We start from the raw sequence: 70,499 nt of genomic DNA on the forward strand, positions 1-70,499 counted from the left end.
TAGTTGCTGGAGTCAAAGAGTGGGGAAGTGGGAAATCGTGTCAAAACTAGTTGCTCATCGTGCAGAGACTTGGTTAATTTTCCACCCACTACTTTGCTAACTCCTCTAACTGATTGCACGACTTTCTCACATTCTCATCGTGTGTATGAGACCGCCAGACCAAAATCCTAGTTAATATCCCCCATATGACATGATTGATATCTCGTGATTGTGGAGTCAGTTGCTGACTTTATGGGACGATGAGTCCTTGTATTGTTGAGTCATGATTTGAAAATGTTTTGAGACTCACGAATTGAACATGTCTGCTGAGAGAAAGGTATAATTATGTTGATTGTTAAGGTGAGTAAATTTGCTCGTTGGATAAACTGTTGAATATTGATAGTCAATATTCATGGACTGAGCAAGTATTGCTCATCTGAGCAAATATTGAATATTGATAGTCGAACCAATATTCATGGACTAAGCAAATGTTGCTCATTGATGAATTATTGAATATTGATAGTTGAACCAATATTCATGGACTGAGCAAATGTTGCTCATTTGATGAATTATTGAATATTGATAGTTGAACCAATATTCGTGGTCTGAGCAAATGTTGCTCATTTGATGAATTATTGAATATTGATAGTTGAACCAATATTCGTGGTCTGAGAAAATATTGCTCATTTGATGAATTATTGAATATTGATAGTTGAACCAATATTCATGGTCTGAGAAAATATTGCTCATCTGAGCAAATGTTGCTCATTTGATGAATTATTGAATATTGATAGTTGAACCAATATTCGTGGTCTGAGCAAATATTGCTCATATGAGAAAATGTTGCTCATTTGATGAATTATTGGTAGCAGGACCAAATAAAATATTAATTTAAGATACTGACAACTAGGCCGAGCATAATGATAAAAGTGTTGATCACGGGATCAACATAAAATTATTGGTGTTTGAATCTGTTTAGGATTATGTTTCTGCAGAGCTCTGGATTCGAAACCCTAATTTTTGATTTATTGATGATTTATTGAAAATCAACCACAAAGTGAAGGAGGAACCGGCTACATGGGATGATGAGTCGACCATGTAACGCCCAGATGCTCAAATAAGAAAAATACCAAAGTCTCCTGAAGACCAGTTGGTGAAAAGATGATTAAATGCTGGTTTAATCATTTATTAAAATAATGCTCGTGTTAGCGTTAGGTAGTAAAACCTGATTATGGAGAGATGAGGGACCGACCAAGGGGTCATGGGACCGACTCTTGGTGGTCGTGGGTCCAACTGATGGTCGTTTGAGCAAACTCCCAGTTGTTTGAGAATAGTTTGGACCCAATATAAGCAATTAAGCAAATTAGGTCAAAATTATTAAAATACATGGGACCGGATATTTGCAAGCCCTAGGGCCGGCCTTGGTCGGTCAAGGAGACTTTCCCGCGTCACCGTAATGTCCGTGTCTCAGTCCTGAGAGTTTTGATATTTTCTGGTGTGTCTTTGAGCAACATTTTGAGAAAATATGAAGAAATCAGGGATTTTTGCTGAAATCGGGAAAACTTCATGAGATGAAGGAATAAATAATAAAATAATAAAGGGATCATGAAGTGTGGGACCGGCTATGTCCAAGGCATGGTCGGGCGGCCAAAGAGCCCGATCCCAAGGCACTTTTCCTAATTTATAATATTTTTCATGATTTTAGGGAAATATCATAAAATCAAGGAGTTTGTTGAAACCAAGGAATTTGTTGAAATCAAAGAGTTTCCATGAGATGGGGGAAACATAAAAAATAAATAAAATAAAACAAGGGGCATGTGGGACCGGCTAGGGCATGACCGGACGTCTAGGGCCCGGTCCCACGAGTGTCCCTAATTTTATATTATTTTTCATGACTTGAGGGAAATTTCATGAATTCAAGGAGTTTGTTGAAACCAAGGAATTTGTTGAAATCAAGGAGTTTCCATGAGATGAGGGAAACATAAAAAATAATAATAATAAAATAAGGGGCGTGTGGGACCGGCCGGCTAGGGCGCGGTCCCACGAGTTTCCCTAATTTTATATTATTTTTCATGACTTGAGGGAAATTTCATGAATTCAAGGAGTTTTTTCATGAAACGAAGGATATTCGCTCAAATGAAGAGATTTTCATGAGATCAAGGAAAATAATAAAATATGTTAAAATATAAAATTGGGTGTGGGACTGGCCACGGCGCGACCGGCCGGCCGGTGGGCCCAGTCCCCTAGCGCCTTGATTAATATTTTATTATTTATTATTTTCTTCCTATTTTGCATAGGTTCATCGTTCCTTCGTATTTTAGAACCCTCGTTCGTGCATTCAGGTGCTCGCTTGTGCATTATTGCTGAGTACACTTCCACCATTTTGGTCAGGGCTTACTCGTTAGCGGCTCAGACGCCCGTTCATTGAATATTTATTACTAACCCATGGAATTCTGCTGGGAAAACCATGAATTGAATTAATGAAATATTATGAAAAACATAGAATGTTTCCAAATATTCGGTTAATGAATTTAAGGATTATAGATAATTAATTGATGGCTCTATACTAGCAAGCATGCTGTCTAGGAGCATTAATTATCTGGGAGTTGAGCGATATGAGCTTGTTGAAGCGTCATATTTATTACATATAGTCAGGGAAAACGTTGTTGCATCCTGAAGACGTTGTCGCTCTATACTAGCAGGCAAGCTGTCTAGGAGCCGTCCAATCATTAAGATTCTATACACATGTCTTTTATATAGTCAGGGAAAACATTGTTACATCCTGAAGACGTTATCGCTCTATACTAGCAGGCAAGCTGTCTAGGAGCCGTCCAATCGTTTGATTCTATATAAAAGTGATTACTGAAATTTCTCAGTATTCATGAAATATGCCGTTGCCTCAGTTGAGAGACTGCATATTCATGTATGCTCTGAGAGAAGTATACTCAGTCAGGGACTCTTATGGCATGAGCTTTCATGCTTCGATAAGAGACATGAGCCTCAATAGTCATCTGATTGCTGGATCAGTAATATATAAGATTATGGTTTTACGATTTTAGCCTTTGTCGAAAATACACCATCTATAATGGGCTAGGGCGAGCCTATTCCCTCTTCTTTTTTTTATAGAGGATGGGATAGGGCGAGCCTATTACCTCCTTTTTGTAGAGGATGGTCTACGGCGTGCCTACTCTCTCCTTTTTGTAGAGGATGGGCTAGGGCGAGCCTGTTCCCTCCTCTCTTTTTTTTAGGGGATGAGCTAGGGCGAGCTTATTCCCTCCCTTTTGTTTTGTAGAGGATGGGCTAGGGTGTGCCTATTCCCTCCCCTTTTTTTTGTGGAGGATGGTCTAGGGAGAGCCTATTCCATCCTCTTTGTAGCTTTGCTAGCCGATCGGGCGACTTTGGCATTCCTGAGGCCTTTTGTAGATTTGTCAGTCAATCAGGCGACCTTGGCTGACCTGAGACCCTTTGTAGATTTGTCAGTCAATCAGGTGCCCTTGGCTGACCTGAGACCTTTTATAGATTTGTCAGTCAATCAGGCCCCCTTGACTGCCCTGAGACCTTTTGTAGATTTGTCAGTCAATCAGGTGCTCTTGGCTGACCTGAGACCTTTTATGAATTTGTCAGTCAATCAGGCGCCTTTGGCTTTCCTGAGACCTTTTGTGAATTTGTCAGTCAATCAGGCGCCCTTGGCTGACCTGAGACCTTTTTTAGATTTGTCATTCAATCAGGCTCCCTTGGCTGACCTGAGAGCTTTTGTAGATTTGTCAGTCAACCAGACGCCCTTGGATGACCTGAGACCTTTTGTAGATTTGTCAGTCAATCAGGCGCCCTTGGCTGTCCTGAGACCTTTTGTAGATTTGTCAGTCAATCAGGCGCCCCTGGCTGACCTGAGACCTTTTGTGAATTTGTCAGTCAATCAGGCGCCTTTGGCTTTTCTGAGACCTTTTGTGAATTTGTCAGTCGATCAGACACCTTTGGCTTTTCTGAGACCTTTTGTAGATTTGTCAGTTAATCAGGCGCCATTGACTGACTTGAGACCTTTTGTGAATTTGTTAGTCGATAAGGCGCCATTGGCATTCCCGAGTCCTTTTGTGATTTGTCAGTCAACCAGGAGACCTTGGCATTCCCGGGACCTTTTGTGAATTTTTCAGTCAATCAGGCACCTTTGGCTGTCCTGAGACCTTTGGTAGATTCGTATTTGTTCAAGCGGCCTCTATGGACCCTTGCTAGCATGGTGCCCGGAACACGTTACTAGATTTTTTGTTGCACATCCGATCATAAATTTCAAGACAAAGTAATATTGGTGCTGGAATGAAAACCTACACATGCGACTAGGTGACATGCATATTTTATGAAGTGCTAATATTCATACACGTGAAACAAACCATTTGTGAAGGAATCGTCCAATAAAATCTCAAAAGGCGCGTGTTATCATTTTCAAATAATGTATCATGCTTGTCAAATAAATCATGGTAATCCCACAGAAGGAAATCAGGCCGAGCCTTTCATTTACTTGACTAGTGTGTACAAATGCCAATTTAGAAAAAAAAAAAAAAGGAAATCGTGACAGGTCTTGTCGAGGGAAGCGCCTAACTTAAATAACAGTTGGTCAAAGATTCAACAATAGTAACATGAACTAAGTGCGTTAACAAATTGACACCGTATATACGTGACTAGGCGGCTAGTACCTCCCCTATTTACACTTCATGCTTCGTTTACGTTTCATGTTTTACAGATATGAGATGTATTTCGACTAAGGTGTTGTATTCTTGACCTAAATGAGTGTGCATAATAATTTAGCTAATGATAATGGAACATATGCCATTGAATGGAGTTTGTTCTATCTGTTTTCAGCCAAATATCAAAAATTAAAATATGTCAAGTTAGGAGTACCAAACGAGATATTTGTTTGGAGCGGGAGCAGTCGTGTCGCCCCTTTTGGTCTAGCACGCGGCGCCTTCTAACCTTTTCAATACCATTTGTACGTCTCTGAAATTCATCTCGACTTGTTTTTGAAATTTGCTCCATAAATCATTAAGACTGACCTGTTTCATGGCGTTCAACATTAAGCGAATATGATGCGCCTGTCCAACTGTTTCTTCTTAGCAGCTGTGTGTTCAGTTCCTCTTTATTCATTTCACGGTTAGAAAACTCGCCAAAAATCTTCTTAGCACCCCTGTACACTTCAAGCTCGTCCATCCGTCTAGTGGCATCTACTCCATTTCTTCCCTAACTCGGTATGTTGTAGAAGCTTGATGACTTGGCCCTTCTAATGAATTGGCGCTCTCCTTTGTTACTCCTGTCGTTTCTCCAATCCTTAAGGAATTAAGATTGTGTAGATGTAGTTGATGTCGCCGGAGAGGGGGAAGGAAGCGCTGGTTTTGTTAATGGAGGTAGTGACCACGGACGCAGAGGGAGCCGCGTAGAGATGAGTTGGAAAAAGTTTTCAGGCGTGATAGGATCGACTATCATAACATATGGGCGAGCGGCTGTGAGGGACGCGGGGTTAGGGCGAGGCGCTTGCCAGAGATCCTAGGAAGACGCCTGTTCCTCTAGATAGGAGTAAAGAACTGCCAGCAGCTCGTCTGTGATCTTTCATCGAACACTCAACCAGCGCTAGTGTAGTTGAGATGAGCTGAGACGGTCAAGTGGTGTTGATAAAAATGCCTGGTGCACGAGCAGAGATCAATCGGGCGTGCAAAGGGTGTTAATACGAGCCCATTTGGATTGATAACAAGAGATTGGTGAGGAATGACGCTTGAGGTAATAGTCATAATTACGACCGACTATACCAGCAACATTATCTTCTCTTAGTCTTCGTTCGCTGGTAGTGTTGTCACGAGCCGATGACGGTGCTGTCAAGTGGTATTGTTACAATATAGAACTTAGGAATTGCTTTTGTTAAGTGTATTTGCATTATGATGCTCTTTGCTTCCCCTGGAAGCCTTAGCGAAGTTGCAACGGCCAACCCATGCATACTCAGAAAGCAGAAGCGAGACCAGTAAATTGCGTCAGTCGCACCTCTTAACTATCGCATTTTAACCGTCACTCGATTTCATCTAGTATGATGAATGAGAATCTGAAGTGGCATAGAGCAATTTGCCCTTGATGGGTTTACTGATGTTGGAAGTTGACTGGTAAACTCCATGTGATAACTTTTAATTTTGCTTGTCCTGCAGTTCATTGTATTCTGAAACAACTAGTTCTTAAGCCAGACACGCGACATCACCACCTTTAGTTCAAATCCATACGGCTGTAGACTTGAATCACTTCCTCCTTTAACAGGTACTCTATTTAAGGTCTCTGGAGGGCTAAATATGAAATCAATAGATAAATTTCCAATTAGATATCATACTTCAGGAATTAACCTATTAGGAAATAAAGAAACCCCAAATTGATTTTCCCTGAATCTGAATCCAAACTCGGTTAATTAGCGAGTATAATCAAATTACGAGGTAGAGAAGAGAACATGTGTATACATATATCTCACCATCAGACACGTGTATATAGAAAGATACGTGGAAAGCATGCAGGCCAAGACATCAAAATACGATGCACTACGGAACACCTAATAAACCCCAAGGAGTTACTTTATCTCATCCCCAAAAGAAGCTAAGATCAACGGTGGAGAGAAAGTTAGCTGACACGGAGGTGACAGGGGCAGAACACACTTGTCTGACACGAGCAGGCATCTCAACTACCCTCATTAAACACTCTGAGCAGTATACGTGTCGATCAACCCGTGGGACGAGCGAAGATGTCTCTGCGTGATCAAGTGGCAAACGCAGACCTCTGCGTGATGGACACAAGACACTAGAAGATAAGGTTCCAACGGCCTTCAGAGAGGGGTCCCACACTCTAACCCTATAAATACCCCCTCCCCACCAAGAGGAGGGGGGATCGGAAAAATCAGGAAGGGAAGGAGAGAGAGATTTCGAGTGTAAGTTAATCCTTTAGAAGAGAAAATACACGTAATCCCAAAAGTCATTCGACTACTCTTGTAACCGTGAAGAACATAGTGAAACAACAAACCCCGTGGACGTAGGCCTTAGTGCTGAACCACGTAAACCTCGGTCTTGTTTATATTTCAGCACTTTATATTTGCCTAACCCCATGGATCTTTACTTGTATGTATTGTTTTTACCTATATCCCGTGCGCAAACGCCCCGCATGGAGTTGTTAGATGAGGCTGTGATAAACCCGAAGGTTTTGAGCCGAGGAATCAACACTAAGATATCATCATCACAAAAATCACTCTAGATTACGATGATTGGTTGTGAGCATTCTGATGCCTTCGTGATTTGAGTGTTCACAATTTGGCGCTAGAAACAGGGACTTCGTCCCGGTAAAAGATTTATCTTGTCCTGTGATTTCATCTTAAACTGGCATATGATTTCTCTGATTTATTAGCTCGGACCGTATAGATCATTTGTTAACTTCATTATATTCCAAAAACGCACCCATTATCTTCGAATAAGATTCATTGTTTTGATCCATGGATTTACGTTTTTCTTTAGATCTCGTGTGAACCTGTCTCTCAGGGGGGTTTTCGTAGTTTTTTAAAGGATCTACTTGCATTTTTAAAAGGATCTCTTTTAATAAAACTTTAACCCTTGTATTGTAACCCGTATGTATTAATCCTCTCCTGGAAGAAGATATTTCTCAAACTAACCCGATTCACGCGGATATTCCCGTTTTTCGCTGTTTGAAATTCCCTTGTGCAGAAAGAACGGATTGTGAGCAAGGAAGGCGAGTTTCTGCGATATCTCATTGTCGACAAAAGGACCCGTGATGGAAAAGACGCAGGAAGCAGGAAAATCCAAAGCTTTGTCAAAGGAAACACCTAGGACAACCCCGGTCATCACCCGAAGCAAGCAGAAAGGAGACAAAGCTAAAATGACCAGTCAAAGGCAAGATACTGCGGAAATCACTTCACCTATGAACGCTAATTCAGTTGCAGCCGCGGCTCTCAGAGCAGCGGCGACAAAGTACGGTGCGGCTGCGGTAGTCCCGAAGGCTGCAGAGGCCAGCAAAACTTGTGCTATGAATCAATTTCATCAACCAAGAGAAAGGGTGGATGAATCCAGAACATACCAACCCGTGCACCTTCCAACTTTCGGAATGCCATCAACAAATGATCAAAATCAAACCATACCGGCGGCTCTAGCACCGCAGAGGGGCACTCACCCCGATTTGGAAATGCCAGCAACCGAAGCTGAACCTCTGCCACCTTTAGTGCAGACCGTAGAGGAAGGCGGCACCATGGCCGTAGTGGCACGAGCTGGGACTCCCAATCAGGGGTCCAACCAATCACATCGACTGATGGATGAGCTTGAAGGATTGAAGAAGAGTCAGCAGGTTTACGCAGATGTTGTAGCTCTGCTGGCCAGAGAAAATCAAGATTTAAAGGATCGGATTGCTCTAAGCACGAAGACCAGCCAACAACTTGATGAAGCAAATTCCAAAGCACCAGAGCCAAACCGAGACCGAAGAGTCGTCATAGCGGCTAATGGCGACGCGACTAGGGGAAGTAGCGTATCCGACCCGGATTATGACGACGGAGAATCAGACTATAACGAGCAGAAGAACTTAGGGCACCACCGCGCGATGGAAGAGCTACGAGATGAGATGATGGCCGAGATCAGGCAATTAAAAAGTAGACAAGGCGGGGGGAGGTTAGAAGAGGTCATGAGAGAAGCTAACTCTACGCCCTTAACTCATCGCTTGGCCAACACCCCTATTCCGCTGAAATGCCCTGTCCCAACATTCGAATGCTATGATGGATCCAGTGACCCTGCTGCACATATTCGGTATTACAACCGTGTCTTAGCTAGATGGGGTCAGAACGACGCCGTACTCTGCAGATACTTCCCGTCAAGCCTGAAGGGATTGGCATTATCATGGTTTGATAATCTGCCACCAGACTCCATCCACTCATACGACCAACTCGCAGAGAAATTCTTAAGAACATACATGTACAACAAGACTGTAAACACCGAAATGGATAAGCTCTTTTCACTAGCGATTGGCTACAAGGAAACCACGCGGGAATACACTAACAGATGGCACAAGATCTGCCAAGCCATAGGGAGCGTGGACCCAGTGGTAAGCATCAATTGCTACAAATGGGGATTAGACCGAATGAATCCCCTATTTGTTGAGATTCATGGAAGCGTGCCTAAGACAGAGGGAGATCTTCAAATAATTATTGAAAAGCACGCTCGACTTGAAGAAATTCAACGGGAAAACTTGAGGGCATATCCGCAGAGATCTCACCGCACCAATTCAGCAGAACAAACCAATGGGGCCAAAAGGAGTTGCTCAGTGGAGAGACCTCACGAAGATAGGAAGGAACGAAGGGATGAACGAAGAACAGGTGACCGAAAATTCGAAGATCAAGTTTACACGAAACTCAACTCTAGCTATGCCCGTATCCTACGAGAGATCAAAGGGAGGGAAAACCTGGAGTGGCCATGGTCTAAGGGAAAGCAGCCCCCGAGATCCGAGAAGTCTAAAGATTACTGTGAATATCATTGTTTCAACGGACACCAGACCGAAAAATGCAAGAACCTTAAAATAATGATCCAAAAATTAATTGATGCGGGAGAGCTCAAACATTACGTACGAAAGGATATTACCGAGGATTGATCCAAACGAACCAAACCAGTCCAACTTCCGGAAGGAAACCGCACAATCAACACCATCTCGTGTTCCGAAGCCACAGGGCCCTCACTTACAGCGCAGATAGGAAAGAGGTTACGGAAGCAATTCGAAGACCGCTGCGAATTGTATAAGGTCGATGGGATAGAGGTGGACGAGCACGAAGAGTGGATGAAATCTCCTATCATCTTCGGTGCCGAAGATATCGAAGAAGATATGGAAGACCATAACGATCCCTTGGTCCTAACACTACCAGTAGCTGGATGTAACCTCAAAAAGATCCTCATAGACGGGGGAAGCTCCGTAAACGTCCTATTTTACGATGCATTCAAACGGATGAAGCTCCATGATGAAAAATTAATGACCTCTTATTACACCATCTACGGATTCAATGGAGCACCCACGAAGCCCTTGGGAGACATCGTGTTGCAGGTTAACGCAGGGCCCATGAAATTAGAAACCCGATTCAGTGTGGTGGACACCCCATCCCCCTACAACGCCATTATTGGAAGAAAATGGATACATAAACTCAAAGGAGTTGCGGCAACGTACCACCAATATCTCAGATTCCCAACACCTGAGGGAGTAATGGAAATCAAGGGAGATCGGGTCACTACGAGAGAGTGCCAGGCCACTCAGGATCATATCAACAACGAGCAAGAAGAGCAACGAAAAATCCAAAGAGTAAAAAATAAAGAAACCGCGAAAGAGAAGGCCATAGACCTGTTCCTCAAGGAAACTACAGGGAAGGGCTTGACGAAAGATGATAATGTCCTAAGCACAGAGACAAGTACTTCAACAACCAGCGAAGGACAGAAACACGCTAAATAGAAATTAAAGAACGTCCCAGTCCTCGGAAATCCGAAGCCTGTGTTCACACCAGTGGAGCCCGTAAAATAAATCAACATAGGAACGGAAGAAAGCCCGAAGATGATCAAAATAGGGACCATAATGGACGAAGGAAGAGAAGATTCTTTAACCAAATTACTTAAGGAATACGCGGATGTGTTCGCCTGGAAGCTAGGAGATATGCCGGGGATTGACCCGAAAGTAATCCAACACGAGCTACGCATCAAACCGGGCACGCCCCCGTTCAGACAGAAAATACGAAAAGTAGCTCCAGAGTATCACGAGGCAGTAGAAACAGAACTTCGGAAACTACTAGACGCAGGATTTATCAAGGAAGTCAAGTACCCTACCTGGATCTCCAACATGGTCATTGTTCCTAAGAAAAATGGAGGGGTTAGAATATGCATCGACTTTACTAATCTCAACAAGGCATGTCCAAAATACAACTATCCCCTGCCAAGCATAGATCAGCTGGTAGAAGCAGTATAAGGATATGAAGAACTGTCATTCATGGATGGACATTCTGGATACAACCAAGTATCCCTGACAGAAGAAGATCAGCCACACACAGCGTTCTACACCCCACATGGCCTTTATTGCTACACTAGAATGCCCTTCGGACTTCGAAACGCAGGGGCAACATACCAAAGAATGGTCGATGCTATCTTCAAGCCATGGATTAATCTTCACTGATATTAAGGAAGATTAATGCTACCCCCATCTCTGATACACACTTCAAGATTTCTCTCACAACCAAATTACATCGGTTACCCCCATTTCAAGTTTTTGCCCTGGAAGAGGAATTACAAAAGGCTCGATCCCTCCCTTTTCCAGGAGTTGAGGATAGTGTGCGGTGTATTATCAGAGAAAGGGACAATGCCCGTGCCGAAGTCGATGCTCTAAGCAAGGCCCTTGCCACGTCCCGCGTTGAAGTAGCTCGTCAGGCTGAGTCTGAGAGAAATCTTGAAGTGTGTATGTACAGATTGAGCAAGGGGGTATCAGAGATAAACAAAGAAGTCGACCACCTTCGTCACATGGATTCGATGAAGCAGGTAGAATTAGATGCCAGTCAATTTACTCTCACCAACCTTCAACTAAATTATAAGAAATTATCCGCGGAATATGACCATCTTGATGAAGCGCGAGATGCGGTTGTTAATGAGTATGAAGAAGCTTCGGCTTGTGTCGAAGGTATAACCCTATTCCATCGAGTGTGATTGTGTCTTTTTTGTGCTAACTCCCTGGTGTTGTCTTTTTCAGAACTCGAGGGACAACTTCGCGTTACAAATGAAAAACTTGAAAAGGCTCAATCTTCCTTAGCGCAGCAGGAAGAACAGACTAAGCATTTTAAGAGTTTGGCGGCATCCCGCGAAGAGGCCGTCGGTGCTGCTTCTAAAGAAGTGAATCGTCTGTCTTCATTGTTATCCCAAGCCCAACAGCGGACGACAGTTATTAAGCACAAGGCTCGGTGTCAATTGGCTGAGGAGACGAACAAGATGCTAGAGAATATAGAACTTGTCCTAAAGAACGAGCATGGTCTTGTGAAGAACTATCCGCGTCGTCCAGTTCCTGCTGCCTTGCCTGTCTCCTCGGGACCCTCATCTGGTGGGAGCGTCCCTTCAAGTCTTCGGAACAATCCTGCTGATGGGGCGGCATCATCTAGGTAGAGACCGCAGCATTTTGTAGAGACCGCGGCGTCATTATTCTTCCACTTTTTGTAATCATGTAAAAAGAATATTTTTTGCTAGTATCATGTAAAAGGAATATTTTTTGATGTGTACTCTTCCTTGAATTGGCCTTCCACTTTTTGTAATCGTCCTTTATGAAATGGATCCTTTTCTTGATATACCTGCAATGTTGGTTTGTTTTTATTTTAAGCATTGTGATGAAAGACTCTAAAAATAAAAAAGGATTTTAAGTGTTTGGGTGCGATCCCGAAGGGAGGTACCTTCGTGATCGGCTTGAGACATGTCACCCCTCTGGCGAACCCTTGGCCAGAGGATTCCCAGACGGTGGGGGCCGAGGCAACGTTCTAGGATATGGGGTTAAAAAATTTACATACACCCATTCCGTCGACCCGTTGCCTTAAGATTGGTTGGGTATCTCTTTCTGCTGGGTGCCTTCCCCCTGGTCTTACACTTAGGACACTGACGGGGGATCCCTGAGAGATTGTAGATTAACTACTTTCCCCAATATTGTCGATAGGTTTAGTAGATACATAGAAAGCTTGTTTGATTGATAGGTTGAGGCCTGCAATTCCTCGTCCAGAGATAGAAACATGTAGAGTGGTCACGCTCCCTTCTTCTTCTGGTACCCTTCACGCAGTTGCAAGGCTGCGTTGCCCCTATGGGAAGTATGGTTTGAGCCACTTAGCATTCCAAGGATGTCGGAGGACTTCGCCTTTCAGATTACGAAGGTAGTAGGAACCGCTTCCCGCAATATCATGTATTATAAAAGGTCCTCCCCACGTAGGTGCTAACTTTCCCCATCTCTTCTCTCGTTGATACTGTGGGATTGTTCTCAACACATACTGCCCCTCTACAAAATTCCGGAGCTTTACCTTTTTGTTTTACTCCCTTGCAAGTCTTCGTTGGTAATTTTCCATCTTCTGCAATGCTGCTTCCCTTCTTTCTTCTAGGTCGTCCAATCTCTCTAACATCATGTCTGTTGTGAGATTTTTCTCCCACGATTCGGTCTTTGTGGTTGGCATGAGTATCTCTGTAGGGATGACTGGTTCAGCTCCATAAGTGAGAAGAAACGGGGATTCCCCAGTGGCGGATCTTCGCGTTGTCCTGTATGCCCATAACACATTGTGCAGCTGTTCACACCATCTCCCTTTATGCTCGTCTAATTGTTTTTTGAGTATAAGGGCGAGGGTCTTGTTGGTAGCTTCCGCTTGCCCGTTTCTTTGAGGGTATATGGGGGTGGACTTGTTCTTTCTTATCTTGAAAGTATCGAAGAGCATGTCTATATTTTTCCCCAGTAATTGTTTACCATTATCAGACACAATTTCAGCGGGTATACCGAATATGCAAATGATGTTCTGGAATATGAAAGTAAACACATCCACGTCTCTGATCCTGGCCAAGGCCTTAGCCTCCACCCATTTACTGAAGTAGTCCGTGGCTACTATCAAAAATCGTCTTTTCCCTGATCCTTCGATGAAAGGCCCGAAGATGTCTACGCCCCATTTTGCAAATGGCCACGGGCTATCGACGGAGTTTAACATTGTTGCCGGTGCGTGGATCTTTTTGGCGAAGCGCTGAAATTCTTCACACCGTCGGGACATCCTCGCGGCATCCTGTATCATTGTCGGCCATTAATATCCTTGTGTTTTTGCTTTGTCGGCTAGTGATCTCATGCCACTATGATTCCCCGCGTCACCATAATGGATATCGTTTAAAATTCGATGACCCTCTTTCCGGGACAAGCAACGTAGTAATGGTCCGAAGAAGGATTTCTTGTACAGGACCCTATCCCGAAGATCATACCTTCCTACTTTGGAGAGTATCTTCCTAGCTTGTTTCTGATCCGCAGGTAAGCTTCCCTTTTCGAGAAAGGCATGGATCATCACTCTTCAGTCATCTTCGTTGCTGAATTCTTCATCTTGATTTGCTCTTGACAGGATATCTTCTTCGTCAAAGTCGTTATGGATGTCTTCTCCTACCTGGTCTTCGATATTTTCTTCCACTGTATCTTGATTGGTAGCGAAGGATAATTGAGATGCAATCGAAGGCTCGTATACCCTTGCTATTTTAATAGCTTCGACGTTTTTATCCCTCAGCATGGATGATATATATGCTAGGGCATCCGCGTGCCTGAGGTCCCTTCTGCATAAGTGCCGGAACTTGATGCTCATGCTTTTCCTTGAAAATTTCGAGTTCAATATGCTTGAATGTTACTTTTTTCTTGCTGACCGAAACGCTGCGTATCAATGGGGAAGCCTCATCCTCCTCGGCGGGACCGGATGAACCAATGAACGCCTCGGAAGCCTTTCTCTTCAAAGAAGGATTTTTTGAAGATTCAACCGTCGGAACACCAACTTTCGTATTCTTCCCTTTAAAAGAAGTTGTAGGAGGGGGCGGCAGATGATGCTCGGGAACTATAGAACGTAGAGGAGGAACATCAAAAGCGACAACACGAGTCGGTGCCTGCGCACTCCTAACATCATCACGCGGACGAGACACCGCGCGATCGAAGACTTTTCGAGCCCCAGAAGGATTTGTCGAAGGAATCTCTTCCCTAGAAGATGAGGCCTTCGCCCCAGAAGAAACTCGACTTCTACGAACATCATCTTGAGACTCTCTACGCGGAGGAGATCTCGATAGACCAGAACCAGGAGTCTGATAAGGAAGCCGCGGACGGTCAGACATGGCTGCGAAAAGATTAATCATAAACAAGTCAAAAACAAACTCAAGGACATTACCAACAATCAAAAAACCACATAAATAGCAATCCACACACGATAACGCAGAAACCCTAAAATTAGCATACATGCTCGAAATTCCATAAAATCCCTACCCTGAAAAGCTCAATCAATACAAGAAAACAATGGCCTCCTTGATTTAAGACGAAGAATAGGGGCAAACTAGCATGCAAGCATTAAAAGAAGTTCTTCATCACAAACAAGGAACAACAGTAGCAGAAAATTTACAAATCAACATAGCGCAAAACCATGGAAACAAAGAAAAGAAAAACTTACCAGCAAAAACAGCAGCAGAAAGAACAAATCATAAATAAAGAGGAAGCAAGCGTGATTAATGCTAAGGTGGAGAGAATTTAAGGGCTGAAGAATGAAGACTGACAGAGAATTTAAGGGCTGAAGAATGAAGACTGACAGAGAATTTAAGGGTTGAAGAACGAAGAATGAAAACCGAGAGAATGTTTAGGAAGAATGAAATTAATTTTCTTTCTCTCCTTAATATACCCGAAAGAAAGAAAAGGAAATTAATGGAGGAATGGGAAACGTGCCCGTTACATGAGCAGTTAATGCACAAATAAAAGACGTACCCAAGTATCTAGGAAAAGTTATTAGGAGAGATAGAAGAATAAGCAACGACTGTTTTCTTCAATGCACCCATTAAACATTCAAGCCCGAAGAAAAGGGGCAAATTGTGTATACATATATCTCACCATCAGACACGTGTATATAGAAAGATACGTGGAAAGCATGCAGGCCAAGACATCAAAATACGATGCACTACGGAACACCTAATAAACCCCAAGGAGTTACTTTATCTCATCCCCAAAAGAAGCTAAGATCAACGGTGGAGAGAAAGTTAGCTGACACGGACGTGACAGGGGCAGAAGACACTTGTCTGACACGAGCAGGCATCTCAACTACCCTCATTAAACACTCTGAGCAGTATACGTGTCGATCAACCCGTGGGACGAGCGAAGATGTCTCTGCGTGATCAAGTGGCAAACGCAGACCTCTGCGTGATGGACACAAGACACTAGAAGATAAGGTTCCAACGGCCTTCATAGAGGGGTCCCACACTCTAACCCTATAAATACCCCCTCCCCACCAAGAGGAGGGGGGATCGGAAAAATCAAGAAGGGAAGGAGAGAGAGATTTCGAGTGTAAGTTAATCCTTTAGAAGAGAAAATACACGTAATCCCAAAAGTCATTCGACTACTCTTGTAACCGTGAAGAACATAGTGAAACAACAAACCCCGTGGACGTAGGCCTTAGTGCTGAACCACGTAAACCTCGGTCTTGTTTATATTTCAGCACTTTATATTTGCCTAACCCCATGGATCTTTACTTGTATGTATTGTTTTTACCTATATCCCGTGCGCAAACGCCCCGCATGGAGTTGTTAGATGAGGCCGTGATAAACCCGAAGGTTTTGAGCTGAGGAATCAACACTAAGATATCATCATCACAAATCACTCTAGATTACAATGATTAATTGTGAGAATTCGGATGCCTTCGTGATTTGAGTGTTCACAGAACACTTATCTTATGATTTCGTTACTGAAGACAGAGAGTTGTTGTTGTTCTCGGTTCAAACCCTATTGGATGAAAACGTGCCAATATGCTTTAATGTGGCCGGAGAATGAGGGTAGAGCGGCTCTGGTGTTACCTTGTATAGTCAGAGATGTGGGAGAAACGCGCTGGTATCCGTCGGCAGTAGTATTCGTAGGCGCGGAGGTGATTTTGGGAAAGCTAGGAATTTTTTTTTGAAGTGTAAGAGAGGAAAGCGGGCATGAACCGCAGAGAGAGAAAACAGATTGTCTATGGGATCCAGGCGGCTGGGCTTGGCACGAGCCTCCGGGTATGGTCGCCAAATGTTGAGGAGTGAATTTTGGCTCGACAAGTCCTAGCCACAACACACCCAATTCCCAAGAGGAGAGAGAGGGAGAGAAAATGATCCCCTTCTATTGTACTATATTCCCATTTATATAGACTTTTCAAAAGCCCTTCTTTTTATTATATCATGCCACATGTCCTAAACTTCCTTAATTACTAGTTATGTCATTCCTTCTCTAATACAACCTCATTCTTTCCTATTAATTCCTCCCTTGTCCTTTCCATCTTATGAATACTTTTTTAGTGGATTTGGGCTTTAGTCCCCATGTTTCATGTTGGGTTTTCCTCCCTTTTGGGGGCACACTAGCCCGGTTAAAGGGTGATATTTTTCATGTATCAACATGACTCATTTCAAGGTATATAGAAATTTAAGTTTTATCTAATTAATATCCATTCGAAAAGATTTACTTTTCGCTCTGATATAAATAATGTATTTCTTTTTCTCTTTCAAATGCACTTCTCTGAAATATGTAACTCAAAAAGTCGTCCAAACACAATGAGCTGGAATATGTAACTCAAAAAGTCGTCCAAAAACAATGAGGATAGACATCAAAATCGGGTGGAAAAAATAAATGTAAATTATTCCAGGTAATTTCTCAACATATTAAGAATAGGTAAATATTTGAGAAATGTGGAAAAAAAATTAACAAAAATATCAGAGAGATAGACTGCAGAGTGGTAAAACAGAGATAACTGGCAGGACACATGTTAACTCCTTACTATCCAATGAACTTCCTTGATCCTCACACGGGATAAAATCCGATAGAAGTTTTTTTCAACGTAGAATTATCCGTGATGAAAATTATCATTAATCGACCGAATTGTTTTCTACACCGTGGGTTCTTGCCGGATTTAGTATCATAAGACAAATTATGGGACCCACTTTACTCATTACTATCCCAGTAATGGAATCATTGAAAGACACTTATAAAACTCGGTCGGGTCCTTTTTCAATGTAGAATTATATGCTAAAAATATTATTATTATTTTTTCAAGATTCTCGCACCAATAATTGTCCGAAAAACATAAAAGTGTGGAATTCGTCGAAAATTTCAAATGTATGATTAATTCTTAAATATTGATTCAGAAATTCATTATTTCGATATACCGCTGCTCAATATCGTCTTGTTTTAGCTGATCTCAGTATAGGTTTCTTTTATGGATTTCTATTTCAAGTATTGCTCCTATTGGACTTCTTATGTCAGGATATGGGTCAAATAATAAATATTCCTTTTTGGGTGGTCTACGAGCTGTTCCTATCTGATGTTGCAATGAATGTTGTTGATCACAAGCTAAAAGACCTTTGTCTTGTGAGGATTCCGAACCGTCCACATGATCTTATTTCGTGTTCGGGATAGCACTGGAGTCTGTTTTTAGCTTGATTTTTTGTTGCCTAACATGTCTTCTTTTTGGTTTAGTTGGAAGAATAACTAGTGCTTTGAATAGCAATGATTGTGACTACACATAGCTATTATTTTCATCTTTTGTTTTTCTTAGATTTGGGTTTATTTTCTAAAAATATTAAAAAGATGTTATTGCAGTATTAATCTTTATGATCTTGTGATATTGCAATTTGTTATGGGATATGTGTGTTTCCGTTCGTGAACTTTGATTGTCCCATACTTTGTCAAAACTAAAGTCGTTCGTGGTCGGTATTCACGTACTGGTAAAAAAATGAATGAACTTTTTACAAATACAAAAGTTAAGCCTGTATTGTCAATTTATTTGATGGAAGATAGGTTAAAAATCTTTTGTTTTCAAGGATTATGTCTATTAAATATCGTTATGCAAATAGTGATGGAAGATAGAATGAATCCTTGTGTACTCCTCAATATTGATCTTCACTGATCCATATTTTATGTAATATTGTGAGGCTCCGTAATGTGTCTTCTGTTGAGCACGATACAACCAAGTTGATTAATTTTTGATTAGCTTTGTTGGTTGTTCCGTAAGGTACTTTATGTTGAGCATTATTGAACTAAATTAATCATCTTGTTTGGTTATTTAGTTATTGCTCCGTAAGCCTTTTTATGTCGAGCAAAACAAATGACAATTAAATTGATTACTTTTGTAATTAGTTTGGTTGTGTATTCCAATTAGATTAATTATGGGTTCTCTTGTAATTAATCTAGTTGAGTATTTTCATACTCCGTAAGATTCCTCTTATGTTGAGTATATGAACGACTATCCTTTTCATTTTTTAATGGTTATGTTAGTCGTATGCTCCGTAAGTTCTCTTACGTTGAGCACAACCAATTAAATTAATCATGGGTTTATTGTGATTAATTTGATTGAGTTTTGGATATATGAAATCATTCTCATGTTTTTTGATGTCCAATAGAAATCCTTCTTTTCTTTCTAAATTAAGGTCGCTCTTGTTGTTCCCTCAGGAATGACATCAAATGGGGGAGAGTTATTTTGAACTTGTGCTTAATGGTCATATCTTGGGGGGTGTGCGGTTTTGGAATTTTAAAGCGGTTATATTGTATCTTTAAACTCCTTGATGAATGCATTTATCTTCGGCTTTATGATCACATCTAAATTAGTTGGTATGTATTTTTTCTTTTAGTCATGAAATGTCTCATTCGGAAATTTCATTATGATACCGTTCTTGTACTTTTGCCAATTTTATTGACAAAAAGGGGGAGAATTAATATGTAGTTCACACTACAAATACATATGGTTTTCGGATCGTTGTGTAAGGGGGAGTGGTTTCCATGTGAGATGGAGTATTGACTAAGGGGGAGTGATACATATCACCATAGTATTATTGTTGAAGTTATGATACAATTGAACTTTGACATTGTGTAATAATACTATGACACTGTATAACAATGATCGAGACCGATGCTTTCTCATTGTTATAGCTACGGATCTACAACAACGGTGATGCTGAACTTACAACCTTTGGGATCATTGGAGTACTTGGAAGTGACGAAGATTTCGAGGAATGTTGAAGATTAGACATGTGGAATAGGAGCTACTAAAAGTTTTTTTTATCTTTTTTGTATTCCATATGTATTGATAGTTTTGTCACTAAAATTGACAAAAGGGGAGATTGTTAGATCATTGCTCGGTCGAACTCGCATGCGTTGCTATCTCATGCATGATTATCAATGTTACTGATCAAAACTATAAGTCTTGATTTCTAGTCTATTATAGCTAAGTCTCGGAATAGGATACAAAGTGTAGTTAAGCTCAAGGACTTCATGGAGGTTCATCATACAAGTAGAAGAACTACTCAAGGAACCGGTGGAACTTCTCAATAAAAAGGTATGTGAAGACTTGAACTTATCTGTCACTCAAAAGTCTATCTACTCTATCTCCTACTCTTTGAGACAAGAAGTCGTATGTTATATATATAGATTTGGATTATACACATTTGGTATTTCGAGCCGAGTATACCTCGCCTATCTATATCTCAAAATATGTGTTGGTAAGATTTTTTCTTCGATCAAGTTTATCTTTACCTAGTATGTTTCAATCATCTTGAAAATTTCTTTGACGAGAAATGGTGTAACAACTATATAACGTCCTCTAAGAATGTTTCAATGATTGGAATGAGAGTTTAGATTACATAACCAATGATGGACATAAGTATTGTTGTGGAAACACATATGTTTATAAGTCCTATTCCTTGAACCAAAGTTTGCGAACTTTGTTGATCAAGAGAAACCGGAAGAATGGCTTGTTGCCAAGTCCGCGAACTGTCGAACTTCTCATCCCGAGAAATTATGTTGGAGTCGACAAACTAGTTGCGTTAGTACCATTCCGCGAAACCAGTCTGCGAACCGGTGTATTTTGCCGAGATTTTCTGGTGGAGTTTGTATACTCTGCCCGGTTGTTTAAGTCCGCGAACCTAGTGTGCGAACTTAAGAAGGTTATATATCTAAAGATGATTTCTGAACTTAAACTTAAAAAGACTAAGGAATGCAGTTTGCAAACCGTGACTATAAAAGTTCATGAACCGATTCAAGTGAATCAAATCATCTTTGCTTCAATGGTGTCTTGTGTAGTACATGAGATTTCCTTGCAATTGAACAACTCTCTAACTAGTTCATTTGAAGTCACTTGAACTAGTTATGGTGGAGAAGAACATGGTTGATATGAAATGCTCACATGGCTAACCAATTGGTTAACTATTGTTGAACCAACAAGTGCGTACGTATGGGTACGGTTAACAAACCTAGAAGCGTGCATTGTCAAGTGTGTATAACAAGCTAAGTTTTCGATATAATGGTTGAGAAATATTAGCTTGAATCTAAATTAGGTTTTCATCTTACGGTGGATATTGATTGCTTTGTTACCAAGGCAAAACCCTGATTTGAAAGACTATATAAAAGATACATCTAGTATTGTGCAAAACTAATCCCCACACCTTACGTGTGATACTAGTCTACGTGCTAGAGTCGTTTCTCCTTTAACCTTTGGTTTTCTTCTTCTAAAACCAGGTTAATGACTTAAAGACTTCATTGGTATTGTGAAGCCAGACCGATACTACTTTTATCGTAGTTGTGTGATTTGATCTTGCATCTTCTATCTTACGAGTACAATCAGATTGATTGGCTTGAGAGTGATATCTCCGATAGGCAAGATATAAAAATTAATAACAAACATCTTCGTCTCGTTGTTTGTGATTTCGCAACATCTTGTTTCGCTACCATACGATTAAGATTGTTGTGAGGTGATTGATTTATCTAGGTTGTTCTTCGGGAATATAAGACCGGATTATCAATTGGTTCCTGTTCACCTTGATTATTATCAAAAGACGGAACAAAACCTTTACGGTTTATCTGTGGGAGATGATAGACGCATTTATTTGTCTAAATTGTCCTCATTGTTTCGTATTGTTAGTACTCTTTTTCGTCCTTATTATGGTGTTTTGTGTGTTTGTAGGTATTTTTTGGAAATAAATAATTATGGAAAAATCGGCTCGAAAAATTATGCGGAGCATCCCCAGAGGACATTTGTTATTCGGACTCTCATTTTGGTTAAGGGGCAACCCAATTACTAAGGGGCATCTCAGTTGGGCATTTTCTATTTGCACTCCAGAGACGGATAGGGGGAAGTCTTCTTCAAAATTCAAATTTTGATTTTTGGCGGGAAAATTGTTCACAGTTCAGGAGATTTTCGATCGAAGAAATGAAGCAGTTATACGTCGATTAAATGGCTGAATTTTGGTATAGAGATGTGATATAGCATAGAGAACATGTTTTGGGCATCAGGTTTGATCAAATTTGGCTATAATTCCTGGTTCGATTCACCAAACCAAAACAGAGCAACACGCACTGTAAGCAAGAATAATTGGAGTTAGAGCGTGCATGGGGGAGTTCTGCTAGCTCAGGAAGAGTTCTGAGGCGTGGAGAAGGCAATTTGGAGCGTGCAGGGAGAGAGTTGACGTGAAAATCTTCTAAAAATGGTAACTATCGTTTATTTTTGGACAGCGGGTTTAATGAGAATTATGTCGAGTTATGGAGAGATTAAACGCGCCTGTTGGGTATAAAAGGACCCCTTGAGTTTAGTAGAGAGGTTGTCGAGAGTTTGGGGAGGTTTGGAGGCGAGCAGAGAGGCGCAGGAGGAGTTGCAGAGAAGTTACCTGCTGCTGCTGCTGCCATTAACACGCCTGAAGAACACGAAGAACGGACACGCAGAAGCAGTCGTTTATCAACAGCAACATCGACTGTCGATCGTGGGTCGTAGTTCTTTAACGACAACAACATCTCAGCTCTGTCGTTGATTCTGGACGCCTTCTGTGGGTCGCAGAGTTCTGTTTACATCAATTTCTTGTATTTCTCTTCATTGTAAAACACTTTTGAGCATCAATGAAATATTTTGAGAGCATTTTTACTATGATGAGTTAAACCCCAACACTGGGGCGACGGAGGAGGCCGAGCTTCATAAATGGGTAATTTTATTAATTCTTTTTAAGACTTTTGCATTAAAAATTAATTGAAATATGATTTGATTAAATTGGGTGTTATTTGATTAGATGGGTCATGCTTAGCTTAGGTGATTTGATGTTCCATGCTTAACATTTACAACCAATGTTTTGAGAATCGACTTTGGCAAAATAAGAGTCCATATATGTTTTGAGCTATTATTGTTGACAATAAATCATTAAGCCTTATGTTATGAAGATTGGCCGAATCATTAGTCCCAGTACCTCTCTACCAATTTGTCAATATTTGTATATATATTTATTTTCTAAAAAATTATCCTTCACAAGTCCGAGAGTTTGAACCTCATTACTACAACCCAGAAAAAAATCATAAACAAAATGGCGCCGCCGACGCGGATTTGTGCTTAGGTAGAATTTTTAGGTTTTTTTTTTATTATTATTTGTTCCTTTTTACTTTGTCTTTTTGTCTTTGATTTACAGGTTCGAAGTGGAGCACTAGGGACTTGGAGAGGAAAAAGCTTAAAGCGAAAAGCGAAAAGAGAAGAAAAAAAAGGACAATTTTAGGATTTAATTTTTAATTTTTAATTTTTTTTAGAGTGTGTGAGGAAAACTGTAATTTTTTTATTTATTTATTTTGGACTTTGGACTTTAAACAATTGGACTTTATTTATTTTTTTAACCCTACGGAAGGGTATTATTAAAAAAAAAATAAAAAAAATTATATAAACTGTGTGCAGGGAAGGACGACGATTACTACATCGTCTCGGCCCCTCGGGTTCGCACACGGCATAGGAGTCGTGGCCCGAGTCGAAGACAACGGTTCATCGCCCGTCTGGTACGGGAGGTAAGTCCAATCGAAACACTCGCGAATCTCCTGTAAGCGAGTTACTGTCTGCCTTAAGGTGATAATTGTTTGAGGACTAACCGGACTATTTTTAAATTCCTAGTAAAGGGCAAGGCCTGGCCAAATCAAGATAAGGACTCGGATTTCATCACCGTTTCCTTCTTGCCCGCCTTAGGAAAACAAAACCGAACGCGAACCTAAGCTTTAAAATTTGGAATAGAACGAGACCGATAGGGTAACGAGCTTAATAGGAAACTCATTCGAAAAATATTGGTTGCTCTTTAAGCACACTTCAAAGTTCATGATGGTTTCTGTGAGTTGAATGCGTGACTGCGCCGCCTTGTGATAGCGGTGAGGCCTTGGGTATCAAAGCTCCACTGAGCTTCCCTCGCCTCAATTCAACTTACTTTGACTCGGATTGATTCCAGAGGGGTTTGCTCAAATTGCAACGAATTCCCTTTCGAAAGATAGAAGCTGGTCTAGAAACAATATAAGTGGAGCCATCATGCTTTTTGTTTGCTAGAAATCTTTAGGTTTGCTTTGGTGGAGTCGAGTCGGCCTTGTTTGTGATTGTATAGAATCCCTCTGTAGTTTATATTTCTTCGGTGATGAATCCTTTTGAGGAGACGCCACCTGCGATGACTTTGCGAGAATATATGTCTAGAAATTCTCGTTATCAAGAGACGTCTTCGGAAATGACTCTTGGTGAATATATGCGTGGGCAGCGATATATGGATACTCCAACTTTTATTGAGGAATCACCTCTAACGATATATGAGAAATATTATAAACATATACCATGTAGTTTGGAACAAAGATTGAGAATTCTTGAATTTCAAAAATTGTATCATGATGATGAGGATAGTGATGATGAAGAATCTGAAATATGTGGGAATAGTGATCAGGAATTTGTTACCCCAGTTGAGCCTTATAATGATTATATTATTTCTGGTTCAGATCCTAATAATTTTAAAAATTATTCACCTATTCAAAAGGACGAGGATTTGACTAGAGATACCCCCGTTTCAGACGATGTAGTATGTCCTGTTTACGAAACCGATGGTGGTTTAGAGGAACCAGTTTATCTTGAGATCGAGTCAAACGATTTAGAAACAATAGTCTTAGATGAACTCGTAGAGATTAGCGAGGATGAACCTGACTTAGAAAAATCAATTGCCGACCTAGAAATTAGGGAGGTTATGACCAGTCTATCTAGAGACGCCGAAAACTCTAAGTTTGGGGGTGAGTATCATTCTCCATGTGCTTTAACTCTTAGTAAGTTCCCTCACTTGGGACTTGACATCAATGCCGCAACCATCTTACAAGATTATCTTCATAATCGTTTTCCAGAACCTAATGATATCCAACAAGAGTCTCAAATGTTAGAAACCCATCCTCTGGTTGATGTGGTTAACCCAGGCAATAATACCAAGATTGATTTTGTTTTCCCACCAAATAGTTTTCTTCCAAATGTGGGAACGTTTATATTCCAAATGTGTCGAATATTAAGTTGTGAGACTAAACCTAAATGCCTTAGGAAATTAGAATCGACACATTTGCTTAAGAATGACCACTACTCTCACTGTGGTCAATTATGTAAGTCAAACCTGATTGACTTAGAGGATCCTCAGTTATTTAGGTTATTATTATTTTGTGATTCTAAGTTCTTATTTGAGTTTTTCCAAACTCTAGGACCTAATAATTTGGATCCAACCTATGAGGAAATGCATCCGAGGAAAATATTTTATTTAGACCCTTTCATAGAACCTGAACCTGAACCACAATTAGATATAAATATCTTAATCAGGAAACTAGATAAGGGCATGTTATTCTTGTTCACTTTCTTGGGTTATTGTAGTTTCCTTTGGTCAGCTCTATTTAATTTTGAAGACCCACAGTTATTTCGACTGTTACTTTATGGTTCGAGTTGACTAAACCTTTCCTAAGTCTGGCTGAAGACTTTAAACTAGCACTTCTTGGGAGGTAACCCAATCTCACGCAACACGGTAATATCCTTCCTTAACTCTTTTACTTCAAATAGTAACCGTTTCTCCTTGTTCATGTTTTTAATTTTATCTTTAGAACATTGAGGACAATGTTAGATTTAAGTTTGGGGGTATGGGAGAAACTTTTTAGTTGCAATAAATAAACTCCAGAGCCTAGAAATTTACACCTATTAAGGATAGCACTAACCAATCTAAGTGGATGGAAACATTTTTGTTGTAGGAGCTGAGGAACCAATCTGACTAGATGGAAACATCTATAAAGTCTATTCATAAAAGCACAGAGCTCAGGTGTTAGAATTAACATGATAGTTTCGCCATATCTTGTCGAGTCCTTTTCACTTTCTATTTTTAGTTTTCTTTTATTTCAAGTGATTTGGTGGGGCACACGATTCAAGTTGTTACCTTTGCTAGGGTGAAATAGAGTGACTGAGTTACCTTTTCAAAAAAAAAAAAAAAAAAAAAAAATTTATTAGACCGGACCAGTTAGACCAATCGGAATAAGTATTAACACTTGGATAGCAATATGCGTGTGTTCTCCCTGTTTCCGTCGCCTAAGCAAGCGTGGAATGCAGGACCCGTGGGAACTATCGTGTAATCTGCTGACAAGAAGCATGCGCTTGGATCCAAAAGATCTATTCATGCCGTTAAGTTTAAAAAAAAAATGGTTATTGTTATGTGTCGTCAACTGCTGGTTCCCTTGTATTTGCCAGTTTGTTGATCTAGATTTAAGTTATTGACCACTGTTTCCCTTGTATATGCCAGTGTGTTAATATTAGTCAGACCGGTATCTCAGTTATTTAGGTTAGGTTCACCTTGGCAGAGGCCTTCAGACAGATATGGAAAACACCGTTCACTTTTCAACCATCTACATTTTTCTTTTTCCATCTTCTTAATCTTTTCATGTGATTAGTCTGACTCCGAGTATGATGTCCATCGTGAAACTATCTTAGTAGAGCTCTGTCACTTATATGAATTTTAGTATGCTTGAGTGCAAACTCGTATACAGCAATTGGAATTTCGCGTCAGGGTACTTCCTCCTGTAATTAATAAGTATGCCAACCAAGGAGGTTCTTTAGTGCTTTCCAAGATTTTTCGTAGATAGCTAGGGTCTGGAGTATTGGTTTTTGTGGGTACACCTCTGATAAACCCACCCGAGATTAACTCGGTCACTTTTCTAGAATAAATTTGCTCGAGGACTAGCAAAAAATAAGTTTGGGGGTATTTGATAGACGCATTTATGTGTCTAAATTGTCCTCATTGTTTCGTATTGTTAGTACTCGTTTTCGTCCTTATTATGGTGTTTTGTGTGTTTGTAGGTATTTTTTGGAAATAAATAATTTTGGAAAAATCGGCTCGAAAAATTATGCGGAGCATCCCCAGAGGACATTTGTTATTCGGACTCTCATTTTGGTTAAGGGGCAACCCAATTACTAAGGGGCATCTCAGTTGGGCATTTTCTATTTGCACTCCAGAGACGGATAGGGGGCAGTCTTCTTCAAAATTCAAATTTTGATTTTTGGCGGGAAAATTGTTCACAGTTCAGGAGATTTTCGATCGAAGAAATGAAGCAGTTATACGTCGATTAAATGGCTGAATTTTGGTATAGAGATGTGATATAGCATATAGAACATGTTTTGGGCATCAGGTTTGATCAAATTTGGCTAGAATTCCTGGTTCGATTCACCAAACCAAAACAGAGCAACACGCACTGTAAGCAAGAATAATTGGAGTTAGAGCGTGCATGGGGGAGTTCTGCTAGCTCAGGAAGAGTTCTGAGGCGTGGAGAAGGCAATTTGGAGCGTGCAGGGAGAGAGTTGACGTGAAAATCTTCTAAAAATGGTAACTATCGTTTATTTTTGGACAGCGGGTTTAATGAGAATTATGTCGAGTTATGGAGAGATTAAACGCGCCTGTTGGGTATAAAAGGACCCCTTGAGTTTAGTAGAGAGGTTGTCGAGAGTTTGGGGAGGTTTGGAGGCGAGCAGAGAGGCGCAGGAGGAGTTGCAGAGAAGTTACCTGCTGCTGCTGCTGCTGCCATTAACACGCCTGAAGAACACGAAGAACGGACACGCAGAAGCAGTCGTTTATCAACAGCAACATCGACTGTCGATCGTGGGTCGTAGTTCTTTAACGACAACAGCATCTCAGCTCTGTCGTTGATTCTGGACGCCTTCTGTGGGTCGCAGAGTTCTGTTTTACATCAATTTCTTGTATTTCTCTTCATTGTAAAACACTTTTGAGCATCAATGAAATATTTTGAGAGCATTTTTACCATGATGAGTTAAACCCCAACACTGGGGCGACGGAGGAGGCCGAGCTTCATAAATGGGTAATTTTATTAATTCTTTTTAAGACTTTTGCATTAAAAATTAATTGAAATATGATTTGATTAAATTGGGTGTTATTTGATTAGATGGGTCATGCTTAGCTTAGGTGATTTGATGTTCCATGCTTAACATTTACAACCAATGTTTTGAGAATCGACTTTGGCAAAATAAGAGTCCATATATGTTTTGAGCTATTATTGTTGAGAATAAATCATTAAGCCTTATGTTATGAAGATTGGCCGAATCATTAGTCCCAGTACCTCTCTACCAATTTGTCAATATTTGTATATATATTTATTTTCTAAAAAATTATCCTTCACAAGTCCGAGAGTTTGAACCTCATTACTACAACCCAGAAAAAAATCATAAACAGGAGACAGATTGATCCTTTGATAGACTTATCTGTGTGAGACAAATTTGTTTATTGTTAAAGCTTGCGATTTTGGGTCGTAACAACTCTTAGTTATGGGTGAGATCAGCTAAGGGAATCAAGCGCGCAGTATCCTGCTGGGATCAGAGGCGTAGGGAGTACAATTATACCTTGGATCAGTGGGAGACTGATTTGGGTTCAACTACAGTCCAGTCCGAAGTTAGCTTGGAGTAGCTAGTGTCTGTAGCGGCTTAATACAATGTGTCCTCAATCTGGACTAGGTCCCGGGGTTTTTCTGCATTTGTGGTTTCCTCGTTAACAAAATTTATGGTGTCTGTGTTATTTCAATTTCCGCATTATATTGTTTTATCTTTATAATTGAAATAATACAGGTTGTGCGTTAGATCATGGTCTTTGGTACCATCCAAGTTATTCCTTGTGTTTGATTAAAGACTCGCTGATTTCTATTAGCTCGAGTAAATCAAATCAAGAGAGAGATATATAAACTCGTTAATGTACTTTTAATTGATTGAGTCTTATTGATTCTCTTAAAAGTATATTCGAGTTTGTCCATACAGATTGCTAAGCGAAATATTGGGTGGTGTTGTTAGACCCCCTTGGTAACGAGACATAAAAACTTTTTTTTTATTTACAGAATAAACCTAAATTAAGACTGAACTAAACGATAAACGAAAAAAATATATAGAAGTTAAGTACTGTACTACAAAGAAGAATGAGATGAATTGTATCAATATTCAGATTCTTTTGTATATATAGCAAGGTAAGGATACTTTGTCTTAATTTTTTCTGTAGAGATCAAACCAACCGCTCGAATATGTTTTCTATTCATAGTTGGAAGTTATTATGACATAATAGATCCGCTATTTTTGAGAAAAGGAAAGAAGTCTTTTCAATATTCCTTGAGTTCAAGGAGACATTATTAATCATGTAATAAAGTATAAAATAGAACAAAGAGAGAAAAGCCGGCTATCGGAATCGAACCGATGACCATCGCATTATAAATGCGATGCTCTAACCTCTGAGCTAAGCGGGATCACATAACAAAAATTGTGTTGTGCATAGGCATTTCTAAGGTGGCTGCTTTCTCAGTTGGTAAGGATATCTAGGCGATTACCAATTCGGGGTTGGTTTTTCAACGGGAGGCGAGAGTATTTTACATGCTGTAAATAGTCTCCTTGAGATGCAAGGACACTCGGACAAGATGTCAATGCTGCTCATTGACTTTTCTAATGCGTTCAACATGGTGACCAGATCTCAGCTCATCAAAGAGGTTCGTCTTCATTGTCCAGGTATTTCTCGATGGGTAGAATTTTGTTATATGCGACCTGCTAAACTCTACTACGACCAATATATTTTGTCTTCCGCCCTCAGAGTCCAATAGGGTGACCCTCTCGGTCCCTTGCTGTTTGCTTTGACTCTTCATCCTCTAGTGAAGACTATTGCTTCCAGCTACAAACTCGATTTGCATGCCTGGTACCTTGATAATGGTACAATTATTGGTGATACACTTGAGGTGTCTAAAGCTCTGCGTATAATAGAAACTGAAGGGCCATGTAGGGGTTTACATCTCAATATTAAGAAAACGGAAGTCTTTTGGCCTTCCATTGAGCCCAGGAGCATTGATGATGGCGTTTTCTCGCCTGATATTGGTAGACCTTCTAAGGGTGTTAAACTTTTGGGTGGTCCTGTGAGTCTGGATTTGAACTTTATTAGTGATACGATGCTGAGTAGAGTGAACAAGACTGTTCAACTTATGACTGCCATCAAAAATCTCAAGGATCCTCAAAGTGAGATGCTTTTACTTCGCAATTGCACAGGTGTTTGTAGATTGTATTTTGCATTGCGTACTACCAATCCTACATCCCTTCAACAAGCTACTGAGCTTTTAGATGATCATTTGCTCAAGTATTTGAGGCTTCTTATTACTGGGGACGGCTCAGGGTTTGGCCCTTTACAATAGAGATTAGATACCTTGCCTATCAAAGATGGTGGTTTTGGCATCTACACAATGGCAGACACCCGCGCTTACTGTTATCTTGCTTCTCAGAGTCAAACAGCTTCAGTGCAAAAGGTGATCCTTGGTAACTTATTCTCAACAAACAAAGGATCTGCTTATCAGTTGGCTCTCCAGAACTTCATTCAGGTATGTGGACTACCTTCTTCTTATTGCGTCGATGATATTCCCCCCCCCCCCCCCCCCCCCCCATGCATTCCCTGACAGTCACCTATTTTGATGCAATCAAGAAGAAAATCCCAGACCAATTTTCTATGTCTGTTAGAGATTCCATTTTGTGGCAGTGTAATTAAGTTAAGCATGCACAAGATTATTTATTAGCGACACCTGTTAGTGGGATTAATCAATGCCTCGGGCCGAGACAGTTCAGAGCCGTCCTTTGCTATCGCCTGGGTATCCCAATGTTTGTTGAGAATGGTTTATGCTCCAGCTGTAACAAATCCATGGACATCTATGGAGACCACGCGCTTCATTGTGCTAAGGATGTTGAAATTAAGTTTCGACATGACTTTGTACGTGATATAGTCGTTGACATTTGCTACAAAGCCAGTGTGACTGCACGTAAGGAAGTTTCTCTTGGGCTTCAGTCGGATGATGGCAAGGATCTATGCCCTGCGGATATCCTTGTTCTTAACTGGGAAAACGGTAAGGATGTTTGCATGGATGTCACATGGGTCTCTCCCTTCACAGGTGATGGCATTCACTCTTTCGTTCCTGGCAAAGCTATTTCTATTGCTGTTGCACGGAAACGCACTAAATATTTGGATAAGTGTACATCACTTGGGTATGGTATCGGCATTTTAGCTTTCTCTACCTTAGGAGAACTGGGAGATGATATTTTATGTTTTTTCAAGAGTTTGAAGAATTGTTTAGTTAGTCATGATGCTAGTAGTGGAGTTGGTAGTTTTATTTTCCATAGATTAGGTATTGCTATTCAGAAAGGAGTTGGTGCCCAGCTTGTTGCTAGGTTACCGACCAAAAGTGTGTAATTTATTTAAAAAAAATAAATACAAATATTGTGTATTTTTATTTTTGTTTTACAATTAAATTATAAAATAAACGTCTAAGTTATTCCCTATATAATGTAACATTTTCATAATAACTACTGACTCGATGAAAAGTCGTCATAAACGTTATTTATTACCGTGGCGATTTTTCATGTATATATGATAAAAAATCAGAAAAAAAATATTTTTTCTTTAATTTAATTTTGGCTACGGATCATCTATTGCCAAAAACCCATGTCCTATGTTGCAACCATTCTATAGCTGACACGTGTTGCCTGTATTAACTGCCAGTCTTTCACAATTTGGACGTAATTTTCTTAATTAATTTGAACAGATTTCCCAGGAGAAAAATAAGGAAACATTCGATTTTCCTTGATCTGGTCCATCGTCTTCTTTACAGCCACGAATTAATCTTGTGAATTTCAATGACCGTGTTAATATGATTCCCTCTAATGTTCTCAAGGAACAAGTTCCAGCCATTGGGATGGAATTTGAGATAAAAGATGAAGCATTTGAATTTTTCAACACGTATGCCTTTAATTTCGGTTTCAGAAGAAGTATATTACATTATAAGATCAAAGCTGCTTCCAATATCTGTCAATCCGATACGCCTTCGTTGCCATAACCATAAAATTCTCTTTAATAAAAGCCTCAAACTTATTCAATGGGGTTTTAATGCATTATAAGGTCAAAGCACATGGTGATAAAAATGAGCATAGAGATTCTAATGTAGTTGTGAGAATAATTCTTTGTATCTTCATTGATAGGCAAAAGCCTGATTTATACATGTTTACACAACTAGATAAGGCAAATATAAGATACACCTAACAACTAGATAAGGCAAATAAAAGATACACCTAACAATATCTAGGATATATACAGAAAGAATATATATGCAGTTACGACAAAATAACAAACACAATAATGTCAAGATATATCATATCTTGACCATATCTTAACACCCCCCCTCAGACTCAAGGTGGTGGAGTACACATCTTGAGTCTGGAAATTAAGAATCGAAGACGAGCTGCAGAGTGAGTCTTGGTGAAAAGATCAGCCACTTGAAATTCTGATTTAACATGCGGAAGAGTGATTGTACCTTTCTTGAAATGATGACGAGTAAAATGACAATCTATCTCTATATGTTTTGTACGCTCATGAAAGACATCATTGTGTGTAATTTGAATAACATCCTTGTTTTCACAATACAGTGGTGTAGGAGCAAAAATTAGAACTCCCATATCACGAAGTAGCCACCGTAACCAAATGAGTTCATATGTGGTGTGAGCAAGTGCTCTATACTCTGCTTCAGCACTTGAACGATAAACCACACTTTGTTTCTTACTTCTCCATGAAATCAACGAGTCTCCCAAGAACACACAATAGCCTGTAATAGATTTTCTATCCGTAATATCCCTAGCCCAATCGGAATCTGAGTAAGCTTGAAGAGTGAGATCAGACTTTGATGAGAAACACATACCTTGATGAAGATACCCCTTGATATATCTTAGAATTCTGAGAACAACTGCATAATGAGTAGACCTTGGAGCAGACATAAACTGACTGACTATGTGAACTGCATGACTTATGTCTGGTCTCGTAATGGTCAAGTAATTTAGACTCCATACTAGTTGACGATACAGTGTTGGATTAGAAAATAGAGTCCCATCTGTAGGACTGTATTTTACATTCAATTCAAGAGGTGTGTCAGTTACCTTATTGTCATATAGCCCTGCACGTTGTAGAATCTCAGATGCATATTTGACTTCTGATATGAAATAACCAATGGGTGACATGCCAACTTCAATGCCAAGAAAGTAACTTAAATATCCAAGATCTTTCATATTAAAACAATCACTGAGATATGATTTGAGTTCAGTAATACCTTGTAGATCACTGCCAGTAATAACCATGTCGTCAACATACAAGAGAAGAATGACAATTCCTTTTTCTGACGATCTGACAAACATATCTGAATCACAGAAGCTTTGTGTAAATCCATACTGGAGAATTGCATTGCTAAAATTCTCAAACCAAGCACGAGGTGCTTGTTTGAGTCCATATAATGCCCGTCGAAGCTTACATACTTGATTAGGTTCATGAGGAAAACCAGGAGGAGGTTGCATGTAAACCTCTTCTTGTAACTCACCATGAAGAAACGCGTTTTTCACGTCCATTTGATGAAGCCCCCATTGTCGTGCTGCAGCAACAACAAGTAATGTACGAACTGTAACCATTCTGGCCACTGGTGCAAATGTTTCTTCATAGTCAACACCATACTCTTGTGTATAACCTTTTGCAACAACTCGTGATTTACATCGTTCAAACTCACCATCTGACTTGGTCTTAACTTTATAGACCCATCTGCTTCCAGCAACTGATTTTCCAGGAGGAAGGTCCACCATTTCCATGTGCCTGCCTCTACATGTGTTTCCAATTCATCATCCATTGAATCTTGCCATTCTGGAATGGCTGCAGCTTCTCTGTATGTTTTTGGTTCATAAAATGACAAAATAGAAGACAAGTAACAATGATAGTCTGCATACTTAGCTGGTGGTCTTCGATTGCGAGGTGGCAAAGAATTTTCTTCAGAATCAGGATCTCGTTCCTGAGTTGCACTGTTAGGTTGAGTCGTAGAGTGGTCTTGGTCATCCGTATTTGGTGGATCAACAACTAGAGGAGATGGACTTTCAGGAGTAGATATAAGAAAAGTGCTAGGATTGGATTCACTAGGAAATGGATCAGAATAAGTGAAAGACTCAAAAGATGATGATTTGCTGCTTGGAAATGACCAGAATGGAACTTTCTCCCAGAATGTGACATGACGAGAGACACAAAGCTTTCTATTAACTGGGTCATAACAACGGTACCCTTTTTGTTCAATACCATAACCAAGGAAGACAAACAAGACATTCTTTTGACCAAGTTTATGACATTCACGTTCTGGAAGGAGTACAAAACAAGTTGAACCAAAGAATCGAAGATCAGAATAGTTTGGTTTCGTACCATAGAGACGCTCATAAGGTGACATTCCTCCTATGACAGTTGTTGAGACTCTATTGATGGTGTAGACTGCAGTAAGGACTGATTCTCCCCAGAAATTTGAAGGAACTGAGCCAAAAATTAACTGAGTTCTAGCTGTCTCTATAATATGACGGTGTTTACGTTCTGCAACTCCAGTTTGTTCTGGAGTTTCAGTACATGAAAGTTGAAGAATGGTGCCTTGGGTTTTAAGAAATTCTTTGAATGGATTGGAAATATATTCCCCTCCTTGATCAGCACGAAAAACTTTGATCACTTTACCAAACTGAGTTTTTATCATGGTTGAGAAATCAACATATAACTTAAGAAAATCTGCTCTAGAGCTGAATAGATATACCCATGTATAACGCGAATAATCATCAATAAAACTGACATAATATAAAGCACCTCCCTTTGACATAATTGGAGATTTACCCCAGACATCAGAATGTATAAGAGCAAAAGGTTCAGTTGAGACATAAGTGCTAAGATTAAAAGAAAGAGCTGGTTGTTTTGCCAGTCTACAAGAGATGCAATTTGGTTCTTTATCTAACCGAGTATCTCCTAGTAAACCCTTATTGATCATACATGAAAGACGAGAAAAGGAAACATGACCTAACCTAGAATGCCAAGACATGAAGGGAGATATTGACACAGGTGCAGTGGGAGTAGCAACTACGACATGACTTTTAGATTTCGTTGAGAGAGCAAGAGATTGAAGGAGATACAACCGACCAACTCTACGGCCTATCCCAACTAGCTTCCCGGTTTTGAGATCCTGTATAGCACAACCAAAAGGAAAACAATGTGTGTTATAACCTTGATCACACAGTTGACCAACTGAAATAAGATTCATTGTAATATTTGGAACAAGAAGCACATCTGGTACATAGAAGTTATTTGAATTGTTGACCAAGCCTATATGACTTGCAGTTACTGTTGATCCATCAGCAGTATGAATCTTAGGGGTGATGACAGGATGAAGACTTTCAAAAAACTTTTGACTAAAAGTCATATGGTTTGATGCTCCTGAGTCGAGAAACCATTCTGTTGAATAAATACCTGAGGAGATAGAGAAGGGAGATGCAGTTGTAGGGTTGTTACCAATTGAGAGTGCTTGTTTAATCATCTCTTGAATATCATCAAGGTTTGGTGCTGAACCACCACTAGGTACAACTAATGCAAATGAGGTTGTCGATGTTGCATATGGATCTGTTGCAGATGAAACTGGAGCTGCTGTAAATCTGGTAGGTGTATTGAATTTTTTTCCTCCATTAGCATTGATCCTTCTCATGTTTCTTGAGGTTGTTGAGGTGCAGAATCTAGATGAGTGACCAAATTCCTTACAATACCACACTGTGTTATGGGTGTGTCAGGTATTGAGGCAGCAGGTGATGTATTGGCCGATGGGAGATTGCAGTTACTTGCCAAGTGTCCAAAGGTCTTGCAGTTATGACACTGTACTTGAGACATATCACGTTGCACTTGAGCATTTGAGTTTCTTGGAAAATTGTTAGGGCTGGATCGTGAGGGCACAACAAATACTCCTGATATCTCCGGTGTGATTCTTTTCCTTGTTTCTTCTATAATAATTTCAGACAAAGCAACTTCCACCGTGGGAAGAGGTGAACGATGAAGGACTCATGCCCTAACAGACTTAAACTCATCACGCAAAGCCATTAGAAACTGAACTAAACGTGTTTCCTCTCTATACTTCTGTCACAATTCCAAATCTACGGTCCATATTGGTTCCGTGAGTGCTAATTGATTCCAGATTAAAGACATCTCAGAATGAAAAACAGAAATAAACTGATCATGCGATTGTTTCATAGATATAATATCTTGTTCGAGTTTATACCTCTGAGCAAAGTTGATTTGGGTGTACCTTTTCGAAAGAAAATCCCATGCATCTTTGGCTACCTCAAAACCTGTGAGTTGCATGCTTATGGAAGGAATGACTGTGTTTCCAATCCAAGTGAGAATCCTGTGATTGTTAATCTCCCATTCTTCTTTTGGATCCTTTTTCTGTGTTTCATTTTCTTTCCCTTTTTCAACATAACTGCTTGTTGTAGATTTCTTTTCTATACCATCAACATACTTCCACATACTCTTTCCTTTAAGAAAACTCCTCATGAGGAATGACCAGTGATTGTAATTGGTTCCATCAAAACGGACAGTGATAGGTTGAGAATCTTCTCTTGACATAATTACTATGTTTTCTCTGGGTTGTATTTTCTCTGGATTGTATTGCAGCGGAAACTGGTTCTCAGATCTTTCCTAGCTCTGATGCCATGATAAACATGAGCATAGAGATTCTAATGTAGTTGTGAGAATAATTCTTTGTATCTTCAGTGATAGGCAAAAGCATGATTTATACATGTTTACACAACTAGATAAGGCAAATAGAAGATACACCTAACAACTAGATAAGGCAAATAAAAGATACACCTAACAATATCTAGGATATATACAGAAAGAATATATATGCAGTTACAACCAAATAACAAACACAATAATGTCAAGATATATCATTTCTTGACCATATCTTAACACATGGAACTTGTGAAGTAAGATAAAGAGGCAATAGTAACAGCGTTGATATGATGCATACTGCATACGATTGAGAACTTAACTACATGACATTGTTTGTAATTATTCGTTCTGATCAGATAAGGTTTTTACTTTTTTTTGCATAGGGAATTGGGACTGTATATGCTGCTGGAGAGTATTCCGTGGAGATATGGATGGAAGAGATAATCAATTCAAGAGAGAAATGCTTATTTCCATTATTTTTCTCTACAAAAATCTGTTTCAATTAAATTAAGTAAACCATAAAAACTGGCAGTTAAAAGGTAACACATGTCAGTTATTGAGTGGATGCAACAGAGGAACAAGGATTTTTGGCAACAAACGATCCGAAGCCTTTAATTTTAGGTTTTTCCTCTCTGGTATTTAGGAGAGAAAGGAGGAAGGAAGGAAATAAAATAGAAAAATGACTACAAATCTATGACATTTTAATATCTATTTATGGCATTGGTTTTTTATTAAGTGTACTCTTTGAAAATATTGGACAACAAGTCCTTATATCATTTTGGTATTTTATTAATTTATTGATAGAAACAAACCTGTGCTATGCACGGGTGAAAAACTAGTATCTTTAATTGAAGTTTATCTTTTGGGTAGCACATGTGCAGTTCCGTGTACCGTGAAATAAGTTTGTGTGCATCTAGTTCCCGAATGAAGAACTAGTTCACGAATTGATCGGGCTCTCATATAAAAAAGGAAGTTGTAAACATGGGAATTTGACCATGATCCGGGGTCACTATTAACAATATCGGAATCACTATTAGTGAAGCCGAGGTCGTCATGGACGGGGTTGCCATACGAGTAAGATGCCCCAAAGGTGGGATGCCCCAAGAAAGATAATCAGTGGGTTCCTAGATAATCCCAGCTGTAACAATACATGTGTACGGCTAATATTAAGAGATTTACTAAGAAAGATAGTGGAGTACACCTGTACGGTACTTACATGTCAGGTTTTGCTTATAAAAGTAGGGAATTCTCCCAAAAAAGGATAGAATTCTCTAGATAATTGTATTGTGTATTGGGATTAGTCTCCTCGTTACCCTATAATAATTTAAGGGTGTTTACATTTGGCGACTTCACTGAGAACTAATCTTCAATACCAATATCGGATCCATCACCACCCCGGAAAATATCTAGCCACTCCTACCTTATCTCCGAAAATCTTCAATACCAACATCGGCTACTGCCCTATGTCCGAAAATATGTCGACCCTCCTATTTCCCTTTTTTTCCCCTACCTAAATACCCGAGACCTCCACTCAAAAACATCACAAACTGTGTCCAACCTCAATAGCGGCCCCGGCTTCTATCTTCATCCCATTTATACCCGAGGTCTTCAACTGAAAAGCACCAGCGGCATCACTTTCGTAATTTCCACCTTAACATTGACAAACCCCTTCTAGCTTTTACCCGAAACCTCTATGTCTTCCACCTGATTCTGCTACCTCCACCATCAACCGAGCCCTTCTGTCGCAAACACCATTAAAGCTTCACCACCCAAGCTGTCAATCCTCCACTACTTCTACATGCAGTAGCAACCCCGGAAGCATAACTAGTTTTGAGTCAAAGAAAATTGATGGGAGCCACTGCCAACAAAATCTCTTTACGAATTTCTTGTACAAAACAATTATGAAGATAAGTCTTACTTCTTAATCTCTCAATCAGGCTATAACTGTTTATTCTACAACTATTGATTGTTTCAAAAAAAAATCCACCAGGGTTGTTATATTACAATGGTTAATAGTTATGATTTGATATCATCGCTCGTAATCATCAAGTCATTATACTAATCCAACACCTTTTGATTCTTGAGTGGACAGCATTTAGTCGTAATCGAATAGGGGAGAACTGCACACAAGTTGTTCGTAAAAATTCCACAAAGATGAGTTTTCGATGTTCAACCACCAGAGCTCCTCCGAATTACTAACAAATGTAGATTCCATGCTCCTCCTGCAACAAAGCATCCCCGGATGACAAAATATCGAGAATATCACAGAACCCCTTCAACTACATAGCATCACCATTACCCATTATGAGCTCCGCCATTCATACATCTAACGATGATAACTACCAACACCAAAATCCGCATCCGCCATCAAAACTATCACCCCCTATCATCACCCGAGGACGCTACTACCTTATGCCATCGACCGCCGAGGTCAATAAAGGGCATTGTCGGAATTAAATCCGAAGACTCAATTTTCAACGAAGATGGGAAAGATTTCATTTCATGTGTTCGGTAGAACCTTGTTAATAAAGAACATCGGACTACTACAGACTCATTAGCTCATCTCCGAGAAGCAATTCAGATAACCCTTTCTTACCTTGTCTTTTGATTTCTCTCGGATTACTGCATGCATAATATGCCAATACTAAACAGTCCTTTGTTTAATAAGCATATGAATGATTAAATCCTAGATACATATAAAGAATTTAATCAAAAGGAAATTGATGCATTTCCTGATCACCAGATGTATGACAAAATGCTCCACAAAGGGGTTTTGCCATGGGTTCTATCTCCAGTCAGTTCAATTGGGTCTCATCAATCCAACTTCGGAGTAAGCCCATCATCTCACTGTCATTCGAGGACACCACTACTTCGACAATCAACAACGGAAGTCATCAATATTACAGCCGAAGATGCATCATAAAATCAGATAAGTCTTTTGTGCTAAACGATTGACTTTAACAAACAAATTTTGATAAAAGTGCTTTTGTTTTAGAAAAAAAGGGAGGGGGGAGGGGGATTAGTATGTGCAATATTATACTTACGTAACTTCGATGTCACCTGACTAATTTTAATCTTTCATTTTCGGGTAGCTAGCATTTGGTCCTGTTCCAGTGGTGAATATCCGCAGTACTGAAGGAACCGATAGTGCTTGCACAATAAATTTTTGGCATAATCCCACAAAGAATAAATTTTCAATCACTAAATTCCCCATGGACTGTTGGAAATGCAAGATAAGTACCGCCTATCTTAAATGCTCTTTTCGTTACAAATTTCATAAATCTTCCAAAACCAACTGCGATTGCAATGATTAAATCTTCCCAGTGTGGTTCCTTTGCTTCAAACGAGACGGTACCCCGCATGGAATGCTTTCCACTTAAGAGGCGCAGAAAGCCCTCATTTCAATAAAGAACATCTAAGAATACTTTCCACTGTCGGAGTACCTATCAAATGGACGAAACAAGTCATACGACGGAATATTAAAATCGAGCAAACAAAATATGATTCGGCATAAACATACACAAAACATAGCCAATCTCGAAAACTAAAGAGCTAATTTATATAATTATTTTTGTAGCGAATGCATCACTAAATGAAAATCCGAAGTGACTTCAAACCAAGCAACCCAGTCAAGAGTTCATATAGGAGACTTCGGCTGATGTACATCCGAAGCTATTAACAATGAAGTCAAGAAGACGATGCTCCGAGAAAAGAAGATCCTAAATCATGATCAAAAGGGCTACGAGAAGATCATGGAAATCAAAGGCTCAAAGAGAAGTGAACTTCAACGAAGCAACCTTACATGGACTTGTCGCGTTGTACTCTTTTCCCTTCGTTGAGGTTTTGTCCCACTGGGTTTTCCTGGACAAGGTTTTAATGAGGCAACATAAACAAGTCCGATTGTCCCCCAAGTCTTCTCAAAGGCTTGGCTCCAATCGATATGCATCCAAACCCGAAGTCACGACCAACAGGGGGCTTCAAGAAGACGAGATGGATCTACAACTCGTAGACGTATTCCGAATACAAGCTATGACTGATTGCCAAGTCTACAAGTCTTGAAAAAACAGTCAGAGGGCTGATGTAAACATGGGAATTTGACCATGAGTCAGGGTCACCAGTAACAATATTGGGGTCACTATTAGTAAATCCGAGGTCGTCATGGACGGGGTTTCCATACGAGTAAGCTTCCCCAAAGGTGGGATGCCCCAAGAAAGATAATCAATGGGTTCCTAGATAACCCCAGCTGTAACAGTACATCTGTACAGCTAATATTAGGAGACTTACTAAGAAAGATAGTGCAGTACACGTGTACAGTACTTACATGTCAGACTTTGCCTATAAAAGTAGGGAATTCTTGCAGAGATGGATAGAGTTCTCTAGATAATTGTATTGTGTATTGGGATTAGTCTCCTCATTACCCTATAATTATTTAAGGGTGTTTACAGAATATGGTTTCTTGTTTGTATCTTTTCCTCTTCCCTCTCTTTTCTTCTCAACTGTTCGAGAACTAGGCAAAGAAACCGAAGGTTCCGTAACCCTTAGAGCAAGTCTTATGATGGAATCCAAACTATTTCAAGTGTGGAAAAACCATGGAATGTCAAGTCTAGTGGCTTCCAAGTTGGGGTCTTCCACAGAAAATCCAAGCAAGGTTCCACCGTTTCGTGGAATCCATCTGAACGCCAATAAGAAAAGCGTTAAACGCAATTAAGAATGGAGCTAAAAAAACGCAATTAAGAATTGCGTTTTTTTTTATCCGTAGATTTAAAATGAGTTGTTGAAATCTAACGGCTGAAAAAAAAAGCTTCATTCTTAATTGCGTTTTTTAGCTCCATTCTTAATTGCGTTTTCTTAGCTCCATTAAGAATAGCGTTTTTTTTTATCCGTAGATTTAAAATGAGTTGTTGAAATCTAACGGCTGAAAAAAAGCTTCATTCTTAATTGTGTTTTTTTAGCTCCATTAAGAATAGCGTTTCTACTATTCCACCATTACACTTGCGGTTCCATCCACTGTTCCAAATGGTGATGTGGCGTGGAAGATGGAAGGATTCCACCGTAAGACTTGCTCTTATAACCATGAAGATCATTTCTTGACAAAATTTTTGATCTTTTGATATCGTTGGATTCCTTGAGTTTTTATCCAACGGGTGATCACTAGTTTTCACTATTTTCATGATTATATGACGCGGGTGAGAGTTTCTCAAGCGGTGGGTTTCAGAGTGAAAAATCTAGAAAAAAAAGTTTGGTGACAGTTTCCCCTTAAATCTATCTTTGATTCTTTGCACGACTATGGAATCCAACAAAATTGGACCGCTCGCTGAATTGAGTTGGTGGGTTGGGTGAGTTTTGTTTAGCCTAAACCAGATTGCAAGCCCAGTTTTTATATGAGATGTATGGATGGTTTGGGTGAAGACTGGGAACTTGAGGCTGGGAAACGTAGAAAACTGTTCTCCATTATCAACCAAAGCAACAATCAAACACTTGAATAAATTCCTACAAGCAGTGGATTTTCCGTCGGCTCTTTATTTATTTTATTTTATACATAATAAAACCCCTCCTAAAAATTTTAAATCCATCGGAGCGACCGACCACCAGTGAGAGCCTGGTGGAGAATACTTTTCAATCAAACACCCATTAGGCTTGCGTCTAAACACCTGATCTTTTATATTTGTCCGCCAGTATAAGTGCATTTATTTCCTTCACGCATTACAGCTATCGAACCATGTGTGGATAAAAATTTATAACCAGTTAGAGGGAACTCACCATCCTTGAACGATTGGACCTCCAAGCTAGCTATAAGTGTGAAGGTAACACCGTCCGACCAACTTAATTCCCCGACCTAGTTATCAGAAACACAAATAGTGAGAATATAGTCACGCAATGAGTTGCATATGGCTTCTCTTCTGTGCTCACTGTTTCTAGATTGAGCAGTCGGATATTTCGGCCATCTTTTTTCAATATCTGGCCCTTTCATTTTCATATCAAAAAGTCCCCACTTAAATTATTAGCTAAGCTAGAGCAGGCCATCTACCTCGCCTTTGGTTTCCCATTTTCTGCAACATGTCACATTTAGTACATGTTTATCATATTTATTTCATTATAATGAGGAAATTTCATTCAGTGATTGCATACATCCGATTTGCTCAACGAATTATATCTTCTATCCACAATGCTCATTTCATTCAATATAATCAAGATCCATATATATATATATATATATATATATATATATATATATAATTCATTGCAACTTACAATATAATCAAGACCAACTATAATAATAATCAGCAGTTCAAACACATGCAATTGCACACACACATATATATGCTAATTAACAAACATCATAAAAACAGAAATATATACTACTATTATAGTAGTGCTTTCTTTTAGGCATCGCTAGCTAGCTCATTAAGATGCATGCATGCGCAGACACAACACCGAATATAGATTATAATTTCATAACCATATTCTATGTGTACAAGTTTGAAAGAGCTCGAAGTAAATCGAGTTTCAACTTCAAATGCAATATGTAGTCAGCTGTTTGAAGGAAAAGCCGATCAGGTTGTAACCCTTTCCCACCTGGAACTAGCTTTTGAAGTCTCTTCACTTTCTTCCCAACCGATCCACCAATAACAACAACTCTTCTCCCCCTTGATTCTCTAATATTACAACTACTTTTACTTGCTGATGATGGTGAAGACAGTCTCTTCTTAGATACAATCACTCTCATTTGTCTAGCCATATCTCTCTAGCTAGATCTATAGAGAGAGAGAGATGAAGATGTTGGTGAAGCTCGCAGCTCGCTGTTAGGATTGGAGAAGAAGAGAAGGTGAGTATGGGTTATATAAATGAAGAGAAGAGAAAAGAAGAGAAGAGGTGAGGTTTATTAAAAGGGTTGATAGATGATGAGACTTTAGAGAGAGCGACAAAAGCCATGTGCTCATAAACCTGCTAAGCAACAGGTGTGTGAGAAAGGGGACTATTTAGGAGGGGCAATATTTTGTATTTTTGTTGGAGTTTTCATTTCTAACATTGCATGCACACGCACAATATTTTGTCATATTGTTTGGAGAATAGGGCCACAAATCTTCTCTATATAGCTTTCAACTACCTATATGCACGTGTCTGACAGCTATATCACATATTCTACTCTTCAATCAATGTGTAATTGTGAGCAGATTAACATTTTCTGTCCACTCGGTAGGTATGCTCAATTTTGTATCATATCTTTTAGCTTAGCCTAAAGTCTCTGCGGATAATTCCCTAAGCCTAAGTCCATGTTGCATGGGAGATAAGAGATCGATGTGCTGTAGAAGGAGTAGAAACATGCATCTCCCATAGAGATCTAGCTAGCTTCACGCATATATATATGTACTGTTGGGAGAGAGATGCATGCGGTTTTAGTAGCTAGTCTTTATGGCTAGGTGTTGAGGGGTATACTGGCTTCGTGGCTTGGATACCCGACGCACCGCTCTTGGAAACTCCCTAGTCAGAAGTATTGCTTGGTAAATGAAAATAAAAAATCATGTGTATGCACCTAAAAACCGAGTTCAAATTAACCATTTTACAACATTTTACTACCTCCATTTTTTGAAAAAGAGATACTTTCATTTTTCCGATTTGGCCTATATTTTTAGACTAAAATGAAAAAGTGAAAGTATCTTTTTTCTAAAAACGGGGGGAGTATTTTTTATGGATATGAAAGTTGATACGGATGACTTTGGAACTTGGATTATTCTTTACTACCACGGTATTACCGGCTCCATAACACTTATTTTTAAATTCTTTCAGAACTTATATGTTGGGATCGATGGACATCTCCAATCATCCCCATTACGGCATTACCTACGAAAAACCGAGTGACCCAAATCAAGAGGGGCATCTGATCGCAAGGTCTCAACCAACATATTCCAGACAACTTTAAAATGCCCATCTGGGATCCACTAAATAATACTAGTATTGAGCATTTGCGCTCTTGGTTTACCTCCGGCTAATTAGGGTAGGAATCATGCAAATCAGACCTAAATGATTTTCCCTGATTTGAAAATATCTTTTGTCTTTTACATACCTGTTTTCACGATGGCCATGCATGGTGCATGATGCAGTGGTCCAAGACCTTATTTACTGGCATATTGATTAGATGATGTAACAACTATCTAAAGCAACCATCTCAACCATAGATAATGGTAATTAGTTAGAACTTAGAAATATCACGTCTTCAACCTAATGGCAACTGCAAGATGAAACTTAGCTTATATAAAGACAACTCTCTTTATTGATGTTTAGAAAATCTCTCAAAACTAAACACAAGTTCTAATCTTGTTCATATGATCAACCACAACTTTGGTGATCATATATATATAGAGCTATGGATTCCTTTTCCTAGTCCTATTACCTTATTACATGTCTTTCCTTTTCTTAGAACTAGATGACTTCTAATTCCCTTAGGATTACATCAATTTCCTAATCTTGTCCTAACCAGCTTGTTAGTGACTTCTATGTTGAAGTTAATCCAACATTCTTCCCCTTAAGCTTCAACTGTGCTTGTGAAAAATCTTATACTCCTATTAATTTCCTCATTTCTTCAAACTTGATCCGAGCTAATGCCTTTGTCAATATATCTGCTTTATGCTCAGTTCCTGGTATGTGTTCGACGTTGATGATCTCCTTCTCGATACATTCTCGTATGAAATGATACCTTTTGTGAATGTGTTTCGTCTTCCCATGAAACACTGGATTTTTCGTGAGTGCAATTGCAGACTTATTATCAATCTTGATGAGAACTTTTCAGGTTCTCTTCCTTTGATTTCACCCAACAGTTCTTGAAGCCATATTGATTATTTAGCTGCTTCTGTTGCAGCCATGAACTCAGCTTCGCATGATGACAGAGCTACTGTGTCTTGCTTCTGTGAGCACCATGTAATAGGTGCTTCACCTAGATAAAATATATGACCAGTTGTACCTTTTCCATCATCTTGGTCAATATTATGACTGCTGTCACTATACCCAACAATTCCTTTTGATCCTCCTCGACCATACTTCAATCCATAGCTGATTGTTCCTCTTAGATATCTCAATATCTGCTTTATTACATCACCATGAGACTTGCGTGGACTCTGCATATAACGGCTTGCTACTCCCACAGAGAAAGCCAAATCTGGTCTTGTGTGTAATAAGTATCTTAGGCATCCAACATTTCTTCTATAACTCGTTGAATCAATCTCTGCTTCTTCTTGTGCCTTGGAAACTTTAAGTCCAAACTCCATTGGTATCTTAGTTGGATTACAAGTTTCAAGTCCTGCTTCTTTCAGAATTCTCCTTGCATAAGCTTCTTGTTTAATCTGAATCCCATCTACTCCTTGATGGACTTCTATGCCAAGGTAATAAGTGATTTTTCCGAGGTCTGACATCTCAAACTTTGATGACATTTCTCTCTTGAACTCATTGATCACCTTAAGGGAGTTGCCAGTCAAAAATAGATCATCTACATAGACTGCAATTACTAGTAGTGTCCCTTTTTCTTCTTTTCTGTATACTGATGTTTCTTTAGAGCACTTAACAAATCTGATTTCTCTTAAGATTTGATCTAACTTTGTATTCCAGGCTCGAGGAGCTTGTCTTAGACCATATATAGCTTTTGATAACTTATAAACCTTATGCTCTTGTCCTTTTACTTCAAAACCTTCTGGTTGTTCAACATACACATCTTCTCGCAATTCACCATGTAAGAATGTTGTCTTAACGTCTAAGTGGTGAATTTCCCATGAGTTTGATGCAGCTTCTGCTATTAAGAGACGAATTGTCTCTAGTCTAGCAACTGGTGCGAAAACTTCATCAAAGTCTATGCCTGATTCTTGAACGTATCCCTTAGCTACAAGTCTTGCCTTATATTTGTTAATAGTTCCATCAGCATTTCTTTTAACCTTGAAGATCCACTTGAGGTCCATCACTTTTACCCCACCTGGCTTATCAACTAGAAACCAAGTCTTGTTTCTGTTGATTGAAATAATTTCTTCTCTACATGCTTGTGTCCATTTAGTCGAGACCTTTGCTTCCTTAAAGTTTTTTGGTTCATCATTAACAGAAAGTAGCATAATCTCACATTCTTCTGCAGCTTGAAGAACATAATCCTCCAGGTACTGTGGCTTTTGTATCTGTCTTGTTGATTTTCGCAGTGGAATGGGTTGAGTTATTTCATCGATATCCTCTTCTTCTTCTTCTTTTTCTTCTTCTTATTCTTCTTCTTCTTCTTCTACTTCTTCGTTATTCTCAGTGTTTTCATTACTCTCTTCTTCTTCTTGATTAACATCATTGTTTCCATTGGTATTGATGATTATGGGTCCTTCGCCTTCATCAATTACTTGACCCCATATCATGTGAAACATTCCTGGATCCCTACTTGGTCCATCATTAGTTTCTTTCCAGTTCCAGTTTGCTTTTTCATCGAATACCACATCTCGACTCACTATCACTCTTTTCGTTGTTGGATTGAATAATCTGTAAGCTTTGGATCCAAGATCAATTCCTAGATTCACAAGAGTCTGAGATCGATCATCCAGTTTCTTAAGAGTTGCAGAATCAACTTTTGCGTATGCTTTGCAACCAAACACTCTTAAATGATCTATGTTTGGTTTTCTCTTTCGCAAACTTTCATATGGAGTCATGTCTTTCAGAGCTTTCGTAGGTATCCTGTTTATTAGGTATGTGGAGTGTCGTACAGCTTCTCCCCATAGATAATTAGGTACCTGCATAGCCTTTAAAGAACTTCTTGTCATCTCCATTAGAGTCCTGTTTCTGAAATAGAATTAATTATTTACCTTCAATTTCTACAGAAGATCCATCCCCAAACTTCACCTGTCCTTTGATTTTCTCATTGAGTTCAGAAAAGTAGTGTCTCTTACCAGTCATGTGATTGCTGGCTCCATTATCTAAATACCAGATTCCTTCTTCTCCATCCTTTGATTCGTAGTTCTTTGGTATTAGTTTCCCTTCGTTTAAGAATACAACTTCGTGCATGAAAAGAGTTGTATCTGCTTCCCTTGTTTCATTCTTTTTTGCTTCTTCCATCTTTTGTATTCTTTCAGGGCATACAGAGGAGAAGTGTCCTGGTTTATCATATCTGTAACAAATAATGTTTGATCTATCCTTCTTTTCTTTCCCTTGGTTTTGATCATTCTGACTTGTTTTTCTATCTTGTGAGTTAAACCTTCCTCCCCTTCCTCGGCCTCTGTTTCCTCTACCACCTCTTCCACGACCTCTTCCTCTTGTCGCAGAGTTTTGTTGGTAAGAGTTTTTGTACAAGAGTTTTCCTTGAGTTTGTCCATTGTTTTCTTCATCAAGTATTCTCTCTTCATATTCTTTCAATATTCCAATTATATCTTCATAGCTAGTCTTCTTTAAATCTAAGACTTGTTCGAGAGAAGGTATGATATGAATATACTTGGATCTTGGTAGACTGTTGAGAAATTTCTTGACAAGCTTGTTCTCTTCAATAGTTTGTCCAAGTGATGCAGCTTTTGAGGCTATCTCTGATAGCTTTCCTGCAAAGCTATCAATAGTATCAGTGTCTTTTATCTTCACTGTTTCAAATTCAGACATTAAGGTTTGCAGACGGGCTTCTTTAACTCGATCAGCTCCGAGATTACGTGCCTTTATTGCATCCCAAATTTTCTTTGAAGTTTCCTGTTCACCAACTTGTAGAACAAGACATTCTGGTATTGCTTGAAAGAGTAATCCAATGGCAACATTGTTTTTGTCTGGGTCCAATGTACCAGGATCAATTGTTTCCCAAACTTTGTAGATTTTCATCAGTACCTTCATTCTCATGGCCCATACTGTGTAGTTTGTGGCGTTGAGGATTGGAACTTGTATTGATGGTGGCGTGAACTGTTTTGCACCCACAATGGTGGTTTCATTTTTCATGGCTCAAAAACAAGCTCTGATACCAATTAATGACAACTGCAAGATGAAACTTAGCTTATATAAAGACAACTCTCTTTATTGATGTTTAGAAAATCTCTCAAAACTAAACACAAGCTCTAATCTTGCTCATATGATCAACCACAACTTTGGTGATCATATATATATATAACTATGAATTCCTTTTCATAGTCCTATTACCTTATTACATGTCTTTCCTTTTCTTAAAACTAGATGATTTCTAATTCCCTTAGGATTACATCAATTTCCTAATCTTGTCCTAACCAGCTTGTTAGTGACTTCTATGTTGAAGTTAATCCAACACAACCAGCCTAGTTGGTTAGGAGTCTGGCTTTGATCAGGACTCCAAGGATTCGCACTACAATATTCCTTCCATACGTAGAATTGTTAATGACTGGCTTGCTAGCACGCCTCTACATACATTTTAGTTCAGTTAAAGAAACAATGGATAAACAGATTAGCCATCTTCAACTACATTCTCTGTAAACGTAAAATCACAAAAGTAACATCTATGATGATTCAATATGTGGCCAAAATGTTGCCAACCCTCAAATAATTCATTGGAGGATGGGTCGGTGTGATCATATATGTCTAGAGGTTGGGACTAGAAAAAGGACCACATAGGTCAACTGCTACCATGTTTAACATAAGTAAATGCCAAAATATGTACACCAGTATGCATGCTGACTCAACTAAACGCCGAACATCCAAGAAGTCCCATTTTGCTACAGCTTTCAAAGATGTGGAAGTGAGTCGTTTCGTGCTTCATTCAGTTCCTACCATGTGGAGCGTTTAATGTATAATGTATGTACCATATTATATTTTCCAATAAAATGTGCAACAAGGTTACAAAAGCATATTGTAAGAATAATTATGATGGGCCATCGTGTTTATAAGAGCACCACTGCGAGAGAGTTTTATGGGCAACTCTTATAAATTCAACAAATCTTTGATTTGTTCATTTTGATTCCACTATATACTCGATAACCAAGATGAAAATAACTAGGTAAATGAGCAAATTCAATGATTTGCCCACTACGGTTCCAGAGCAGTCGCACGTCTTTTCTCAAACCGTCCGGATTATCAGCTGCCTTTCTTAATCCGTGCAGTCCGTATAAATCCGTTGGCGGCTCAAGTTAAACTGTGTGGTCCTTCTACGCTCGTCAATGGCTATCTCATTTTCATCATCCATTGGCTCTTATTCTGTCCCCTGTAAATTCAGCTCACTTCAAATTTAAAATTCACCCATTCTATACTTTTATCGCTAAATTTCTCAGTTTCATACCATCTCAACATTCATTTTTCCTCCATTTCAAGCACAATACTCATACCATCTCAATCTATCAGAATGTTTTTTCAAATAATCCCTTTCTACAACAAACATGAAAACCTCCACCCAACAATCACCACAACAAACACAACAAATATCCGGTAGAGTCCGTGATTCCAAGTTTACGATGGATGAAGATGAATGATTTTTTTTTTTTGGAATTATGTGTACTTTACAGTTGGTCAAATTAATGGTTGCCGGCAATAGGGGAATACGTTTTATGGAATGATTTTTGCTAAAGAAACCGATAACATCCATAATCCTGATCCCAAAGGGTTGTCTCATCGTTTTCATGCAATTAGCAAAGATATTGCTGAATACGTAGCTTTCATCATGCAAATGTTCCTGAAAACGCAGGGGTACAAAGTACACCACGAACCTTTTCGTTCAGCAACCTGTATGGACAAAACCTAATGTAATTGCAAGTAGACCAACTGAATGATCCTTGACAATATGCATATAGAGTTTATATCTCTAACCTTTTCTCAATCAGTTTGTATATAGATAAGAGTCTGTGAACCTGGTCGTTAAGAAGAATACTTGGACGATCTCAAAAATCAATATCCAAGATCAATTTAGTCGTATCCAAATAATCCAATCGGAATTCTTCTAAGTAATTAAACTTGTTATCTATCTTTCAAGATACGAATATTCTACAAGAAACAACAATTAGATGGACGTAACTACTAAGATTGAATATGTACAACTTGCGTAAATACAATTATAAAGATAAACAATATAATGCGGAAAATGAAAAACATAAGACACCAGAAGTTTTGTTAACGAGGAAACCGCAACTGCAAGAAAACCCTGGGACCTCGTCCATATTTGAACAACAAACTTTATTAATCCGTTACAGACAGTATCCTACTATCAGACCTCAGACTGGAATGTCGTTGAGACCAAATTCAACATCCAAGCGATTCAGTTACAATCGCGCTCCTTAGGTCTCTTGAACCTCGCAAGGCTCTACGCAATTGATTCCCTTATAAGTTGAAGTTTTTGACAGCCTAAGAGTTGCTTCAGCGGAAGTAAAGACTTTTGATACCAATCTGCCTCTAACAGATACGCCTATTTTATTTCTTTTAAATCAACGTCAATGCGAGGAAATTTGTTTGCAATAGACAAAGCTAGCAAACCTCACAAATCTGAAACTTACGACTCTCGAAGAGCAGCCTAGATTCTTAACCTCTCAAGAATAATCTTCAAAAGATCAATTAAGATTAGTTTTCAGATATCTATCTTGAGGAGTCACAAAGTCTGAAACGGAAGAGAACTTAGAAATTACTATCTATCTTGCCTTAAAGAGATTATGGAGACCTCAAAACATCAGGATACATGAACTATCAAGGTAAGTATAGTTGGACCTGGCTTCACGAATCCCAAAAAGAAGTCTTTTAGTCATAGACCTAATTATGTTTCTCAGAGGAAACCTAGGTCTATAGAGGAACACTATGGAATTAACTAGGACACAAAGTGTTGGGAATTGATGTTCCAATTAAAAGAGCATCTTTATCTATAGTTTTCAAAGACCTGGGGTTGCTTAGAGTTCAATATTAGAAAACTTGGGAATCAAGCAAACACTTTTAGGTCTTGGAAATATAATAGAAGAATATAAACTAGGGAACCGGTTCTGGAACCGTGTATAATGATTGTTTTGTTTGGCAAGTATGCCAAAGAACTAATTAGGCAATTTGATGTTCATTTAAACACCTAAGAAATTAATCATGATGCACACACATAAGTGTTTGTGTAAGAGCATTGCTCGGTCGAACTCGCATGCGTTGCTATCTCAAGTATGTTTGTCAATGTTAGTGATCAAAACTATAAGTCTTGATTTCTAGCCTATTTATAGATGTCTCGGACTAGGATATAGATAGTGTAATTGATTTTAGATCTCTCGGCGTTCATCTCTTGAAGACGAAGAACTACTAAGGGGAGCTTGTGGAACTTCTTCGACAAAAGGTATGTTCAGACTTGAACTCATCTATCACATGGAAAGTCTAATTCTATTATCTCCTATATTGAGACGTAAGTCGTGTTACGATATAGTTTTCTCTATATACATTTGAGATTTCAAGCTGAGTATATCTCGCTTACATATTTCTCGAAATATGTGTTGGTAAGCTTTCGCTTCGACTAAGTTCATATTATATCATGAGAAAATTTCCGAGTAACATCTTACATGGTTTGTGTGACACAATCATTTGATGTAGGCTTGGAATGTTTCGATAATGATTATTTGAATATCTTGAAAATTGCTTTGATGCTAATACTGTGTGAAAACGGCTATTGTCATTATAGAAGAATGTTTCAATGATTGAAATAAAGAGTTGATGATGTAACCATCTTTGGATATAAGCATATATAGTGTGTTCGCACATTAGTGTATAAATCCATGAACCGGGAACCAAGAGTATGCATATGTGTGCATACGAAATTGGTGAAGGAGACAAGATAAGTATGCGTAACCGTACGCATACTGGCGGAAGTTTTCGAAGCGAAAATATCTGCTGAGTTTGGGAATTACAAACTCTTAAACTAGTCACCTTAAGTTCGAAAACTTCCGCTGAGTTTGGAAACTTAACAAACTCAAAATCCGGTTGATTAAGTACGCATACCCGTACGCATACTTAAGCTGGTTACTTTGTCAAATCGGTTAGTTCATGGACTTAAAAATTTTAATTAAGGAATGAAATCTTTGCAAACCGTGGATATAATGTTCATGATTGATTCAAGTGAATCAAACCGATTTGATTTCGATTGTGTTTTCTATACAATTGAACAACTCTTTAACGAGTTTCATCTGAGTCACTTGAACTAGTTATGGTTAAGATGAATAAGGTTGATATGAGAGTAATCATATGGCTAACCTCGGTTAACTATTTGTGAACCAACCTGGTGTACACGTTTAGGTACGGTTACATAAACCTAAATGAGGGTACATTTCATTTGTGTGTAACAAGCTAAGTTCGATCTAACGGTTGAAAGATATTAGCTTGGTTGAATCAGGTTTTTCATCTAACGGTGAATATTGAATGCTTTGTTACCAAGGTAACCTGGATTGCAAATCCTGATTTGAAAAATATATAAAGGAGAACTATAGCAACTGGGAAACCTAATCCCCACACCTCTTGTGTGGGGATTAGGTTAACGACTTGAAGACTTCATTGGGATTGTGAAGCAAGACCCAACTATTATCTTTACAGTTGCGTGATCTGATCTTGTTGTTTCTATCGTGTTGAGTGCAATTGAAATAATTGGCTCGAGATTTTATATCTCCGATAGGCAAGATAGAAAAGTAATCACAAACAAACTTCGTCTCATCGTTTGTGATTCCACAATAACTTGTTTCTCTAGTCGATTAAGTTTATTGTGAGGTGACTGATAATTCTAAGCTATTATTCAGGAATATAAGTCCGGTTTATCAATTGGTTCCTGTTCACCTTGATTTATCAAAAGACGGAACAAAAACTCTTGGGTATTTCTGTGGGAGACAGATTTATTTAATCCTATAGACTTTTCTGTGTGAGACAGATTTGTCTATCAAGTCTTCGACTTTGGGTCGTAACAACTCTTAGTTGTGGGTGAGATCAGCTAAGGGAATCGAGTGCGTAGTATCCTGCTGGAATCAGAGACGTAAGAAGCGCAACTGTATCTTGAATCAGTGTGAGATTGATTATGGTTCAACTACAGTCCAATCCGAAGTTAATTGGTAGTAGGCTAGTGTCTATAGCAGCTTAATACATTATGGTGTTCAATCTGGACTAGGTCCCAGGGTTTTTCTGCATTTGCGGTTTCCTCGTTAACAAAATTCTGGTGTCTGTGTTATTTCTTTTCCGCATTATATTTTGTTATATAATTGAAATATCACAGGTTGTACGTTACGATCAATCAATTAGAAAATCCAACCTTGGGTTATTGATTTACATTGATTGATACTTGAACATTGGTCTTTGGTGCAGTTCAAGTTACTCCTCTTATTCAATCGGGCTCGCAGATTTCTATTTGCTGATTGCAGATTGAATTAATAGTTAGAGATATTAAACTCTTTGATATACTTTATTCTAGATTGAGTTTGACTGTCTAGTTGATTCTCTAGAAAGTGTATTGGAGTAAGTCCTCTCAGATTGCCAAATGAATTGTTGGGTATGGTTGTTAGACCCCCGCATTTTCAATTGGTATCAGAGCAGGCAAATACATTAAATACCTAATAAGTATGTGTTTGTCGAGATCTGATATGAACAAAGGTGCTATCTCAATAAATGCACCACCAGATCCAGGGATTCCAGAATTTTCTTCCATGACTGATTTAATAAAATATGTAGAAGAAATTATATCTAAACCTCCACCAGGTTTAAAATCTCTTGAAGTGTATTCAGGTCTTGAAAAGAAACTTTAAAGTTTATCTTTTGATGTTGAGTTATATCTCCAGAAAGAACACGAATCTCTTGACAAGCTAAATCAAGTTATGATGAATAATACTCATGTCTAGGTTGATATTGATTTACTAATTAGTAAGACCAATGCTCCGCCTCTGTGTAATCCACTTGGTTTTAGTAAACTAAATGTATTACAGGGGGAGTTTAAATCTCAGTCATCTGACAGTATCACCTCAAAGCATGAATCAGTTCATTGGTCAATTTCTGATACAGTGTGTCATGATAATTATTTCGTTTACTGTTGTAAACATGTCAGTATGTCTTCTTACACCAAAAGAGTTTCCCCGTGCAGTACTAAACATTATCTGCAGACACTGTTTTTATTAAGTTTTAAAATGAGACATCAGGGACTCAAATTTTTGTGTATCTCTCTAAAGTCTTTTGCAAAACGTGTAAAAACAGATTCTTGGATGTTTCTCAACTTTCTTGAATACAAAAGTAGTTGGAAAGAAACGCTTTCTTGGTGCCATGGTGAGCAAGACTTTGTTCACCTCAACACAACTTGATTGTGTTGAAAGTGCATCCTCACCAAGAAATTCCATGTTATATTTACGGTGAGGGAAGCACAAGAACTGGGGCACACATATTAAGTTGGGTACGATGTTGAATGTTTGGTAACGCTGTAGAATTCAATCGGATTCTTCTAAAAAAGGTAAGTCTCTAAATTGAGCAAGTTTTATGATGATCTATGTACCTTGTGTATCGTTCATGTCTACCTAACTTGATTTGTGTTTAAGGTTCTTATATGTTCCGGTTTGAAAATAGTTGGTCGGGATGTTTTGGCCTTCATGGTACACTTCAGTTATGCATACTAGTTTACAAATGATTTTTTGTAATAAAATTCAGGGAAATTCGTTCGCATACCAGTTTGCATACTGAAAATCCGTTTGCATACCCGTATGCATTCTTGCCTGTAGACGTCGATATTCGGTAAACTTGTTTTGGCCGTATCTTCTTCGTCCAAACTCGAAATGTCCTCATTCTTTTTGCATTCTCTTCCTATTCGAATTCTCTTCAAAATGGAGATGAAAATTATTGAATTTGGATGAGTTAAGATTAATATTTGTCTTGTCTCTTTTTTTTGAGTGTTTTGCTCCGTTTAGTCGCACTTGTTCAACTTCTCTTGGAATTGGGCACTTGGGTTCTTGGAGTAATACTCTTATAAGCTCATTTGTAGCTTTAAAAATAATTTTGTTGGTGAATCACAAAGAAGAAAGTTCAAGAATGGGCAGTAGTACGCATTGTTATGGGATTCTTGAATGTTCACAATCATCTTATGTGAACTATGGTGCATGGTCGTTATTGACTTTGTATGATTTTGTTTGTTAAGAAAATATTTTTATACGCCTTTGTTAGATATTATTGGTGTAAATCCGTGCGAAAAAGATTGATTCTACCCTGAAAGGACCAATCATCTTGTATGTGCATTACGAGTTTGTCTTGATTTTGTCTAATAAATCTTCTTTTAGAGAATTTATTTCTTGTTTTTAGAAGAATAACTAGGGTTTGGAATAGCCATTATTTTGATTACACATATCTATGTCCAACGATTTTCATCTTCATGTTTTTTAGATTTATTTATTTAAATTCTAAGTTTTGTGGAAGATGATTTTTGCAAATTTAATCTTTATGATTTTATATATTGCAAATTGTTATGGGATATGTTGTTTACGTCTGTGAACCTGTGGTTGTCCCATACTTGTTCAAAAGTTATCTCTATTATGTCGGTATGAACGTATTGATAGAAGATAGAATGAACTTTTGACATTACAAAAGTTAAAGCCTTTTATGTCATATTTTGATGGAAGAAAGGATAAAACTTTTGTGTACAAGGATTAAGCCTATTGTATGTCATTATGCAAATAGTGATGGAAAATAGGATGAATCCTTGTCTATTCCGCAGTATATGGTCGATCTCCGATCCACATTTTTTGTGCATATATTGTGTTGTTCCTTAAGGTTCTTTATGTTTGAGCATGACCAACTAAATTGATCATTCTCTTTTGGTTATTTTAGTTGTTGCTCGTAAGTTCTCTTATGTCGAGCATGACCAATTGAATTGATCACTTTTTGTGGTTAACTTAGTTGTGTAACCCCGATTGTATTAATTATGGGTTTTCTTGTGGTTAATTTAATTGTGCATTTCGATTGGATTAATCATGAATTTTTTTATGGATAATTCAATTGAATACTTTGGATTCAAATTCATGTTTTCATGTGATTTGATTTTGTCCAAAAGAAATCCTTCTTTTCTTGTGAAAGTAAGGTCGCCTTTGTTGTTCCTTCGGGGATGAAATTTCATGGGGAAGAGTTCATATTGAACTTGGCTTAATTGCCAAATCTTTGTGGGGAGTACGGCTGTGGAATATTATGAGTTATCTTGTATCTTTATTAACTCCTTAATGAATGCATTTAGTTTCGGCTTTATGATTGCATCTAAATAAGTTGGTATGGTATTCTCTTTTAGTCATGAAGTATCTCCGTGGAAATTTCATGAGGATCCCACTAGTTTTCGTACCTTTGCCTACTTATATTGACAAAAAGGGGGAGAATTAATGTGTAGTGTGATACTACAAATACATATGGTTTACGGATCATTATGTAAGGGGGAGTGGTTTTCATGTTGAGATAAAGTATTGACTAAGGGGGAGTGATGAATATCACCATAGTATTGTTGTCAAAGTTGTGATACAATTGGACTCCGATGTTGTGTAATAATACTATGACACTGTATAACAATGATTGAGAACATTTTGTTTTCTCATTGTTATAGCTACGGATCTTCAACAACTATGATGCTGAACTTACAACCTTCAGGATCATGGAGTACTTAGAAGTGACAAAGATTTCGAGTTGTATTGAAGATGCCAAGGAGATCAAGCATGTGGATGGGAAGCTACACGTTTTATCTATTTTATAATCCATATGTATTGATAGTTTTGTCACTAAAATTGACAAACGGGGAGATTGTTAGAGCATTGCTCGGTCGAACTCGCATGTGTTGCTATCTCACGCATGTTTGTCAATGTTAGTGATCAAAACTATAAGTCTTGATTTCTAGCCTATTTATAGATGTCTCGTACTAGGATATAGATAGTGTAGTTGAGCTTAGATCTCTCGGCGTTCATCTCTTGAAGACGAAGAACTACTAAGGGGAGCTTGTGGAACTTCTTCAACAAAAGGTATGTGGAGACTTGAACTCACCTATCACTTTGAAATTCTATTTCTACTATCTCCTATATTGAGACATAAGTCGTGTTACGATATAGTTTTCTCAATACACATTTGAGATTTCGAGCTGCATATATCTCGCTTACATATTTCTCGAAATATGTGTTGGTAAGCTTTCGCTTAGAGCAAGTTCATATCATATCATGAGAAAATTGCCGAGTAACATCTTACATGGTTTATGTGATACAATCATTTGATGTAAGCTTGGAATGTTTCGATAATGATTATTTCAATATCTTGAAAATTGCTTTGATGCTAATAATGTGTGAAAACAGCTATTGTCATTATAGAAGAATGTTTCAATGATTGAAATAAAGAGTTGATGATGTAACCATCTTTGGATATAAGCATATATTGTGTGTTCGCACATTAGTGTATAAATCCATGAACCGGGAACCAAGAGTATGCGTATGTGTGTATACGAAATTGTGAAGGAGACAAGATAAGTATGCGTACCCGTATGCATACTGGCGGAAGTTTTCGAACATAAAATATTTGCTGAATTTGGGAATTACAAACTCCTAAACTAGTCACCCGTACGCATACTTAAGCTGGTTATTTTGTCAAATCGGTCAGTTCATGGACTTAAACATTTAAATCATAAGGAATGCAATCTTTGCAGACCGTGGCTATAATGTTCATGATTGATTCAAGTGAATCAAACCGATTTGATTTCGATTGTGTTTTCTATACAATTGAACAACTCGTTAACTAGTTTCATTTGAGTCATTTGAACTAGCTATGGTTAAGATGAATAAGGTTGATATGAGAGTAATCATATTGCTACCCTCGGTTAACTATTTGTGAACCAACCTGGTGTACACGTTTAGGTACGGTTACATAAGCCTAAATGAGGGTACATTTCATTTTTCTGTAACAAGCTCACTTCGATCTAACGGTTGAAAGATATTAGCTTGGTTGAATCAGGTTTTTCATCTAACGGTGATTATTGAATGCTTTGTTACCAAGGTAACTTGGATTGCAAACCCTGATTTGAAAAATATATAAAGGAGAACTCTAGCAACTGGGAAACCTAATCTCCACACCTCTTGTGTGTTACTAGTTTCATAACTAGAGTCGATTCTCCTTTAACCTTAGGTTTCTTCTCGAGACCCTGTAGGTTAACAACTTGAAGACTTCATTGGGATTTTGAAGTCAGATCCAACTATTATCTTTGTAGTTGTGTGATCTGATCTTGTTGTTTCTATCGTGTTGAGTGCAATTGAAATAATTGGCTCGAGATTTTATATCTCCGATAGGAAAGATAGAAAATTAATCACAAACAAACTTCGTCTCATCGTTTGTGATTCCACAATAACTTGTTTCGCTAGTCGATTAAGTTTATTTTGAGGTGGTTGATAATTTTATGTTGTTCTTCGGGATTATAAGTCTGGGTTATCAATTGGTTCATGTTCACCTTGATTTATCAAAAGACGGAACAAAAACTCTTGGGTATTTATGTGGGAGACAGATTTATTCATTACTATAGACTTTTCTGTGTGAGACAGATTTGTCTATCAAGTCTTCGACTTTGGGTCGTAGCAACTCTTAGTTGTGGATGAGATCAGCTAAGGGAATCAAGTGCGTAGTATCCTTCTGGGATCAGAGACGCAAGGAGCGGAACTGTACCTTGAATCAGTGTGAGATTGATTAGGGTTCAACTACAGTCCAATCCGAAGTTAATTGGTAGTAGGCTAGTGTCTGTAGCGTCTTAATACAGTGCGGTGTTTAATCTGGACTAGGTCCTAGGGTTTTTCTGCATTTGCGGTTTCCTCGTTAACTAAATTCTGGTGTTTGTGTTATTTCTTTTCCGCATTATATTTTGTTATATTATTGAAATATCACAGGTTGTGCGTTAAGATCAATCAATTAGAATATCCAACCTTGGGTTGTTGATTTAAATTGATTGACAATTGAAAATTGGTCTTTGGTACCGTTCGAGTTACTCCTCTTATTCCATCGGGCTCGCAGATTTCTATTTGCTAATTGCGGATTGAATTAAGAGATAGAGATATTAAACTCTTTGATATACTTTATTCTAGATTGAGTCTGACTGTCTAGTTGATTCTCTAGAAAGTGTATTGGAGTAAGTCCTATCATATTGCGAAACGAATTATTGGGTGTGGTTGTTAGACCCCCGCATTTTCAGTTTGGGTGATCAATGAAGTCTTAGAGTTGTTTACGAGAGTTCTAGGAGTGCAAAACATATTTAAAAAATAAGTCTTTAAGCATCTGCTTAAATCTTTCGGGACAGTTGGTACAACGGTTCGTGAACCATTAGGATTTTTCACGAGTGAGGGTGCAACGGTTCGTGAACCGGGTTCGCACAACCCTACAAGACTAGCGAACTCAGTTGACCACGGTTCATGAACCGGGTTCTCCAACTTCTAGCCTATAACACCAACTTCAAGAATTCAGTTCATAACGATTCATGATCACTGTTCCCAACTGAACTCACGGTTTGCGAAACGGTTCGCCAACCTTCCTGTATTTTCGCAAACCTAGCAGAAATATCAGATGGTTCAATATTAATTTCTCTCTTATGATGTTTGAAACATTCCCATGTGATAAGATCATTTGCATGGGAAATTTTCAATTGATCCATAAATTAATTCACACAATAAATTGCTTAAAACTAATATTATTAAAGATTGTTGAACATCTTTGCTAGAATCATATTTCGATATTTTTAACAAGACAAGCTTGACTCGGAATTTTTTTTTGTAAATCTACTAGAAGTCATACGACATCATCTCAACAGATAGAATAGTAAGATACTGAGTAAAATAGAATGGTTTAGTCTTCACATAACTGATACAGAAGTTCTCCAAATGTCTTCGTCGATCTTCAATCTTCAAGGGTGATGTCTGATACCCAACTTCCAAATTCTAACCTAGTCCAAGACTTGACTTAATAGACTATAAATCAAGATATAGTTTTGATCATCTAACATTGAGATATCAAAACTTGCGGGTTCAACCGAGCATTTCTCTACAGTTCTGGTGCAAAAAAAATATGGTGAAGGTATTCCAGATGTCGAGTAGAGTGGCAAAGATACCACAAAACTGGTTTCCAACACGAAACTTGTTTCAACATTCTTAGGATACTTAAAAAATTTAATCCATACGTGTTGGAAAGTAATCAAATTCCAACAAGATCACCACATGGTCCAATTTCCCAGAATTTTCAGAATGGTGCTGCATCTGTTTCTTCACCGGAAGGAACATCTCCTCATGTTAGGCCACCAAGTAGTCAGGAACAACACAATTCCAATATGGAAATTAATAATGTCAAAAGTAGAATACGAGGGGGTCAGAAAGTCGGAAAAACAACGAGAGACACATCCAAAAAAGCAGCAGAAGGATGTTCAAACGAGTTCAACTACTCCAAGTATATGGAAAACGACCTCCTAGTAGAACAAGATAGAAGAAGAGATCGGGGCCTGGCAATTAGGCTGCTTCGAAGACGTCGTCTTTCGCAAGAAAAACATTACATGGATTTCAACAGATACAATCTACTCTCCACGAACATTTTAGTAATTAATTCACGACTACTTAGGTTATGGGAACATGAAGCAGATAAGGTGGAACAAAGACTGAATGAATAACGAAACCAACAAACTTCCTAGTATGAGAATGAGAAAGACGATTCCAATACCTCATAGGAAGATGAAGATGAATACCGCCTTGATTAAATATACTAGATATTTTTAATTATAATTTAGTAATTGAGTTTTATTTGAAAATATTTTGTTTATTTTAGATTTAATGCAATTGCTTTTAACTTATCAATTAATTTAAATAGTATCACTACATTACATATTGTTCGAAAGTAAAAAAATTAAATATAATTAAAATAAATAACTTTTAATTAAACGACTATTCTCTGGCTCAGTATTAACAATCGTGCATAGGTGCTCTTGATGCTCTTGTTCTTTATGTGTCCCAATGGTTCTTAGTTAGATCTTCCCATAGTTGTCCATAGAGGCCCCGATTTTGAATTCTATCACTGGAAAGTCTATATTTTTCTTGCTGTACGGCCACACTGCACTAACTCGGACACAAATCTTCGTCTGTGTCACGTGTTGTTTTTTCAATGACCATGTCATGGAGAATAATGCAAGTTGGCATAATTTTGTTCATTTCTTGAAGATAAAAAAGCACGTGTCATCCCAGCTATGATGGCAAACTTTCTTTTCAAAATTTGAAAACCAACAATCATAAGTAGTCAAAGCTTCCAATATTTCTGTTGGTTTTGGATAGTGACCATTATGTTGATCTACCCATTCAATTATACATGCTTCCAACTTCCAGTGCATGCAATCAAGACTACCTAGAATTCCTGGAAAACCCCTCTTTGTGTGTTCGGCATTGATTCTATCAACATTTATTTGAGTAGGTTTTTGTAATAAAGTTGGACGAAAATGCTCGACTATTATTTAGAAAAAAAATTGAGATACCTAAATGTGGTTGTTTTGTTCATACGGATGTACTCATCTGTGGAATCCACTGGTACCCCATTACATAGTATACGAAGAGCTTCAGTGACCTTTTGTTCATGATTAAAGATTCATACATGTTGTGCATCATACTGATAATTAAATAAAGATTGTACCCGACAAAGCTTAGCAATAACTCTTTGGGTCAAGTTGCGGCCCATGCGGGATCGATGTTGAATATCCGCATCGAAATACACACATCCATGATTAAAATAATAAATCACCATCTTGTTGTGGTAAAAATATCGATACCGCTACATCCATCTTCTAGTTATAACTTCTTGTGTCTCTAAAGGATTTGGTATCATCCCTGGATGTAATTGCAACATTAAATTTCGCCTCATTCTATCCTGAATTGTGTCTCCATCCATTTGATGCAAAATTTCTACATGCATTTCTTGCTATTCTTCATACAAGGTTTCATCCATTTCCATATCTTCCTTAGAAAAACCAAAATCAGGATTCATGGTTAAAAAATAAAAGAGATTGAAATTGAGAGAAATTGATAAAGATTGATTCCATGAAATATTGTTGTGATTTTTAATTCGAGACTTAATTTCTCAAATCCTAACCCACTAATTTACAACGTCTTGTACATTATTTATACAATAGCTAGTTACATGATAGAAATCGTGCATAATTATATGCACAAGCCTTGGATTTGTTCATGAAATATTTTCCATAACCAACTAAAGTATTGTGTAACTGACCAGCCTTTTCCAATTTTCTCTAGGAAATCCACCCATATGCCAAGTGGTTAAGAAACTTCTCTTGCAGTTACAAAGTGCTTTATAACTGTATCAACTCATCATATAATCCATCCACATGCGTAAAGCCTTCAAATGCACAGAACCGCCACTTTGAAGCCATTTCTTGCATCAAATTCCGTTGTAAACGTATTAGACATCCTCATCACTTTATTGGATGATTAAATTAGAGTAAATTCATGCAAAAAATTATTCTCAAAAGTTGTACCTCAATGCTCCACGTGTCATTCACTTTACTCGGATAAATAACTGATTGACACATTTGGCATGCACCATTAGTTCACCTTCATTTAGAAATCCTTAGATCTATACGCAAGTCATTACATAACTTATTCCAGGTCCTTAGTAGCTGGGAAAACTCTGGATTCTCGGATATTCAACATTGCACCATGAGTGTCATATATGCCAACAACATTACTTGTCTTTGTTTATGCTGCATCATTGTTAGACTAATGTTTTTGTATTTGTCGTGCCACTTGACTTGACAAGAGTGTTAGATAACAGCTCGGTCAAACTAAGTTTTTCAATCTCTAGCTTGTTGTCAAATTTAGTTGCACAAAACTATATTGATTTCTAATTTACATATTAGTCAGGTCTTGGACTAGGATTAGAAGTGTGTAGTTGAGTATCAGACATCACTGAACCACCTATCGAAGACGAAGTACAACCAAAGACATTTGGAGAACTTCATCAACAAAAGATATGTGAAGACCAAACCAATCTATTACTTAAATATTCACCTTTCTATCTTTGAGACTAAGTCGTATGACTACATGGACTTTGAACATTGCATAGAATAAGTTTCGAATCAAGCTTGTTTTGTTAAATATCTTAAAATATGATTCAAAACAATAGTCATTCGTATACTTGATGAATTTAGTTAAGAAAAATTTACTGTATAGGTACTGAGTATGATTCAATATCAATCATTTGAAAATAACCCGAGCAATGATATTCGTCATTGATGTCATTTGGAAATGTTTCGAGTTAATTATAAGAAAGTCATAGAACTACTGAAAATCTGGATACATGGAACGGTACACGTACCAACGTAACTGTATTGGATCAGTGGTACGCATACCTAGTAGCGTACCGACATAGTTATAGTTTGGTAGCCGCTTATGGTACACGTACTCAGTATGCATACCAGAACAACTTGAGTTCGTGAATTGGCTTATGGTACACGTACCTAATACGCATACCAAAACATCCTGAGTTCGGGAACTGACTTACGGTACATGTGCCAGTATGCGTACAAAAATAATCTGTCCGAGAATTGCCTTAAGGGTACACATACCTTGGCAGTATGAGTTCACGAATTGGGTCTAGTACGCATACCCGGTACACATACTTACCCCGCTGAATATCAGATGCATTTAAAACTATTTCTATGATATGTTTGGCATTTGATTAACTCTCAGAAACACTTCTAAGACATATTTGATCACTTAATCACTTGTGATTGTGCACCGAGATTAAAGTCTAAAGTATCAAATGAATATGACTAAGCTTATGGTTCAAATGGTTAATCGACCATGAACGATCATTATACACGGCTTGGTTACGGCTGATCATAATGTATATTCTGATATGTGATTTCAAGTCGAATTTCTCATATGCTTACATGAAAACCAAATCAGAGATTCATACTAATTGAGAAAGTGTTTCCTTGATTCCCAAGCTACCTTAGCTTGAATCTTAAGCGAACTCCGATCTTGAAAGTATTTAAAAAGAGAGACTCAAACAACTACAAAATTCAATGCCTGACACTTTCGTGTGTCCTAATTGTATGCTAGAGTCGTCCTCTATCAGCCCAGGTTTCTTCTGTGAAACATAATTAGGTTAACGACTTAAACACTTCACTTAGGGATGCGTGAAGCCAGGTCGGACTATCTCCTACCTTGATAGTTCGTGTAACCTAATCTTGCTTTTTTGTTATCAAGGTTTTTGTAATCTCTTTCAGGCAAAATAGATAGTAATGGCAGAGTTTCTTCGTTTCAGACTTTGTGATTCCGCAAGATAGATATCTGATAACGATTCTTAATTGAACTCGTTTAAGATTGTTCTTATGAGGCGAATAATAATCTAGGTTGCTCTTCGGGAATCATAAGTTCTGGATTTTGAGGTTTGCTAGTTTTGTCTATTGCAAACAGATTTCCTCACCTTGATCACACGATCTAAACATAAATCATATAGGCTTATTTATTAGAGGCAGATTGGTATCAAAATTTTCAACTTTGGTTGAAGCAACTCTTAGGCTGTAATGGACGTCACCTAAGGGAATCAATTGCATAGAATATTAAAAAATTCAAGAGATATAAGGAGCGCGACAGTAACTGAATCGCTTGGAGGGTGGATTCTATCTCAACTACATTCCAGTCCGAAGTTCTGATAGTAGGATAGTGTCTGTAACGACTTAATACAGTTTGTTGTTCAAATAGGCACGAGGTCCCGGGGTTTTGTTGCAGTTGCGATTTCCTCGTTAACAAAACTTCTAGTGTCTTGTGTTATTCCTTTTCCACATTTTATTGTTTATCTTTATAATAAGATGATTTCAAGTCGTATGTAATCAATCGTAGTTATATAATCTATATTAATTTTGATCGATTATAAGAACTTTTTCTTGTAGAATTTCCAATTCGGTTATTGGAAACTAGATTGAAGTTGGATAATATTGATCTTTGGACTCTTCAAAGTACTCTTACGGTTATATCGGGTTCACAGACTCCTTGTCTAGAACTTTCTAATTGTAAAAGAAAGAGATATAAACTCTTTGTATAATTTTTTTCAAGGATCATTATGTTGGTCTACTTGGAATTATATTAAGGTTTGCCCATACAGGTTGTCGAACGAAAAAGTTGGTGGTGTACTGCTAACAAGTAACAACCAGCTACTACCTGGTTAAAATACAATATACAATTAACGCGTGTATGGTAATAAAAGAATTATATTTTTTTGAAGTTCCAAAATACTCTTTGCCAAAAAAAAATATATACGACAAGTAAGGTTCACCGAATGAAAGTATAATTGATGGTTTGTCCTTTCATAACATCGAGGCCTTTCAACACAATTGGTTCCAGAGCTAGCAAAAATATTCATAGTTAATTAAGCATGCTCGGGCGGGAGTATTTTAGGGGTGGGTGATCTCCTCGGAAGTTACTACTGGATGACTATAGTGGTTCCTGTTAAAAATCTCACACTGTTGGATGACCATAGTGTCTAAATGGAGATAATATATATGGAAGGTCGGTTCATCACAAATGGTATCAGAACCGACGACGGGTCACCTTTTGAGGGTGGGAAGTTATGTTGTACGGGTTGGGCTAGGTACATGTCCTATGAGGTCCACGGAACGTCGGAGTTCTGGGATTGAATAAATTCTGAAACCGGTGTTGGCTCTAATTTAAGATGATGGTATTGTAATAACCTGATTCGGCAGGTAGGGTTCATCAAATTGAATCTAAGTAATGGTTCTTTTTCAGCATAATTGGCTCCAACGTTGACAAAAAGCTCCGCGATTAAGCATTCTCGAGTTGGAATAATCCAACGATAGGTGACTTCCCTAAAAGTTACTGTTGGATGACCGCAGCGGTTCCCATTGAAAATCACACACTACCTGATGACCACAGTGGATAAGTGGGGACAATATCAGTGGAGGGTCGGGTCATTACAGATTTAGGTAGAGTTTTTTCAACGACCTTTTCTTCTTTTCTCGACTGCATTTAGCTCATCTTCTCATTGCACCAGGTTCACGACTAACAAAACCATGGTTCGTATGATTCTACAATGGGTGAGAACATGAAGTTTAGACAAACAAGGAACATGTAATACGAGTTTTCAAAGGTTTTGGGTTAGATTTGAATAATGAAGAATAAGGAGGTTTTTTATTACAAATAAAGTGGGGTTTTCGAAATTTTTGAAGAGAATATGGAAGACCATAAAAATAACAAAGTTATAAGCCGATTTAGATGAATTTATGGCGAATAAAAAAAATTCAAAGAGCGTGTGATTTTGCTGTTATTTTTATGATTGAATAGTGTTGGTTTTACATATTGTCTAGTTTGTGTACGATTAAAATTGTTGTCTGTTTATTCCAATTTGAATTTGCAAGGAAGGAGAAGTGGGGTTAGAATTATACAAAGATGTTATCTCCTTCACCACAAGGAAACATATATAAAGTGTTCGGGAAAAAATACCAAGAGAATACGACACAAATTCAATAAATTGTATTTGGCGAAATAAAATCGAAACAAATAACAATTAATGAGCGTTGCTGAAAATATAACTAAACCACTTAATCTAAGAACTCTTCTAAGAAAATTTTCAAGAATTATGCCATCTAAAGTAAATCTTTATCTAATGAAATTGTTGCATACGTGGTATAAATTTGTCAGATATTTTACTGGTTTGCAGTTTTATATTTCAATTTGGCACTAATAAAAAATCATAAGTCTCAAGTTCCTCAAACTATAGCTTGAATTTAATTGATTCAAAGAAATTTAAATTTCACGTGAACAAGAATATTCTAGACATTTGGGATCATATCTAGGTGAAAACAATGACCATTCACATCCAAGAGATTTGGTATAAGTGGCGACCCATTTGTGACCCTTTTCTATAGTGTACCCTTCTTAATCTCCACCCTTCATTTCCAAATATCAACATCATAATCATTTTCAGTTTCATGAACTCGATGTGAAATTTAAGGTTCATGTTTTTATTTAATGAAAAATACGAGGTATCTTCAATTTTGTTTTTAATTTTTCTGTTGTTACTTTTCTTACTAACATTGATGGTTCTCTAACCATTTATCTTCTACGATTTCATGTGTTTGAGCATTGCTCGGTTGAACTAAAGTTTAGCAATTTCAAGCCTGTTGTCAATGTTAGTTGATCAAAAATATATCTTGATTTATAGTCTACTAAGTCAAGTTTCAGATAGGCTAGAATTGTAGTTGAGTATCAGAGATCACCCTTGAAGACTAAAGATCGACGAAGACATTTGGAGAACTTCTGAATCACGTATGTGAAGACTGCACCATTTTATTCTACTCATTATACCTGTTATAGCACTGCTCGGTCGAACTCGCAAGCGTTGCTATCTCAAGCTTGTTTTTCAAGTTTAGTTTCCAAAACTATAAGTATTGATTTCTAGTCTACTTATAACTAAGTCTCGGATTAGGATAGAAAGTGTAGTTGAGCATTAGAATTCAAGGTGTTCATCGATTAAAGACAAAGAACTACTAAGGGGAGCTTGTGGAACTTCATCAACAAAAGGTATGTGGAGACCTAAACTCATCTATCACTCAAAAGTCTATCTACTCTATCTCATATTTGAGACAAAAGTCGTATAGCTATATAGACTTCAATTATGCACATTTGATATTTATAGATGAGTTTAACTCGCTTACATATTTCTCGAAATATGCGTTGGTAAGCTTTTGCTTTAACCAAGTTCGTCTTATATTCTTGACGAAAGTCAAAAGATGATCATGTGAAAATTGCCTTGTAACATCTTACATGATTTATGTGAGACAGTCATTTGATGTAGACTTGGAATGTTTCGTATTGATCATTCGATCACTTGAAAATTGCTTTGAAGCTAATAGTTTGTGTGAGACAGTTATTGTCGTCTTCCGAGAATGTTTCAATGATTGAAATGGAGTTTAGAATAATTAGATATAACCATAGTATGCGTACTTGCATATATGTAATCCAAGTACGGGAACCATCGTACGCATACCCGTATGCGTATTGGTTGGTTTAGTGAAAGTCCGGGAACCTTCGACGCATACCGGTACGCGTACTGACGTGAGGTTCAGGTCCGGGAACTTCTGCTGAGTTTGGAAGGTATGCGTACCCGTTCGCATACTGGCGAACCCAAACTTATTCCGGGTACTTAGGTATGCATACCCTTATGCATACCTGAGTAAGTTAAGTTCTAAAATCGATTTGTTCATGAACTAATACATTTATATAATAAGGAATGCAATCTTTTGCAAACCTTGGCTATAATGTTCATGACTTGATTAGAGTGAATCAAAATCGATTTTGCTTCAATTTTGTCTTGTATACTTCTATGAGAATATAAACAATTGAACAACTCTAAAACTAGTTTCATTTGAGTCATTTGACCTAGTTATGGTTAAGATGAATGAGGTTGATATGAAAGTGTTCATATGGATAACTTCGGTTAACTATTGTTGAGCCAACAAGGTGTACACGTTTAGGTACGGTTACTCATATCTAAATGAAGTCAATTTTCATTTGTGTGTGAAAAGCTAAGTTCTATCTAACGGTTGAAAGATATTAGCTTGACTCTAATCAGATTTTCATATAACAGTGAATATTGAATGCTTTGTTACCAAGGTAGCATTGATTGCAAACCTTGATTTGCAGACTATATAAAGGAGAACTCTAGTAACTGGGAAACCTATTCCCCACACCTCCTGGGTGATACTAGTTGCGACTAGAGTCGATTCTCCTTTAACCTTAGGTTTTTCATGAAACCCTGTAGGTTAACGACTTGGAGACTTTATTGGGATTGTGAAGCCAGACCCAACTATTTTCTCTGTAGTTGCGTGTTCTGATCTTGCTGTTTTCTATCGTGATTGAGTACTATCTTTTCTAAGATTTTCTCGAGATTTAATCGCCGATATGCAAGATACAAAGTAGTCACAAACATCTTCGTCTCATCGTTTGTGATTCCACAATATCTTGTTTCGCTACCATACAATTAAGATTATTGTGAGGTGATTGATATTTATAGGTCGTTCTTCGGGAATATAAGTCCGGTATATCAATTGGTTCTTGTTCACCTTGATTTATCAAAAGACAGAACAAAACTCATAGGTTTATCTATGAGAGACAAATTTATTTATTCAATAGACTTTTCAGTGTGAGACAAATTAGCTTATCATGTCTTCGAATTTGGGTCATAGCAACTCTTAGTTGTGGGTGAGATCATCTAAAGGAATCAAGTACAGAATCCGGTGTGGTTCTAGAGGCTTAAGGAACGCGACTGTACCTTGATCAGTGTGAGATTGGTTAGGCCTCAACTACATTCCAGTCCGAAGTTAACTTGGAGTAGGCTAGTGTCTTTAACTTCTTAATACAGTGTGGTGTTCAAATCTGGACTAGGTCCCGGGGTTTTTCTACATTTGCGGTTTCCTCATTAATAAAAGGTGTATGTGTTATTTATTTTCTGTATTATATTTTTTATATAATTGAAATATCACAGGTTGTGCGTAAGTTCAATCAATTGTGAATCCAACCTTTAGTTGTTGATTAAATTGATTGACACTTGGATATTGGTTTTTGATACCGTTCAAGTTATTTCTTATATTCAATCGGGCTCACAAATTCCTATTTGTTTGATTGCGGATTGAATTCACAAATAGAGATATAACTCTTTGATATACTTTTCTTAAGATTGAGTATGACTGTCTAGTTGATTCTCTTGAAAGTATATTAGAGTTAGTCCATACGGATTGCTAAGCAAAATATTGGGTGTGGTTGTTAGATCCCCGTTTTTTCAATTGGTATTAGAGCAGGCAAACACATTTAAGACCTTATAAGTCTATGTTTGTAGCGATCTGACTCTATGGACAAAAGTGTTATGTCTAAAAACGTACTGCCAGTCTTCGATGGCTCGAATTACTTATGGTGG

General features: G+C 38.2%; 1 protein-coding gene, 1 long non-coding RNA gene and 1 other non-coding gene across 3 annotated transcripts; all 3 read right to left on the reverse strand.

The window, feature by feature from the left end:
- Positions 1-29,231: 29,231 nt before the first annotated feature.
- TRNAI-UAU lies at positions 29,232-29,304 on the reverse strand. The gene has a single exon. It is a non-coding gene; the product is annotated as a tRNA-Ile (tRNA).
- A 6,728-nt stretch (positions 29,305-36,032) lies between these two features.
- LOC113273036 lies at positions 36,033-36,518 on the reverse strand. The gene has a single exon (XM_026522808.1). It carries the CDS (start codon positions 36,516-36,518, stop codon positions 36,033-36,035), a length of 486 nt encoding a protein of 161 aa, XP_026378593.1.
- Positions 36,519-42,104: 5,586 nt separating this feature from the next.
- On the reverse strand, positions 42,105-43,559 carry LOC113274214. The gene is made up of 2 exons (XR_003322863.1): positions 43,203-43,559; positions 42,105-42,462 (listed from the first exon to the last, which is right to left on the reverse strand). It is a non-coding gene; the product is annotated as an uncharacterized LOC113274214 (long non-coding RNA).
- Positions 43,560-70,499: the final 26,940 nt, after the last annotated feature.

This window comes from Papaver somniferum, chromosome 4, assembly GCF_003573695.1.
Source record: "Papaver somniferum cultivar HN1 chromosome 4, ASM357369v1, whole genome shotgun sequence".
Classification (NCBI taxonomy): domain Eukaryota; kingdom Viridiplantae; phylum Streptophyta; class Magnoliopsida; order Ranunculales; family Papaveraceae; genus Papaver; species Papaver somniferum.

Excerpts from the sequence above, each read along its gene's own strand:
- LOC113273036 (XM_026522808.1), bottom strand. The coding sequence starts at position 36,518 with ATGTCAAGAGAAGATTCTCAACCTATCACTGTCCGTTTTGATGGAACC.